At 31.3% G+C, this 72,089-nt stretch overlaps 5 protein-coding genes across 5 annotated transcripts; 1 reads left to right on the top strand and 4 right to left on the bottom strand.

Annotated features, from left to right (window-relative positions):
- Positions 1–2,208: 2,208 nt before the first annotated feature.
- On the bottom strand, positions 2,209–10,423 carry LOC124919918 (protein PHR1-LIKE 1-like). The gene is made up of 8 exons (XM_047460283.1): positions 10,274–10,423; positions 8,001–8,702; positions 7,696–7,918; positions 7,099–7,175; positions 6,978–7,017; positions 6,752–6,809; positions 3,460–3,529; positions 2,209–2,795 (listed from the first exon to the last, which is right to left on the bottom strand). Exons 2-8 carry the CDS (start codon positions 8,610–8,612, stop codon positions 2,505–2,507), a joined length of 1,371 nt encoding a protein of 456 aa, XP_047316239.1. The 5' UTR covers positions 8,613–8,702; positions 10,274–10,423; the 3' UTR covers positions 2,209–2,504.
- An 11,653-nt stretch (positions 10,424–22,076) lies between these two features.
- Positions 22,077–30,339, top strand: LOC124919917 (peroxisome biogenesis protein 12). The gene is made up of 10 exons (XM_047460282.1): positions 22,077–22,278; positions 22,415–22,520; positions 22,813–22,961; positions 23,917–24,163; positions 25,406–25,515; positions 26,638–26,712; positions 28,272–28,358; positions 28,831–28,917; positions 29,352–29,489; positions 29,958–30,339. Exons 1-10 carry the CDS (start codon positions 22,171–22,173, stop codon positions 30,027–30,029), a joined length of 1,179 nt encoding a protein of 392 aa, XP_047316238.1. The 5' UTR covers positions 22,077–22,170; the 3' UTR covers positions 30,030–30,339.
- Positions 30,340–31,401: 1,062 nt separating this feature from the next.
- Positions 31,402–34,905, bottom strand: LOC124919915. Its single transcript, XM_047460281.1, has 3 exons — positions 34,695–34,905; positions 32,918–34,513; positions 31,402–32,049 (listed from the first exon to the last, which is right to left on the bottom strand). Exons 2-3 carry the CDS (start codon positions 34,484–34,486, stop codon positions 31,561–31,563), a joined length of 2,058 nt encoding a protein of 685 aa, XP_047316237.1. The 5' UTR covers positions 34,487–34,513; positions 34,695–34,905; the 3' UTR covers positions 31,402–31,560.
- Positions 34,906–43,263: 8,358 nt separating this feature from the next.
- LOC124919914 (serine/threonine protein phosphatase 2A regulatory subunit B''beta-like) lies at positions 43,264–56,067 on the bottom strand. The gene is made up of 13 exons (XM_047460280.1): positions 55,530–56,067; positions 54,384–54,635; positions 54,166–54,271; positions 53,959–54,058; positions 52,120–52,225; positions 51,840–51,930; positions 50,293–50,434; positions 49,127–49,274; positions 48,885–48,994; positions 46,851–47,007; positions 46,003–46,128; positions 45,760–45,910; positions 43,264–43,741 (listed from the first exon to the last, which is right to left on the bottom strand). The coding sequence occupies exons 1-12, from the start codon at positions 55,677–55,679 to the stop codon at positions 45,770–45,772; spliced, it is 1,629 nt and encodes a 542-aa protein (XP_047316236.1). The 5' UTR covers positions 55,680–56,067; the 3' UTR covers positions 43,264–43,741; positions 45,760–45,769.
- A 3,718-nt stretch (positions 56,068–59,785) lies between these two features.
- LOC124919913 (sedoheptulose-1,7-bisphosphatase, chloroplastic) lies at positions 59,786–62,216 on the bottom strand. The gene is made up of 8 exons (XM_047460279.1): positions 62,118–62,216; positions 61,927–62,036; positions 61,733–61,855; positions 61,457–61,642; positions 61,293–61,374; positions 60,986–61,207; positions 60,678–60,778; positions 59,786–60,561 (listed from the first exon to the last, which is right to left on the bottom strand). Exons 2-8 carry the CDS (start codon positions 62,026–62,028, stop codon positions 60,478–60,480), a joined length of 900 nt encoding a protein of 299 aa, XP_047316235.1. The 5' UTR covers positions 62,029–62,036; positions 62,118–62,216; the 3' UTR covers positions 59,786–60,477.
- Positions 62,217–72,089: the final 9,873 nt, after the last annotated feature.

Below are 72,089 nucleotides of genomic sequence, written 5' to 3'. Positions count from 1 at the left end.
TCTTGCACTTTCTGTTTTCTTACATCATTCAAGCTCAATAGAGAAAGAATCAAAACACTGTCTAGCTGTGAGAATATTGTTAATAATATTGTAAGTTGAACAGAGGTTGTTCTGTTCAACAGAGTGTTAGTTAGTTCAGTAAACTGTATTTGATTCAAAGAATTTAGTGAAATCCTTCTGGCTGTGGAAGAAGGGGTGACGTAGGAGGGTTTGCTCCGAACATCCATAAACAACTCTTTGTGTTCTTTACTTCTGTCATTCATCTTTCATTTGTTCAAAGCTTCAAATCCGACGAATACTTCCGCACTTAAAATTGTTTCAAGAGTTCGAAGAATTTGTGAAGAATAGAAACATATTTTAACTTCTAACAGAGTTAAAATCGAATCGTTTGTCATAAGTTATATCAATAGCCAAACCCTAATCTCTATTGATTATACCGATTCTATCAATTGGTATTAGAGCCTCGTTTTCTATTCTCAAGCAACAAAAACATGAATCATGTTTGTCATCAACCAAATCGTCATCTTCATCAATAACAACAGGGGGGAAAATTTGGCGGAACATCATATATGACTTCAATCACTAAATCATATTTAGACTTTTGCACGTTAATCTTCTAATAGATGATATCAATTAATTCGGAAAATGTAGTATTTTGGGGTATATCCAAAGTTTTGCATGATTTTGCACAGAAACACCTAGCACCATCAGTTGCAATTTTCCACTCTCCATTATACACAACAAATACTTCAACAAATACTTCAGCTACAATTGAAAACAATAATACTATCAAGCACGAGACGCAACCGTACCATTGAAATGCAATTACTCATTATAAATGATCTGGTCGCGAGACGCAACCGCATTAATTCGCGAGATGCAACAACAATCGCGAGACTCAACCGCAATCCGCTGCAACGAAGACATTTATATCAGTATACCAATCAATCCCTAAACCCTAAACCTAATAATGCGTTCAAAGAAGAAATAAACAACAAGAAAAGGAAAATGAAGCATACCAGTACCAGACATCATGGTTGCCTGCCTTCGCTGGGATTCCGACGTCGGGGTTCCGTCTTCGGCCGTTTGTATTTTTAGAGAGGAGGAGAAGACCGTGAAGAGAGATCAGGGAAGAAATAAAAGAAAAGAAAATGGGAGAAAATGGAAAAGATTTTAAATAGCAATGGCATTGTGGACTTTTCACAATGCATCCGGTTGCGTCTCGCAACGGGGGCAATTTTGTCCAAAGAAATTAAAGTGGTCATCAGCGCATTGGTCACCAGGTTATTTAGCCCTATTATGGGGTCATTTTGTCCTTAAACTACCCCATTATTAATATTTTAAAATGGTCTAATCTTAATAAGAAAACAATAATTTCTTATAAAAATCTTAAGCCTTAATATCTTGATAATCTAAAATCTTTAAATATAAATAAATTTTATGTCTTTCTGATATTTCTAAGAGCATTAAATTTACAAACTATAAATATTTTATTTTTAAAGTGATATGGAACTAGTTTGATGGTTTGTTGTGTTATTTTAAAAAAATAATTATGATATTATCTAACATTTTAATAATCAAATCACTTAATTTATCAATTAAAATATCAAAATAACATACCCAATAAAAAATAATTAAAGTAAAAAATATTTGAAATCTTAAATTTGATTCACATTCAAACAAAAAATTAATTGATATTATGAATAATGAAATAGAGAAAAATGTATGTTTATTTCCTCCTAAAATATATTAGGATATAAAAGAAAGCCCTAATTTTTTTTTTCTTGGAAAATTATCTCAATACTTTGAGATGACATGGATCTCCTTATCCTCAAAAACATCTTATGTTAGGAATAAATGTTTTCATTGAAACAAGTATTCATATGGGTTTTATTTCAGACAATCATTCCATTAATTTGTTTCCAATTTGAAATGTTCATGATATACAACCTTATTAAAATTTCTAACCCCAAACACTCCTAAAATAAGTATAGAATCAAATCAAATCAAATTAAATCAAAGAAATAATTTGATATTTGAATAATTGTAATACCATAGATGGGGGTCATAAGCTCATTTAGACCCGCGTCATGGAATCATAACCATCAAAATCAACCCTAATGGAAATGCATACATTTGGAGCAATTGATATCCAACAATCAATAAGGAAAAATATTGAACATAACATTTGACAATCATAATAAGATTACATAAACATTTTTATTGAGGATGTTATTGAAATATACAATGCACTCAGAATGAGAATTGGAGATCTAGTTCTCTATCTAAACAACAAAGAATGAGGTTTTTTCTTGCACATAAATAAAAGACACTTTTTTCTTCTCCTCACATAGGAGTACAACTAGATAAATAATAGAATACTGAAAAATGGTTAATTTTCCAAGAAAATGCATCCTATATAAGCTACATCCCATTTATCTTTGGGGGGAATAATATCCTTAGTCTGAAATTCTAAAATAAATGCCACTTCTTTCGGATGTTAACTATTGGCCTTCTTCATCCTCTCCTCTTGGACGTTTGGCAGGTTTAGTGGGACCTGGCATGTCTGGATCAAAGCTCGGTTCGTTTCTTTCATCTATGGTGTCAATATTTACCTGCTCTATGGATTCCAGTTCCTTGATGGGAACTGTAGACTGCAATTTTTCAGGGGGGTTTGAGGATGATGATGATGTTCCTTTAGTAGACCTCTCATCATCCATCTTCTTCTGATTTTCAAACATCTTTTGCAGGTACCTTCCCTGTTCTTCAATTTGCAATTGCAGTTTTCGCTGGATCTGCAGCAAAATAAGGGGGAAAGGATGTATTTTCTTTTATTTCACAAACTTCTACACAAAAAGAAAGAAATGTTCATGTTTTCCACACAGTTTGGGCTGGGTTTTGTGAGGTTTGTCAAAATTCAGAATGATCCAGAAAATAATCTGGATCGTGGTACTAAATGAAGCAAACAAATGCAGTATAGTTTGAAACGTGATCCAGAAGAGAAATAAATCTCTAAAAGAAATGAAGCAAAAAAATCTGGATAATGGTCTACAAAAAATCTTATACAAACGAGAAAAAAAAAATCACTTTCAGTTTAGTTTGGAAATTTCCAATGGAATCGCGATTGTGACAAAAAAAACAAATTTTCAAATAATTTATATGATTTATTCATCTGATCATTTAGGAGTTCAGTAACTTATTTTCCCTTTCCTTTCTTTCGTTGTTTTTTCTGCCAGGAAATAAACATATCTAAATCAGAACTGAACTAATCTCATATGTTGTGAAAACTGTTCTCCATGATTTCAGAAGACTAATATTAATGGCAGGTGAAATCAATAATATTTTCAAATCAATTTTGTCCCGCAGAAAAAAAAAATCAAATCAACTAAGCAAATGGTGGTAACTACAATAGACACACAATCGAAAACCTTAAGTGAATCCAGAACAAAAAACGTGTACCTCCAGCTGTTCGTGAAGTCGTTTTTGAACTTCCATCTGCAGTTTGAGTGCTTCAGTAATTCCCATACTCCTGTTATCAGAAATGCTATTGATTAGTCACTAGAATCTAAAAACAAATGACAAACTCACAAAGTTAAAATGTCGTGAACTTGTTTAACAAGGCACTAAAAGTAAAAATGGATCCATCATTTAAAAATGATCAATCATGAAAACATAACCAGAATCAAATGATTATTGGGCATGGAAAAAAACATATTCAGGAACTTGCTGCACTTAGGAAGCTTCTCAAGTTAAATGAAGTTATATGACAATAAAACTCTTAATAGACTTGTAGTTGCTCCTCCCTGTTTTATGCTCTACGTTTTTGTACCTTTTATGTAACATTGACATCAATCTCGCCACATTTTAGATAACTTTTTCTGACATAAAATAAAAAACTTCTTCAATATATGAGCTCAATTGATGTTGGAATTTACTTTTCCAATAACAATGAAATTTTGGTCATATTATTTCACCATGAACAAAACCTATATATACTCAGCATAGTGGTATTGATTTCATCAATTTGTCAGAAAATTATTTACAGTACTAAATAAGAGATCTTCTGAATAGAACTATTCAAAAGGGGACATTAGTACAATAAAGAATATGACTTCCAGAAAAAAAATGTTTCAGCACGAAAAATCCCCCATGCATTAACTTTGTTTTTGCCAAATGATTAAACAGCTAGGACAAAAAGAGCTTGTAGTTTTAAGATTGGTTGTATTGGGAACACTTATGAGACATGTTGTTTGGTCATACAATCAATCTGATAATGCCATGAAGGCTCGGCTAATTGTGCAATGTACATACAAAGGCCTGTGAGTGAATGATATTGCGTTCATTTGGAAGCACAATTTATGTCAGATTTCCCATTAAATGTGGATCTAGATGGGATCACACTTGAAAACAGGTTGTTTTTGAACCCAGTGTGACACAAATTTAAAAAATAATATTATAAGTTTCTCTACCGGGTCCAAAAAACAAAGAGTTAGCACATAAATTTCTCTTTGTAACACAACACTTACAAATTGTTTTCCAAAACAGCTCCTTGTATCTTGAACTACCACACCAAAAACCCTATTATTTCTCTCAAACCACACTTCATAGACAATGACTATGAATGTACACTTAGTACACTAGAGAGCAGGCTATCTATCTCGTAACATCATTTATCTTGAGAAAACCCTAAAGGAGCGTCGAAATTCGTGGTCGGCACAACAACGTTCGGCACGACCAGCACGTTAGTCGTGCAAAATTCGGTCGGTTGATTTGGTAGCCGGTTACGGGAAACGTGGTCGGAGTCACGATCGTCAGCACGTCTGGCATATCGGGGAAATCGTTTAGGGTTATAAGTTGTGAAATCAATAAAAATCGACTGTGGTTTGAACATGGTCGGGAAAATGGTCGCAAAGTCTTTATTTGCGATCGATTGAGGTTGTTCCAGACTTCATTTACCTTTCAACTGGAATTGCTCCTGATAGTTTAGGTCTTTGATTTGGAGACTTCATCGACTCTCTCATTGTTTTCACTGACCAATTTACTATTTTCTATATTCTTCCTTCTTCAGTAGGTTCCAATCTTAAAGATAATGTATATTCAATTGGACGATTGTTTGCTGTATTTTCACCAATATTTTGAATAGCAACTGGTATCTACCTTTGTTGCATTCCTTTATTTTTTCATGTACAATTTTCTTTGACTATCCTGTTGATTTCATTTTCAGCAGCCTCCTTTATACCTTCAAGAACAAATTATTGTACTTCCTTAGCCTTATTGCTTTTCTTTCTTCCCATTATTGTAGAAGAACAAAATTATTCAGCAAACAGAGCATATACACAACAAAGTAATACAGAATACCTGAATACCCTATGCAACCGACCAGGAACCGAACCGCGACCAATCTCAATCGATCGCGGACAAAGACTTTGCGACCAGAATTCGTGATCGTTTTCTGACCTTGTTCAAACCCTAGCCGATATTTCTTGATTTCGCAACTTATAACCCTAGACGATTTTCCCCCAATGTGCCGAACGTGTTAGACGTGATAACGATCGTGACTCCAGCCATGTTTCCCGTAACCGACTACTAAATCAACCAACCGAATTTCGCGCGACTAACGTGTCGACCGTGTCGATCACGAATTTCGCCGCTCCTTTAGGGCTTTCTCAAGATAAATGATGTTACGAAATAGGTAGTCTAATCTCTAGTATACTTAAGTAAATATTATGTCCTCCTACAGCTACTAAGAATAGTGTGGTGCTCGAGTATCGACCCAGATTGGACGATCATCCCCTATATGTTGTGGAGGACACCTTAGAGGAAACACCACACTTTGTTCAATGGGAAACATTTGAAGTACGGAAGGATTGAGGGTTTATTTCTTCACTCTTTCGCTGCAACTAAAAAAGGAGGAACTTGTACAAAACGTGATTTCTTTGAGTTAATCGAGATTTAGTTTTTTTTTTTTGTCTTTCTTTTCTGAATTTCATGTACTTCCTTTCCATTTCCTTGATTTTGTTAACCAGGGTGTCTGGGCCATCTTGAGCGTATCTTGATCATGTGAGAGGCTAGCACAACAACCCACCTCCATAACCTCCCACTGTAATCAGGATTATTTTAATAAGAGTCAAACATGAAACCTCATGGTGTAAACCCCCCTTATCGTCCTTTTCATTTCTTGCTTGTAACGAACACATTTCGTGTCAATGACTTTTATGCTATAAATTTATGACCTTTTCTAGAAAAAAAAAGTAACTACTAAGAAACAAAGTTTATCTTCAATGAGCTTTATCTCCCCAAGTATATTAGGAATTGCCACTACATTTAAAAGCAAGCAATCAGTGTGCCTTTCCCTTCCTTTTCATTCTCTAAAGAGCTTCAACTAAATAGGCAGTTGCTCTCTAAAGCTAACTTGTCAAGAGATTCTTCATTCCAACAAGAAAACAAATATATATATATACAATGATATTCCATTAACCTTTTAATGATTTGCTTCTTAACCCATCTAGGTGGTGCCTATCCTACCTACCCATCTACCTCAGGTTGTTATAGTCCCAAAAGAATGTGTGTCAATGTGCTTTAGTATAAACACATTTTTAACTTCACATTCACCATTCAAGGAGTACATCAGGATCTTCATTAAAAAATATTCGATGTTTCTTATGATACAAGTAGAGAATCATATAGAAACTGCACAAAAATGTTAGACTAATAGGGATAGATAACAGAAAAATAGGTTCTGGAAACTTACGTTTTCAAATCCAGAGATGTGATGTCGTCGATAGGAGTCAAAATTTTCTCTGAAGTTCCTGAAGTAAGAGAATTTGTCCAATCATGTCACACCAAAATCAGTATACAACTATTTGTTGGCATTGTATAATGTTATGATTCATGATCAGCAAAAGGGACTGACACATGAGAAAGATAAGCAATCAAGAGGATGCTTGGTTTTCCTATTTAAGGTTTGCAAGACATACCTTCAGAAGAGTCTGGTTTGTACCTTGCTGTTCTATATTTCTGAAATTCAACAACAAAACAGCATATCATATGGGATTGCTGCACAAGATAAGAATAAAGCATACAACAGATTGTTCGTACCTGCAAGTGGCTTTTTACATGATAGATGGTAAGACCTTCCGCATTCATAAGCCTCAGAACACCCTTAGGTGTAGCTTCTACAAATAGTAAATCAAGTCAATATAACAAACCTCATAACCTCAAAATATTGACAACTTTTAAGGGAATTTCCCCCCATTTGGAAACACTTTTTTATTAGATATTTCAAATGGATATGGATACACATAGATCACATTTGAAAACAAAACTAAGTCAAACATATATTAAAAAATTTACAATGGTTTTTCATCTGGATCCAGATTCAGAGACAAAAACATAAAGTTTTTCCGAAATTTATTTTTACTTTTAGAATACATACTCTCACTTCCCCATCGATGAGATGATAGAAAGTCTTTTTCCCCATCAATGAAAATGTAAAGTTTGGTTATTTTTCGAAGGATGGGATTCCACTTATGTTGATTATGGGACAATGAATAATGTTGGGTGAAAAAAGCTATCTTTTTCTTCACATGTTTTCTGCAATTAGTACTTTTTCCTTCTTTTCCTGCCTGCCTAGTTCGTTTGGTATTATTATTAATGTAAGGGAGCTTTGCTTGAGTTAACAAAAACAAAACATACTCTCGCTTCCACCAAGCTGGTTAACAGCTTCCACAAAGGCTTCATGAAGTTCAGGGGTCCAGCGCATGCGTGCTTTTGTTGTTGGTGCAGAAACTGGACTGGCAATAGGACACTTCTCCCCAGTTGATACCGAAGAGATACAAATTTGCAGCAGATTAGCAGGTACATCAACAGGTACATCAACAGGTACATCAGCAGGTACATCAGCAGATGGATCTATCACCTGAGTAGAAAACTTCTTTCATTTTGCAAATAAAGCTTTAAAAGTCCTAAACAGGCTTCTAACCATATGCTAGCAAACAAACCTTTCCTTTAGAATTGGGCGGGTTGACATCAACAAAGATATCACTCCAATTTGAATTCAGAGCTTCATCAACATTGATTAAATCGTCTGCCCAATCCCGCCAATCAGTTCTTTTATCCTGTTCGTCGGAAGCTATAACATCAATGCTGCATCCCACCTGATCATTCTGAACAGGCACATTTTCAGAGTAGTTAAGAAATTCCTGCAATGTTTCAGCACTCCAAGACAAGTTGATATCATCTTTGTTATCCTTGGGATAAACAAACTCTGAAGATGGAATGCCTGAACCAGAAGACTCAAAGGTGGGAAAAGACACTCCGTTACTTGATTGAGAAATGAATGAAGAGCTTTGGCAACTCCTTGCCAAAGGTGAATAATGAACACTTGGGGGAAATCCAGAGGATGACGAATATATGTGGCCAACCATCGCACTGCTACAACCCAAGGAAGCTTGTCTAGGGAAAGCAGAATGAGGAATCAGTTCCTTTTCCGATGAAATCTGAAGGGAATCTGGATATTTAGGATATTTGTCTTCCACTGCACCAGAAACGCTTATACCACCATGTTGATTTTCCCCGGATCTCTGAGCAGACAAAGCAGGTCGCAAGTTCATCTTCGCCCAAAAAAATAGTGAACATGGAAGTGCTAGCTGTCCAGACAGCAGCTTACAGTATGGTCAGAGCACATTAAAGGGAAACAGGACCTGAGCATCAGTCAAAGAAACTATAGCAAATTAGCACACAACTAGATCCAGTTGCAATAATTCGGAGGCTGACTGTTACTAAAAAAACTAGTCTTTTATGTTATGATGCCTAATCCAATAAAAAAATATGCCTTAATATGAAAATAATAATTCGGATAACAATGTGTATTGAATCGCCAGATAAAGATATCACTTAGGCTATGTTTGGATGGGCATAATTAGAATTAGAATTGAAATTGGATTCTTATTTTTGGTGAAATCATGGAATTGTAAGTCTGAAGTAGGAAGGGTGGAATTGAAACTAAAAAATCATACACCTTTCAATTCCATGGGAATTATAATTCCAAATTTAAATCCTTATTTTAAGCCATGAAACAAAAAAAAAATTGATTTGGAATTGGATCCCTAAGTTCAATTCAATTCCACCATAACCAAACATAGCTTACAGATTTTGATGCTCAGTCAACTCAATGATAACGTGCACAATGCATAAGAAAATATTTCATACAATTACATAATAATCAAACCATCAAAATATGAAACTAGACCACCCAGTTTTACAAAAACAAGATGGAATGGGAAAAAAACTAAAGATGGACTAAAATAGAACATCCTCAACAGTGTAATATATGAATTGCACATATTATTACCACACCCAGTTCCTTTGTACAATTACAGAAAATTTTGAATTATTAAAAGGATTGGAAATCGAATGTGAACTTATGTGGTCATCTGTTGTAAGATAAAGAGTAAAGTTGGGGATAATTCACATACAAATTACAAGCAACTGGTTCAGACTATAGCTATCTTCTTGCTAGATTTCAGGCCAGACCTTTCTATGTTTCAGAGAAACATGAGAGTAACTTTGCTCACTTTCTGATTCTTTGTTTCTAGCCATTAGGTTGCTTCACTTTTGAAATTTTGACCAACTAAGTGTGCAAATGGGAAGCATTCTAGAACCACTTACAAGTTACTTTAAAACCCTTAGAACAATCATAAATTCAGTAAAAGAGATGTGAACCTGTCTAAAAGAAGTCAAAAAAGGTTCCAAATTACAACTAACAATGAACACAATCCATCCTACACAAACAATGTTCACAATCAGACTTCAGATAACAGTTACAGAGCAAGTATGACTAACATAAACAACTCTTTGACAGAATCAAACCTTAACATAATAATAGCAGGAGATAGGGCAGATTAGCAAAAAATAAATGCAACCCAGATGGAATTCAACCATAAGAAAAACAAACAAACAAAAAGAAAGATTATTTGAACTCATGTCTGAAACCAACATCTAAAACTCAAAGAACTCAAAAAAGGTTCACAATCATACACCTTGCTTACATCCAGCTTACAGTTACAGAGCAAATATTGACAGAATCAAACCTTAACATAATAATAGCAGGAGATAGGGCAGATTAGCAAAAAATAAATGCAACCCAGATGGAATTCAACCATAAAGAAAGATTATTCAAATTCATGATAGTATCTAAAGAAAAGAAATAGTGGGTTTGATTTTGGGGGAATGAATAGTCGGAAAATCGGGATGATAAGACAAGAAATTAAACCTTAAACAAGCTAGAATCAGATGCTGGCGGCTAGGAAATCGTACGCAAACGGGAGAAGGACGAAGAAAACATATATATATATTCTCGCAGTCTACGCTTCTTCTGATTACGCACGAGTGCCCCCTTCTCTCTCTTCTTTCTCTCTCATCAGTGATGAATGTGATTGATGATGATAGATGGGAGCCGTCTTAGCCTTGACATTCATTTACAGCCGTTGATTTACAAAATTGACTCTTCAGAATTTGACGGTCAGAAAATAGCCTATAACTTGACAATTTGTAAGTGCGGTAGCACAGTAGTATAAACTCTCCACTAGTTTCCATAAACAGATTAGCATGGCCCACACTTTTCTCACTTTATTGATTTGGAGTTATTTGAAAATTTAGGATATATAATTATTTGATTATACAAATGATTGTTATTTTAATAGACAATTTAAATTATTAGTGGAATAATTAATGGGGTTTGTTTTAAAAAAATATTTCTTTTATTATTTTAATATTACTGGTCTTTATTATTTTATTTTTGTTTAATATAAAATTTTACTTAATTGATTGATACAAGATTATTTGAAATAAAATGAAATTAAAAATAGATAGAAATAATAATAATAATAATAATAGTTTCATTAAATAAAAAAGAAAAATGATGTTAGTCACATAATTTTTTTTTATGATTTTATTTGCATTCATTATTTAAATAGTTGGTAATAATTTTGAAATAGGTATTTTTAATAAAAAAATATTTAAATAAGTATTAATATATAAGATAAATAAAATAATAATAATTTAAAATAAATAATGTTTTAATATTTTATTAATTAATTAGATTATGCGATGAGTTGATGAGTTATGTAATGAGATAATAATATGATATATTTTAATTCTAATAACTTCTTTGTGGGTGAAAAACTAATTTTAATGGTTATTCAAATAACCATTAAAACAAATTTATAACTAATTTAATTGACAAAAGTCAATTCTATTATTCATCTTATTTATGGTCTTTCATCGTGATATTAAACCTTAAGTCTACTTTTGAAGGGACGTTTTAAAAGTTTTGAGGTGCTTAGATAAAAATAAATTATTATTATTTTTTATTTAAAATATTATATTTTTAGTTATATTAAAAATATTTAATGATTTTTTATTATAGTTAACCAGAATTGATATACTAATTTATTATGTATACTGGTTTTCTTATATATTAATATAATATTTAACAAACTAGACAAATTATTTTTATTAATAATAATATTTATTCAAACTTAATAAAAAATATATTTAGTAAAATAAAAATATAATTTTTTTTTTACAAACATTTCAAAACGTCATAATTTTTGTATGTCATATCTTTCTATTAGAGATTACAATGGAATGGATCTGCGAATAAGTTTAGGGTTTACCTTTCCTTGTTTTACTACCATTTTCGTATAATTCGGTTTTTGGGAATCCCACAAAGAACAGTTATACCATATTATTTAACTTTAATATTACATATAGGGCAAATTATCTAGACAACCCACTAATTATTTCGATCACTCACTTTTAGCCCTTAAATTAATTTTTGAAATAAATCGTCCTTCAACTTTTAGAAAGGTCACCAATGGCTGTTCCGTCAATATTTTGTTTAAACATAACGGCTTAAGCTTAAAATATTTTTTTTATATATATTATCTTTAATCTTATTTTTTATATTGATATATATAATTATTAAATCGCATATATATAAAATTATATATATTATTTATTTATATATATATATATATAAAATAAAGTTTAAAATAATTTATATATAATATATATTTTAAAAAATAATTTAAGAGTTAAATGTAATTGGGTAATTGGAAGGTTATCATTACTTTTAACCTTTAAATTATTTTTTAAAATATATATTATATAAATTTATATATATATAATTAATGTTTAAAGATAATATATATAAATTATTTTTAAACTTTGTTTTATAGATATAAATATATATATATATAAATAAATAATATATATATAAGAGATTTAATAATTATATAAATATAAAAATTAATAATAAATGATATATATATATATAATATTATATATATATAAGCGCTTTAATAATTATATATATAAATATAAAAAATAATATTAAAGATAATATATATAAAAAAAAATTATTTTAAGCTTAATTCGTTATGTTTAACCAAAAAGTTGACGGAATGGTTATTAGTGACCTTTGTAAAAGTTGAAGTGGCGATTTGTTTCAAAAATTAATATAAAGGCTAAAAATGAGCGATTGGAGTAATTAGAGTGCCGCCCAAGTAATTTTCCCATATATATTATAAAATATTTAAAATTTATAATAGTATAAAAAATAAACTTAAACTCTTATAAAATAGGAAATAAATAAATATATTGGTGATGTTATATATTTAGTTTTGTTTCGGGGTAAGATTGGGCGGAGTGCGAAACGGGTACACATATAGGCAAAACTGAAAAAACAGGCATTAGCAAGACCATTCCATAGTTTTGAAACTCAGTTTGGTCTGTCAGTCGGACCGGACGATGATCTAGTTGTCTAACCGGGCTGGATTGATGAAAAAATCGTAAATACAATCAACCTAGTTAAACACAGTCAACCCGTCGATTGGACCAGAAATTTAGCAGCCCAAGTTAACCCAACAAGTTATATCATATTTTAAAAAAAAATCACTTCAACTTTTTCTCACTTATCACTCTCTCAGTTCCTCTCTCCCTGTTTTTTGGTTCCCATCGAGTTTACCTATTTCTAGTTCTATGTGATTAGATTACCAATTTCTAGCTTTAGACATTAAGAATGATCAACTCTTTCATTCACCTCAAACTCCACTTCCTACATGAACTAGCTGATTCCGCTTTTACCAAACTAAAAAACGATTTAAGATGACATTATAAGTCATAACTTAAACTTAATTTTTCTTTAGATAAAAACATAGTTATCCAAAAATCGGAATTGTAGTTTGATTTGAAGCTCTATCCCTCGCATAATCTAGTTAATCATAATTTTGCGAATAATTAGTATTTTATATTTATTTTAATTGTGTTAATCCATCACTTAAGAATTTGTGTTTATTTTAATTGTGTTGTCCATAATTGTAAAAATAATAATAATAACATAGTTAATTAGTTACTAACTAAAACTGTTAATTGGTTTAAATAGTTAGTTGGTTTTGTTAATTAGTTAGAAATAAAATTCTTATATATTATATAAGAGAAATGTAATTGTTAGAACAACACTTTCTTAATACAATTTCAGTTTACGCTTCTTCTTCAAAATTTTAACATGTTATCAGAGCTACAAGGTTAAGGATATTGGAGAGTTTTTGCTGCCTCTACTAGTGGTCGGAGCAACCACTAGTGGAGGGCTTTATTCTATATTTTATTATTCTAATAGAAGAAGATGTATAGAGAGATTGTTGGGGTTCTTTTGATTGTAGTGTTTGGATGGGCATATCAAATAACAAGCCCTCCTCCCAAAATCTATGACTCCAATGGAGGTCCAGAGATGGTAGACATCTTACTTATCACAGTAACCATACTCAAGCTCAGAGATGGTAGACATCTTTCTTATCAAGAACATGGCGTCCCCAAAATCAATGCCACCCATAACATCGTCTTTCTTCATCTCAGAAATAGCAGAGGAGCTAGGAGTGTTCTTGGTGAGTTTTGACAGACTTGGTTATGGTGAAAGTGATCCACATCCAAGAAGAACCATGAAGAGTTTGGCTCTTGATCTACAAGAATTGGCTGATCATTTGAAACTTTGACTTAAATTCTACCTTGTTGGGTTTTCTATGGGCGGTCAAGCCGCTTGGGGCTGTCTTAAGTACATTCCACATAGATTAGCATGAACAACTCTAATTGCTTCGGTTGTGAATTACTGGTGGCCTGGTTTCCCTAACCAGATAGCAAAAGAAGTACCCACAAGATCAATAGACATTAATGTTGCACAATACTCTCCTAATTGGTTTACTTATTGGTGGAACACTCAGAGATGGTTCCTTCCTCTAGTGTTGCATCAGGAAACGGGGAATTACACAACCCAAGACATTCAAATCATTTCCGGGATCATAGCTTTTACCTCCGGCCAACCTCGAGACTGTTGTTTTTGGCACAATTAGAATCCCACATCGGAAGATAATGGGAGTGAAAGAAGTTTCTTAGTATATAAAAGAAACTATATTCACAATTAGCATAAATCCCACGTCGGAAGATGATGGGAGTTGGGGAAGTTTCTTAGTGTATAAAAGAAACTCTCCCCTCTTTGGTTTATTGCACCCAAATTTGTATTTCTTCTTCCTTATTAATTGATAGTCTTAGTGCTCGGAGACGTATGCAACATTTTGGCCGAACTCCGTTATCAAATTTTGTTAGTGTTCTTTCAGTTTGTTTTTTCTTCTTTTGTGTTTCTGTCAGGGTTTTTCCCCAACAAGTGATATCAGAGCCGAAGGTTCGTCCTTGGCATGGTGGAGTCTTCAAAAGGGGCGTCAACTCCTTCGTCATCCTAGACGAGGACACCGATGTCGAATTTGAAGTTTGCGGTGGAGATCTTTGATGGAACTGGGCATTTCGGCGTGTGCCAATGTGAGGTTCTAGATTGTCTTTTTCAGTAGGGTCTAGATGTTGCTATTGAGGTCGGAAAACCAGATGGTATAGAAGAAAAAGAGTGGAGTATCATAAATCGGTTGGCGTGCGGAACAATTCGGTCGTGCCTGTCTAGAGAGCAAAAGTATGCTGTGAAGAATGAAACTTCTGCACAAAAACTGTGGCAAGCATTGGAAGATAAATTTCTGAAGAAGAGTGGTCAGAATAAGCTCTTTATGAAGAAGCGACTGTTCCGGTTTAATTACCAATCAGGTACTACTATGAATGAGTATATAACTAAGTTTAATGAATTGATAGTAGATCTGTTAAACCTTGACGTTAGGTTTGAAGATCAAGATCTTGCGTTGATGTTGCTATCGTCCCTTCCTGATGAATTTGAACACTTAGAAACAACGTTACTTCATGGGAAGGGAAATGTTTCTCTTGATGCTGTAAGTTCTGCTTTATATAGTCATGAATTGAGAAAGCAGGATAAAAGGAAAAACAAAGTAGGTACAGCAGATGAATCATTGATGGTCAGAGACCGTCAGCAGAGCAAATCAAAGGGGAAAGGAAGAAGATCTGAAAGTAGAGTTGACAAAGATGAATGTGTTTTTTGTCGTGAGAAAGGACATTGGAAGATTAACTGCCCAAAGTTGAAGAAGAAAGAGAAAGATTCTGAAGATGCGAATGTTGTAGAAAACAAAGGTGATGCTGATTCAGAATACTCTTTATCGATGTCACACACAACATCACATCCTGATGCATGGATATTGGACTCAGCTTGCACTTATCATATGACACCAGTTCGAAAGTGGTTCTTTGACTTTAAGGAGCTAGATGGTGGAATTGTTTACATGGGAGATGCTAATACATGTAAAATAAAGGGGATAGGTTCAATCAAGTTGAGGAATGATGATGGATCCACCAGAATTATTAGAGATATTCGGTACATACCGAATATGAAAAAGAATCTCATTTCATTGGGGGCCTTGGAGTCGAAAGGCCTACATGTGAAATTGGAAAATGGAGTTCTTAGGGTAATATCTGGAGCGCTAGTGATGTTGAAAGCTATCAGGAAGAGTAATAATTTGTATTACTATCAAGGTAGTACAGTTAATGGGACATCATGTGTATCAACTTTCAGAAGCAGTAAGGAGTTAGAGCCAACAAAGCTATGGCATATGCGATTGGGGCATGCTGGTGAGAAATCTATGCAAACTCTTGTCAAACAAGGATTGTTGAAAGGTACAAAAGTTTGTAAGTTAGATTTTTGTAAACATTGTATTCTGGGAAAATAAAGACGAGTAAAATTTGGCACCAAGGGTATTTTGGATTATGTGCACTCAGATGTCTGGGGACCTGCCAAGACTCCTTCTCTTGGAGGTAGACATTATTTTGTTATTTTTATTGATGATTTTTCCAGAAGAGTTTGGGTGTTTACTATGAAGAACAAAGATGAAGTGTTTGAGATTTTTCTTAAATGGAAAACTCAAGTTGAAGATGAGACAGGAAGAAAGATCAAAGTTCTCCGAACTGATAACGGTGGAGAATACAAGAATGATCCATTCCAGAAGTTATGTCAAGAGTGTGGCATAGTTCGACACTTCACAGTCAGAAAAACACCACAGCAGAATGGAGTATCGGAACGTATGAACTAGGGCTGAAAATGAGACGAGCTGCTCGTGAGCTGCTCGCGAGTAGCTCGGTCAAAGCTCGACTCGAGCTCGGTCAAACTCGAGCTTGAGCATGCTCGAGCTCGACTCGTTATATAATCGAGCCGAGTTCGAGTAGTTATATACTCGGCTCGAGTACTCGACGAGCTACTCGAATATATATAATTTATATTAATATATTTTATATTTAATTTATATTTTATATTTTATATTTAATTTATATTTTATATTTTATATATATTTTATAATTTATATTTTATATTTTATATTTTATATTTTATATTTTATATTTTATATTTTATATTTTATATTTTATATTTTATATTTTATATTTTATATTTTATATTTTATATTTTATATTTTATATTTTATATTTTATATTTTATATTTTATATTTTATATTTTATATTTTATATTTTATATTTTATATTTTATATTTTATATTTACTTTTTATAATATAAAAAATTGTAATACTTTAATTAAATATAAAATATGAGTATTAAAATATAAAATATAAATTTATACCCTAAATGGCTAAATCCCTAACGGGCACCCTCCCTCTTCATTCTTCTCCAGTTCTCCTCCAAAGTCCAAAATCCCTAACCCTAACTTTTCTCCTCCAAAATCCCTAACCTCTTATCCTCCATAGTTCATTCGGACAGCCGCCAACAAAGAACTAGGTTTTCATCAAACGAGAAAGCAAACGTCACCAAGGAGCTCAATGCAAAGCACCGAAAAGTTTTCATCGTTTTCCCCTTTTTTATTTTCATTTCAATTTCTTCTTTATTCTCTTTCGATCTTGCATAAATTCGATATGTTATACTTCCGATCTGTCAACAAAGAACTAGATTCTCTTCAATTTAATATCTGCATTTAGGAATCTTGCTAATATGAATACTGTAATACTGCATTTAAGTCTGTACTCTGTAATACCTAAATCCCTAAAGACCACTTCTGTAATACTGTAATACTGTCCCAAATCAAAGGTTGAACGAAATTGGTATGCGTTATCTTCAATTTAATGTCTGCATTTAGGAATCTTGCTAATATGAATACTGTAATACTGCATTTAAGTCTGTACTCTGTAATAGCTAAATCCTTAAAGACCACTTCTGTAATACTATAATACTGTCCCAAATAAAAGGTTGAACGAAATTGGTATGAGTTATCTTCAATTTAATGTCTGCATTTAGGAATCTTGCTAATATGAATATTGTAATACTATATTTAATACTACATTTAATGTCTGTAATATTGCATTTAAGTCTATAATACCTAAATCCCTAATGACCACTTCTATAATACTGTAACAGTAATACTGTCCCAAATCAAATGTTGAACGAAATTGGTATGAGTTATCTTCAATTTAATGTCTGCATTTAGGAATCTTGCTAATATGAATACTGTAATACTGCATTTAATACTTCAAAAATGGCCGCTGATATTTTAGCTATTCTAGTAAGTTCGGTAGCTTCCGAAGCAACATTTAGTGCTGGGACGAGGGTCATTGATTCTTATCGTTCATCACTTTCCCCAGAGACGGTGCAAGTTCTTCTATGTGGAGGAGATTGGCTTCGACATTTGCATGGAGTGAAAAAAAATACGAGGGTAAGTGAAATTTAATATTTTTTATTTTACGTTAACATATATTATTATTTGAACATTAATTTAACTATATATTATTTTTTTCAGAGAGATAAAACTTATCAAGAAATTTGTCTTCCGGAATCCAAATGAGGTGTTATTTTTTAGTTTGGACTTTGGAAGTTTTGAATGTTGGGAACTTTGGAGTTTTGATTAAGTAAGTTTGGTTGTTTTATGTTGGACTAATTTAATATATTGTATGTTTGGACTTTGGATTTTAGATATTTTTAGTTAGAATGGTTATGTTTTAAGTTGAATGTTTTAATGTGTAATGTTGTGTGTTCTATTTGATTTTGATGGAATGTTTATGTTTTAGGTGAAATGAATAATTCTATATGTTTATTCATTTTGTTGTGATCTTTTGATATATTGAAAGTGTGAAACTATTTAGTTGATATGTTTTAATTTTGTATGTTTCGAGTCGAGTTCGAGCTCGAGCTCGAGCTATAAATCGAACTAATCGAGTCGAGCTCGAGCCGAGCTCTTGAGCTCGGTAAAATTCAAGCTAATCGAGTCGAGTTCGAGTCGAGCTCGAGTACTTGTTTTGAGTTCGAGTTCGAGCTCGAGCTTTAATTTTGATACTCGATCGAGCTCGAGCTCGAGTTCGAGCCGTTGAAATTTTTTCGAGCTCGAGCTCGAGTATACCTCTACTCGAGCTCGACTCGACTCGTTTTCAGCCCTAGTATGAACAGGACATTGGTGGAGAAAGTTCGATGTATGTTGTCTAATGCTAGGTTAGACAGAAAATTTTGGGCAGAAGCTGTGTCATACGCTCAACATTTGGTAAATCGCCTACCATCATCTGCACTTGGTGGCAAGACTCCATTAGAGGTATGGTCTGGAAAACCTGCAACTGATTATGATTCTTTACATATTTTTGGTTCTACTGCATATTATCATGTAGTTGAATCAAAGTTGGATCCACGAGGAAAAAAGACTCTTTTTATGGGATTTACTACGGGAGTTAAAGAGTATCGCCTCTAGTGTTTGGATGCAAAGAAAACCATTATCAGTAGAGATGTTACTTTTGATGATTATTCAATGTTGAATAAGGTAACACCAGACAAAATTGATTGTACTCCACAAGAGGTGGAGTTTGAGCAGATAAAGATAAGCCCAACTGTAACTGACTCTCCGACGACAGACGAAGAGTCAAATGAGGAAGAGGTTCCGACCCATGAACCTTCACAACAACGTGAATCAATTGCTGTGAACAGACCAAGACGGGTTACTCAAAAACCATCTCGGTTTGTTGACATGGCGGCCTATGCACTTCTAGTCGTAGATGATGTTCCATCCACTTTTTCAGATGTCAGTCGAAGTACTGAAAATAGAAAAAGGAGAGATGTTATGGAAGATTAGATGCAATCTATTCAGAAGAATGAGACATGCAAGTTGAAGCATCTACGAAAAGAGAAGAAGGCTATTGGTTGTAAATGGATCTTTGCTAAGAAAGAAGGATTTCCTGAAAAATTTGATGTTCGCTACAAGAAAAAATTGGTAGTTAAAGACTACGCTCAGAAGGAAGGAGGTGATTATAATGAGGTACTTTCTCCTATTGTTAAACACTCTTCCATTTGAAGTTTGTTGGCCTTGGTAGCGCAGATTAATTTGGAGCTAGCTCAACCAGATGTGAAGACCGCAGACATACACGGTCATTTGAATGAGGAAATCTACATTTATCAACCAGATGGATTAAATGTTGCTGATAAAGAAAATTGGGTTTGTAAGTTGAACAGATCATTGTACAGGTTGAAGCAATCGTCGAGACAATGGTACAAACGACTTGACAAGTTTATGATGGAGCATAGGTACACAAGAAGCAGATTCAGTTCATGTGTGTATTTGCGCAAGTTACAAGATGAGTCTTACATCTATCTACTCTTGTACGTTGATGATATGTTGATAGCATCAAAGAGCCAATATGAAGTTGACAAATTGAAGGCTCAATTGGGTAAAGAGTTCGAGATGAAAGACATGGGTAAAACCAAATCTAATTGTTTAGATTTGGTAAACAACTTCCGCGTTTGAGTCGGCGCTGAAGAGCGTCAATTGGAAGCACTGAAGGATTATTTTTTAATATTGAAGATTAGTATTTGGATATTGTGCCAAGATGGAGATTTGTTGTTTTTGGCATAATTAGAATCCCACATCGGAAGATAATGGGAGTGAAAGAAGTTTCTTAGTATATAAAAGAAACTATATTCACAATTAGCATAAATTCCACATCGGAAGATGATGGGAGTTGGGGAAGTTTCTTAGTGTATAAAAGAAACTCTCCCCTCTTTGGTTTATTGCACCCAAATTTGTATCTCTTCTTCCTTATTAATTGATAGTCTTAGTGCTCGGAGACGTAGGCAACATTTTGGCCGAACTCCGTTATCAAATTCTGTTAGTGTTCTTTCAGTTTGTTTTTTCTTCTTTTGTGTTTGTCAGGGTTTTTCCCCAACAGAGACATGGTAACCCAACTCAACGAGGAGGCAAGAATTCGTCGTCAATATCAACAGAGGAGGATGACAATTCTTTTGTTTAGTGGATTCAAGTGAACACGGGCAACAAGGATGAGAATGAGGCATCTTGGAGATGAAGACGATGATGATGCGGTGCAAAATAAAATTAAAGAGATGAATACAATGGACCTAAAGCGATGTTGACACCATATCTGCCTATGAAGATGGAGAAAAAAGGGGTTTCAATTCTCTTTTCTAAGTGCAAAGGAAATGATCAAAATAAGGTGATTCAATGACGTGTTCTAGTTGTCAAGGGGCTGGTATAAAAGTCTCTATTAGACACCTGGGCCTATCCATGATCTTAGTAGATGCAACATCCCTACAATGACTACAATGAATGCAAAGGTTTTGGAAGTTCAATATATAGACTGAATACGATGGAAATCAAGTTGAAACTATTGAGGATGATTCTCTTATAATCGCCGAAATAAAGGAGATTTGTCGATACGATTCGTCAATACCAAAATGAATGCTAAATTGGCTTTCTTTGAAAAAAACAAAAGCTGCAAAGGTTGAAAGCTAGTGGTTAATGACGAAAAAACAATTCATGATGATTGTTATGGATTGGACTAACGAAGATTGGGCTATCTATATCGGGTAGTTCGAAAAAAATGGAGCTTGCTGAATTGGGCTTGCTCGACTGTCAATGTTGGGTAACTGAAAAAATGGAGTTTGCTGAATTGAGTTTGCTCGACTGTCTAAATTGGATAGTTAAAAAAATGAAATTTACTGAATTGGCTTGCTGAAGACGGTGGCTGTATAATTGTAGTTTAATGTTTCATCGACTTATTTTGTCAAGGTGAAACTTTGTTTCTATTACGTTTCTCCTTGAGGGGAGAATATAAAAATAATAATAATAACATAGTTAATTAGTTATTAACTAAAACTGTTAATTTAAATAGTTAGTTGATTTTGTTAATTAATTAGAAATAAAATTCCTATATATTATAAAGGAGATATGTAATTGTTAGAACAACACTTTCTTAAAGTTTACACTTCTCCTTCAAGATTTTAATAATAACAGAGACAATTAATATATTGTAATTGGAACAATATTTTAAATTTTGATATTTACTTGACTATTATTATAAACAATTTGATAAATTTTTACTATTTTATATTATTTTATTATAATATGAAAACTCACTAATTAAACCACTTGACATACCAAAACTTGACCTACCGGTTGAACCAATAACGCAGTGACTTAATTCATTTGTTGGGTTAATGATTAGATCGAATTTCAAAACTATGGACATTGAACCGGGCTTATCTTGTGCCCATGAAGAACACAGTCCGGTTAATTTATAAAAGTAAACCCGGTTCCGTCATCTTCTTTTCAAAGTCCAATCCATGTTCCCTTGCTAAAGAAAACCTCGTCTGGTAGGACAGTAGACACCACAGATCTGTTGATCAATTTTGTGCTCGTGAAAGAGATAGAGAATAGGAGACACAGAATAAACGAGCGATGTTGTTTCAGGTCGGTGGACAAGGGACTCGTCCCACCTTCTTCGAGATGGCGGCTGCTCAGCAGCTTCCTTCCAGTCTCAGAGCTGCTCTAACGTACTCAATCGGTGTAAGCATTTCCCAACTTTTCTTACCCCTTTTTTTACTTTCGAAGAGCTTATTGGCACTTAAAGATTGCGAATTTAGCTTCAGTTTGGTTTGTAAATTTATAAGTTTAGTTGAAAATTCATTTTTGCTGAATGCAGGTGTTCGCTTTAAGAAGACCCTTCTTTCACAAGGTTCTAGATTATGAAGATGAGTTATTTTCATTGCTTATGCTGGTTCTTGAGACTCACAGCTTACGTACCACAGGTTTCATACTACACTGTTGTATAGAATCGAGTCATTTCGTTGATTATTTAGACTCTTTTGGTCAATCTAGTTATCTTTACTGGGATAAAGATCAAAAGAAAAAGCATGTATGGTCTTGAGGATGTTCCATCTTTGTATAATCTTTATATTTACTAAATGGCTTTATTGCCAAGACAATTTATGGAGGACCCATAATCATTTAGTCCTATTTAGAAACACTTTTCTCCCATCGCTTGATTTACAACGAAGATTCATATTTTGATATAGTGTTCTTTTTCTTGATTTCTCGTAGATGCTTCATTTTCTGAATCTCTATATGGATTGCGAAGAAGAGCAGCTAAAATACAATTGGCAAAGGAAACTACTCGGTCAGAAACCATTGATAGAACTCACAACTCGGGATTACATAAGCATCAAAAAGTTCTCTCAGTTGTATTTCAGGTATTTATCCTGTTTCTTGTAGTTTTTTCTTTGGATCTTTGTATATTAAGGATTTCAATTGTCTTTATAAAAATAGATGTTACCTTGTTTCCACCTTTTTAATGTTCTTGTAGTTGAAAATGATCCAATCCTATCTTTGGTTCATGAGCCTATTCTGGACGGCCAACCATAAGATGAATTGATGTCTTAGAATGTTGTCAGAATTCCAAACAACCTTCCACCATGTAACTTCATTTGTCCTTTTCCTAATACCTCCCAAACCATTTTGTGAGGAACTTCATGTTATTAACTTATTCACAGTCCAACATCATAAACAGTATTTTGTTCTGGGTGAGGTTGTGCACATTTTGAATCAACTCTCTCCCCTCCCTACTCCCATCAATTTTTTTCCCTTTTCCATTCCTAAATCTGAATAATTATGTTCTTGTTTGAATAAGTTTATTTTCTAAAATCAGTTAATTATTGAGATTCAACTCAAATTAAACTAAAACATCAGGCTTAATTCAGTAAGCTATGAACTACTTAATAATATAGTAAGATATCACAAAAGACAACTGAAACCCTGGAAAATTAATCAAATTACAACATTGTAAGGATAAAATAATCTGTCACTACTTCCCTGACATTAGTTCCAGATTTTATCAAACCAACTTACATATCAAGTACTTAAAATTCAGACATTTTCATTCGATTTATTCAACATTTTTGATTTTAGACACTTCATTAATTCGGCACTTAAAATTTAGTATTCAACACTCCACCCTTAATTTTTAGTTTCATCAAACACACCGTTAATCTCTTCCTCTTCCCATCCCTCAACCAAAATGATTATGCATATTCTTGGAGAGGGTGTACTGTGTAGACAGTAAAATATCCTTGATTTTAATATTGATTTTTTTGTCATGGAAGTCTTGGTTATGTTATGCTGCTGAATCAAATTTGGATACATTTGTAGGTTGTGTTGCCCTATTTTAAATCTAAATTACACTCCCTCTACAATAAAGAACGAGAAGCTGCTCTGCGAGCTAGTTTATGGGGATCTGAAGATGATAGATTTGGAGGTGATGATTTTATTGACAACAGTAATTCCCTTGCCTCTACAAGTGCTTCAGATGCAGAAGCATCTTCTGCTACAATTTTGAAGAAGAGGCTTAGAAAGATCATTGGTGTATGCTACCCATGGCTGCATGCAGGGAACGAAGGCAAGTAACATAGATTGTTCACTGTTATTTTTCCTCTAATGCACTTAAAATCCGATTTATACACATTTTATGGGTGATATGTGACAACTTGTCATTAGCAAGTTTGCCACCCTATATATATATATAATTCCTCATGTTTGTTACCATGCTATGTATTTTGAGCTTTATAATAGTGGTTTTTATAAGAAGGCACTGATCGCCTATTTAGGGACCTAACATGTGTGTTATACTTCTGTTAATTATTCATTTAGGGTAGCTCAAGTAGTAATTGTCTTGAAGTCAAGTGGTGAGGTTTTAAGTTCGATTCCCACTTAAAACACATTGATTGAAGTGAGATGTCATAGCCGGATGAGCTAATTGTTGAACAATAAATGTTGACTAAATCAAATAAAATATATGAATTTTAAGTACTTGATATATAAGTTGATTTGATAAATATAGAACTAATACGGAGATCTACTTAAAGCCTAGTTTACCCTTGTAACGTAATTTGATTAATTTAGAAGGTTAAAGTTGTCTCTTATACTCTCTTACTATATTATCGAGTTAAGTCATTCATATTACCAAATTAATCTAAATTTTCTATCTTTTTTTTTAGCTTAATTTGAGTTGAATCTAAATTATTAAGTAATTTTTAGGTAATAATTATTCAATGAACTTAATTCAAATAAGCACTTAATTATTATTATTTAATTCTTTTTGAGAAAATACTTAATTATTTAAATTAAATGATACTATTTTATCAAACAATACCTTAGGCTTGAATCAACAATAATTTTGTGGATATATAGTTTTATTGTTGAACATAGTACCTTTTTTTTCCATGTGTCTAGTCAATATAATCTTCACCAACATATGGTGGTCCATTGATGTGCATATCACATGGAAAGATACTACATTATAGAGAAAAGGTTGATGAAAGTGAGCATGTCAAACATCAGATATGAAATGATGTGCTTACTAATTCCATTTTTTTCCACATTCTCCTGCTTCGGAGTTTGGACATGCATATTTGGGGATGGTACTTGCTTTCTTTATCCCAGGGTGCTGCTCTCCTAGACCAATGACTTTTCATTAATCTGAAAATTTTACCTTAATTTTAATGCTAGTTTGAGTATTCCATTTTTGTAGCATCCCCAGCTATTCATTGCCTGAACCTTTTCTCTCTGTTGTCATCTGTGAATGCATGTTCCATATTTTCTATGAACTCTTGATTAATATAGACAATTCTTGTCTGTGCAGGATTATCATTTGCTTATCAGTTGCTGTATCTATTAGATGCTACCGGTTTCTATTCTTTGGGACTGCATATGCTTGGCATCCATGTTTGTCGTGCAACTGGGCAAGAGCTGGTATGGATTTATGAAGAAGTTTGTTAGAACCACATATTTGGCCTGTCACTTTTCTTTAGGTTTGTCATGTATGGGCCTAGACAAACCTAGGGTTTGTGAATTTGGCCAAACTAATTTATTATCTTATTAAGACAACAAAATAATTCTCCAAACATAGTATTGCACATCTTTAAAATATTCTTCTTCTTTAGATTTCAGGTCTTATATAGATAATATCATAATGCTACACTTTGGTCTACAACCTCAAATTATTGTTCTGGCCATAATCTAGAAAAAAAAGATCTTGGGCTATTGTTGTAGTTTTTCTTTCCTTCTAGTCACAGATTGACCTCCATTACTCTCTCTTCCCCCATCTGACCGCTATTGGATTATTACTCATCACTTCTTTGAGTAGGTCTTGAGTCAGTTAGAAGTCCTTTTCCTTATTGCAATTTAAGATCAGGGGAGCCTCAAATAGATATTCTCAATAGTTCCAAAAATTCCTTTAAGACTTCCCAAAGTTCCTTGACATTTCGTTTCTCTTTGGGAAAGGGAACTCATTAGTAACCAGAGTTTATTCTCTGGAAGTACGACCCCTAGAGTCATTGCCCCCACTTCAACTTAGGGCGTTCTTAGTGGGAATCGAACCTGAGACCTTTGGTATCTTTGGAAAGTCTCTTTGCACTTGAGCTACCCTAGTGGGTTGCAAAGGGAACTCATTAGTAACTTTTCATATGCTATTTAACAACAAAGACATCAAAATGTAATGATTCTTTTGTTATAGTTGATATGAATCATGGACAGTGTCGGTTATTTAGGTAGTTATCTCCTGTACACTATAAACACCCAAATATATTGAAAGCACACATGATAGCTTTAGCAATTTAATTGAGAACATGATGCAATTAGAGAAGGAGACTTCAGATATTCACTAGAAGACGTTATAAAGCACAAATAAACTGATCATAGAGCAACAGAAACTGCAACTACCAAAATATCGCAATATAGCTGCAAGAAGCCATAACTTTTATTAAATTGCATATCATTCTGGCTGCAAGAAGATTATTTTTTTTACCATGTACTACAAGGTTTTAGATATACTTATTGGCTTGAATGAACTTCTTCATTTTTGGTTCAAGGTAGATGGATACATCTTCCAGAATTTCCAAGGTAAGAAGCCGAGAACGCGAGAGGCTTCGGGGTCCTCCTTGGTTGAAGGTATGTTCTTCACCAAATTGATTTGATGAAATTAATGATGCAGATTATAATCTGGAGAAAATAATTCGGATCATCATCCAAAATATAATGCGTATGCCAAATGAAACCAAAAATCTCACTATAGTATGGATCATCAGCAAGAAAATAACATGTATATCAAATGAAGAAAAAAATCACACTATATTATGAATCTCGATCCAACAAAACAATCTTTATACCAAATGAAAAACAAAATTACTTTCAATTTTAACTTTGACAGTTTTTCGATGAGATTGTGAATTTGTGATAAAGATTGTGACAAAATACCAGTTTCTAATATGCTCCATAAATGTTATCTCATGTAAATCTCTGGTCTCTGATCTTGTCCATTTGTAGAGGCTTACATTGCTTCCTGGTTCTCTTATCTTGTATATGGAAACATAGAATTGTTTTTGTATTGTCTACGTAAGAACTCTTTGTTTTTGAGAGAAAGTCAGATTTTTATTAGAGTAAATGAAAATAAAGTCTGCCTTAAGAACTCTGTTTCATAGATTCACATATTTTTAGTTTGAACAAGGAGTATTCTGTAGAGGCTTATGGTCTTGCTCTTCTATCCTCCCATCTCTCATATCAATCTTAATTCCCTCTGTCAAACAGATATGAGGTGGAAAATTGGAGAACTATTGAAACAAATTAATATATAATGCATTTGTATAATTATATCTCAAAACCAGAATCTGAAATATGTAAGAAAATCTGGGATGTTCTAGTGAAAAGACACTATAACAGATACATTTGGAAACACTTATGTTTTTGTATCTTAATGTGGATGAGAAACAATCGATAAATTTTATGAATGTGTGTTACATTAAGTCCAGTTCCTAATGTGATCTTGGTACAATTAAAAAAACCACTGGATAGTCAAGTGATATGCCCTAGAATCCGACAGTCAAGAACGAAAAAGATGGATGATACAAATGAGCCTTCTAGAAGACGATTAATTGTCAGGAATTTTTATTAAATAAGTTCTTGTACTTTTGTTTTTAGTATCAAAGGAGTCTGGAAGTGATGTCAGCTCATCTAATGTTTGTTAGTTCATTGGTTAGTTTCATTAGTTGGTTACATAAGTTTTTTTTTTTGGGAAAACGGCTTAATGCCATTTCATTATGGTTACATAAGTTCGTTATAATAAGCCGTGGCCTATCTTCTATAGATAGTGTCATGAGTAGAAGAATGAATATCCAGACTATTGTTTTGAGTGAAATCTTCTTGTTCTCATTTTTTTCTTCAAGTTGTCGATCTCTCTCGTCCAATCCTAATTCTACCCCCAAGAACTGTACCAGATCTCCGTAGTGGAATTCTCTGAGAAAAGTGTTTGCAAATGAAGCATTGAGATGCCACAAGAAACCATCTGCAATCTATTTTTTAATTTATTAGTTTATGAAATATTTTCTTGAATCCATTTGCTTTTGAAACTTCTTACTAAACAGACAAGTCTTCGACTTTACTTCCTTGCGATGGTTTTCTTTTAAATTGGTATGCCAAGAATTTGGTGCAACCATAATGAAATCATATTGCAGGCCATACAGGGTGGACTGCTCACATGTACATACACAGTTCTTGATTATGCACAAACAGGTTTGATTGCCGCGGTGTTCTTCTTTAAGGTAAATGTTATTTACTGCTTTAAGGCTTGATTACGAAATGGATAAGTTTGATATTTTAGTGGATTTTTGTTTGGTATTTCTGTTTGTGATACTAATGGCAAAAACATTGTCGTGATTTTCTCTTAACCAGTTCTTTTCTCATAGAAGACGAGACTTTCGCGATGACTGGTGCATAATGAAACTTTTGTTTACACTAAAGGAAAAGACTTTTACAAATTTTTGGTCTTTGTACTATGGAAATTAGCTTTACCGATCATTGATTCTGCGGCCTATTGGCTAAAGAAAGCATCTCAAACCATTAGAAGTTGTGTGAATGAATTAAATTCCATTGCAAAGTTCTTCTAGAAATATATCTTATCCAGCTCTTGAAATGTTGGTATTAAACCCCAACTGGGCTTTAGATCTTTTACATTTTGCAGTATTGATTTTTGAACATTTTTACACATTATTTTCGTGCAATATATTTACGCAGATGATGGAGTGGTGGTACCAATCTGCCGAAGAGAGAATGTCAGCTCCAACGGTTTATCCTCCCCCGCCACCTCCACCACCACCCAAGGTGATTCTATACTGATGTTACTTGTGCATTCATTCCTTTCTCACATGAACAAATATTCTTATCATTCGATTTATATGTATAGCCTTTTGAAATATTGGTCTGTCCCTAAAATCGCAATGAAAATGGATGCTCTTTGTGTACTAACCATTAGAAATGATGTCAAAATGGAAAATTGATTTTTTTGTTTGTTTGAAATGTTCAAGTTTGTATTAACAGATTTGTCACAAGACATCATCTAATAATACAATATGTATACCAATCCTTGAACACGTGACCTGAACAATATCCCATTAAACAACCCATCCATGAGACAACACATTGAATTGGTATCAAAATTTGAATTTCTATCCTGGGATGGAATGAAACTTCTTCTTCAATTGAGTCCTTTAAGTGTGATTTTAACCAAAGATTTTTTTTGTTTAACAAACAAACAGGTTGCTAAAGAGGGGATTCCCCTACCAAGGGATAGAACAATCTGCGCTTTATGCTCACAGAAACGGGCAAATCCATCTGTCCTAGCTGCTTCTGGCTTTGTCTTCTGCTATGCTTGCATATTCAAATATGTCTCTCAGGTAAGAAAGAGCATTCATTGCACCCACCACCCTTGTAAGAGCTTATTTGATGTAGGGGTATTTGAAGGTTATGAAATTGTGGGTATTTTTAGATTAAATTATTCTTCTGTATTAAAATTTTGTAAAAAGTAACGAAATGCCATTTTGATATTTTGGTTGATAAATGAATTGATTTGATGGGTTGAAATGATAAGTTTTCAGATAATTTTTCTTTAAAAAAAACCTCCCAAATAATCCACACGGTCTTTTATGAAGAAAATATCTTAGCGATTGTTGTTATAAGATGTCTAGGTGAGGAATTTAACATATCATTCTCAAAAAATCTGAAAATGTTAGGCATTTATAGTTTTATTTGTGATTAAGATGTCTAGGTGAGGAATTTAACATATCATTCTCAAAAAAACCGAAATGTTAGCAGGCATATATAGTTTTATTTGTGATTATTTCGTTTGGTTGAATGTCTTGCAGTATAAACGATGCCCAGTTACGTTAATGGCTGCAAACGTGGACGAGGTTAGAAGATTATTTCATGATATTTAGAGAAAATACGATCACAGATCACAGCGAACGGGAGAGAACACATTTCCCGGCCTTCGAACAAGAGCTTTGTTGTTGTTTGCTGCTTGTTTGAGTTTTAGCCATTTGCATGATTGATTTGTCTTACAGTTAGGTAATCAAAAGTGTTCATTCATCTCCCTAGTTGATTGGCATGGGAATTAATTAGTTTTTTTTTCTTCTTTCAATATATTATGATTTAATAATGACTTCTATAAACTCTGATAGCCAGGAGTTCCGCCTTTCATTCAATTAAATAAATCAGTTATAAATATAGAAAGCTTTGTACTGATCAGTCAAATTTATATCCTTCATAAACTTGATCATTTAAATAAAATAATAATATATATTACTATATCTAGAGGACATTTAAATCAATATAACAAACCTACATTATATTTTCTAATACAAAGATTCTAAAATTACTCTTTTTTTTTATATTTTTTGTTTGGCCTAATGGTTATTTTAGGCTCGAACTTGTGTGATTTTCATTTAGGTAGTTACTTTAAATTGTAGTTGAGTTTAAAATATCAAAATTTAGCAAAGTTTAGCAATTTGAGGCTAATCAAATGGACAAAATGTCTGCATCTTATTTTGGCGTTATTTTTGTTTTGGCGTTATTTTTGTTTTTCTAATTAGTTTGTTACGTTTTTAAATGAAATGATATTTATAGACTTTTTAGACGTGTTTTTTTAAAATTGAGTATTGTTTTCAAGATTTACGCATTTTAATTTGTAGCAGTTTACTTTTAGCAACTAAAAATTTGTGTAATTTGAATAGATAACTTTAAAAAAAAAATTATAACGACGTTAATTTATGTATAATTTACAACACTATTTGTATTTGAAATTTAGTATTATTTTTTAGATATATATGTTTAAAACTGTCAAATAACGATTTTCAATGTCCTACAAATATGTGAAAATAATTGGAAAAATTGAAGAATGAGATAATTACTAAACAAATGTAGTAAATTAATTAAGGAAATATGTTAAAATAAGAAGATAGGTATTCATTTGTTTGTAAAAGTCTTAAATGACTAAAACTGTGATATTGAAGCCTTATATTACATAATTCATTGTGATAGTTGAAGTCTTGAATAACACAATTTAAAATTCGAGTCTCATAATTAAACTTATTTGAATTAGAACTTTTGTTTTTATACCAATTCTGGTCACTAACCTTGAATGATTTGGAAAGTGTGATGGTTAGAATTCATCTTCAACTTTTAATGTTAATTTCTTTCACTTTTTTTCTTTCTTTCTATAAATTGATTTTGTCGAGATATATCAAGATTATTCCTAATGCAAATAATTGAATTAAATGCAAATATATACTTAAACCTGAAACAGAAATCTCAATGGCAACCCTAAAAATGAAACACATTCACCTTCTGCTATTGCAACTATTGAAAATGAAAATATTCAAAGGAACAAGATTCGCCTTCCTAATAATATTTCCACACCTTAAATAATAACATTTTTTAAATTTACTATTCACGCGGTGGTCATAAACCTTAAACACGATGTTGGTGTTGGTGATGGTGTTCTTCCGAATCTTCTTCCCCTCCTTTATGACGAACTTCTTCCGCTGCATTGTTGTTGTTTTTGGATGTTTGATGTTGTTGTTTCCTATTTTGTTGTTGTCTTCTGTTCTTGGCTCTCTTTGCTTTCAATCTTCTTTTCTTTTCATTAGCATCAATCCAAACATAGTCTGATGGTATGTTGAAAGGATCATCATCAACAACAAAAACATCTTCTTTGAAACTTCCACCATCTTCGCCACCGCCACCGCCTTTGTTGTTGTTGTTTCCTCTCACCCATGACATCCACGAGGTTGAAGTTGAAGAACCCTCAACCGGTTCTTGTTTGGTCTTGGCATCTTCGTATTGAATTGGACTTGTTGGTGGCGTTGCAAACTCTTCTACTTGTTGAACAACTTCCTGTTCTTCAAACTTTGTGAAGGTCACAAGAACTCTAATGGTTGGGACAACTGGAATAGCAACCTGTTGTGTGTCATTCATTTCACATTTTATTATCAAATCATTTCCTCTCTTTTTTATACCTTTAATGTCTTTTTACTAAAATAACCCTAAATAACCTTGTTCGATTGTGGGTTATTGAAAAGCTGCTTATTTTAGTAAAAGACTAATATTAGGGTATAAGAGTAATGATAGAGAACGAGAATTTGATGTCATGAATGGTGTAGGGAATGATGTAACAACACATGATTGGACTTAAATCTAATAGGAGAGAAAAAATTCATTTTTTAAGTCCAATAACGTGTTTCCACATCATTCCCGATATCATTCATAACACCAAAATTACCGCTCTCTATCATTACTTTATGGTATAAACATACAATGAAAACAACTTTTTTTAAAGAGAAATAAATGGTACTTGTTATTTTAGATGATGATTTGAATAAGGGAATGTATAATTGCAAAGTGGGTTATTTGAGATTACTAGGCCTTGTTTGAAGTAGGCTATAAGGGGTTAATTGAAAGTAAAGTAAAACCACTATCAAATCAATAATCTACTCATAAATCATCTACCAAAACATTTATATCTCTAACTTCACTTTACCCAAATAACCTAATTTTCCATAACCTACACATCAAACAAGATTACTCAAATAACACAATGTCAAACAATGCCAATTCAAATAACCCCAGATCAAACAAAGTCTAAGATGTCAAAAGTTGTCATAAAAGGGCAATCCAAATTTGGATGACCTTTTTATCTACAATTTTGCTATAAATTGTTGGGTTGTATTGCACTTTCTTTTTTGTTCAAGAGCTCATTGATCTTTTTTCAAAAAAGTATAGATGATGACCCAAAAGGCCAAAACAATGCATTTAAATTGTAGATTACCTTGACTGGAAAAGTTCCTTGAGGTAGTTTGGTGGTAAGAAGCTCCCTTAATCTCCTAATTGCTTTAACTTTGTTGGCTAAAATGTCAAGCAAGGGCAACAACTCCTCTATTTTAAGAGGAAAATCTGGTGTCAACCATAGTACAGGTCTTAACCCCTTTTTGTATTCACTCTCAGTTTTAATCTCACTTCCACCTGCACCTGTTGTATTAGTAGTAGTAGTAGTTCCTGCTGCTGCTTTCTTCATTTTCTTCTTCCCATTTTTCTCCTTTCCCCTTTTAACATCCACAGATTCCTCCCCCCTGGAGGAAACTTCAGACGATATTCTCCGATAATCACTAGAGGACTTCTCTCTGCCCATTTTCGACGATTTCTTCACGCTCTTACCAAACCAACCCTTCTTCTCTTTCGGAACAACACCATCATGTGCATCCTGAAAATGTTCATCATCCTCTGATATAGATACACCTGTATCATTATTGTTGTTGTTACTCATTTTAATGGCAGAATCAAGCTGTTTTCTTTCTTCATCCGTCAATAGATCACCATATTCACCACCAACTCCATCTCCATTTACTATCTTTTCCTTCCCATTTGCTGCGGAAAATAACTCTTCATCAGTAATGGCACCAGGAACTCGCCTCGATTTCACACTCACCATCACATTCAACATATCATACACTTTGGCTTTCCAATTCCCAACTGTCTCAGTTCTATCCTGTCGCCTCCAGTTTAAATGAGGCACTAGTTCAGCCTGAGTTACATCAATCCCGGGCCTGTACATATTCGTATGCGACATTAAAGCCACTTCATGAATGACTTCAGATTCCGTAGGTTGATTACCAGCTCCCTCTAAAGCATTTGTGACCTCTTTCTCCTTATGGGCTAACACAAGCAAAGCACCAGGTGGTAAAGTTACTTTTCCATCAGCAGAGGAAAAACCACCTCCTAGAAAAAGGAAAGTTTGATCAGATCGCTGTATACGAAAACCATCAAATCCAGCTAGAGTCATATCAGCACGAAGATTCGATCCACGTTTCCAAATTCTATAAGTATCAGATGGCGCAATTCGACTAATAAAGGGAATTACAGAACTCTCAAAATGAAAAGTTATCTCCATATAGAAATCACGTATTCGAGAAGCAGTAGCCACAATTCTAGGAAGACGACGACACCATTTAGCCCACGCTAAAGGTTGATAGTGGCGAGCAATAATCTTAGCAATATTCTCTTCTCGTGTACAAACAGCTTCCTGTAACGCACTCCAACCGTTTTCATTTTGAAGACTCCAATCAGCACCTGCTGACATTAAAATCTCAGTTGAAACTGGATCACGCAAACGAACTGCAAGATGTAGAGGCGTTTCACGGCCTGGAACATCTCGTCGATCAATAACTGAACATACTTCATCAGCTTTGATCTCAGCAGCAAGTGATTCTTCCTCTGTTTTTACCTCACCAGCCTTTGCAAGATGAGGAAGGTTTAAGATGATTTTTCTTAAAGCATCATGATCACGGTTTAACACAGCTAGATGAGCCGAACTGTGAGTGTACACAGAAGAATCTTCCATTTGTTTTTTTCTAATCAATTCAAATGCTTATATACGCAGCCTGAGATCAAATATGAATAATGAGAAAAGAAATCTAGCTCTATGAACATTGAAATATCTGTAAATGTACATGACTACGTAATATCCACAGATTTTCCGAATTTCATAACGCTAACCTAACTTCCTATGTTAAAATGATCAAAATACGGAGTAGTAAAGAGAGAGATACCTTAAAAGAGAATCGGATCGAGCTCAGATTCTTGAGAATGACATGAAATATGAGAATTTCTTTCCTCTTCTGTACTGTCTTTGGATTCGAATGTACTACTATTTCATCAAACCGCACAGTGATCAGATCTCTCAATCTCTCTCTCTCTGATCTCTCTTTCTCTCTCTCTGATCTCTCTCAATCTCTATCAATCTCTCTATGATCTCTTTCTTATGTAATCATGTACGGAAAAGGTTGCATTTTTCTAACTTTTTCTTTTCTCACTGCTTTTTCTGCATCTAATAAATCTAATAAGGGAGAACGTTACTAATTTACTATTACCCTTTGATTTTAAGTAATTTACAGATATACCCCTGTAAAGTCATGTCAATTTGAGATTGAACAGCTTGGAAGAGGGTAAATTAGGTATTTATATTTGGAATGTGTCACTCTAATAACTTGGGAAATTGGATGGAATTGACTCTAATAATACACTTTTTTTAAAATGACAAAAACTAGTAAACATTGTAAAAATAACCGCTTCACTTGTGTAATGACGAAAATACTCCTTCGTGTCAGATGACACTACAAAATAATAATTATTTATTGTAAATTCTCATATTTTTTTTTATTTCATTCTTTGTCGCCCTCTTTTCTCACTCTTATCCGCCTCCTCTATAAACCCTAAGCGGCGACTAACCCTCGCGAACGACAAATGAAATAAATACTAGCATTCTCTAATATATTTTGTTGTTATATAAAATACCTATTAGTTATAAATCGAAGTTGATTTTGATTTTATTTTTCCAAACAGACTTCAACAATTTAGTCGCAACCGAAATATTACGAGATTATTATTATTATTAAAAAAATGGAGAGAAAGAGCTTGAAATAATCCTTAATAGTTGTGACACTCTAAATATACAATTAAGTGACCAATTTACACACAAACAACATTCACAAGTCTTTTATAATAATAATTAAAGACAACAGATAAAACAAGCACAATTTAAAGAGAAAATAACTTATGAATAAACTAAAGTAGAACCAAATTAAGGACTTGAAAGGAAGTTCAAATAAAAATTAACTTAAAATGCTTCAAATAAATCATTTAACCATATCTGATTTGTCTCCCCGATCAAACACTTACATGATCATACCCAACAAAGGCAATCCTATGGACGAGTGTGCCGTCTCTTCGCCTTTCACGTTTTGTGTGTTGTGACTGTGCTTTCGCCTCTTCGCCTCTTCGCCTTCCACGTTTCGTGTGTCGTGACCGTGCTACGACCGTGTTGTCGCCTCTTCGCCTTCCACGCTTTGCGATATCATGTTGAAGCTCACCGGATTTGAGAAATTTGTTTTTGCGTACCAAGTCTTTTGTGTGTCGTTTTGTTCGTCGTCGTGTTCGACGTTGTGTTGTGTTCGCCGTTCGCTCGCCACTTAAAGTTTAGAGAGAATGGGAGAATACTGATAAAAGAGAGAAGAGGAAGAATTTTTTTTAAAAAAAATGACAAAAAAAATGTATATTAATTAAGGCCATCGCCTAAGAATATTTTGGTACGAATTATCATTTTTGCAATGTTAACGAGGCGTTAGTCATTTCTCCAAAAGAGTGCATTATTATGATCATATCTCAAATTTCTCAATAACTTTATCAAATTCATTCAAATTTTAAAATTTAACTTTATTATAAATCTAATGAGACTTTTTCTTATTAGAATTTTAATTATAACATAAAGGGGATATAAAATATAATAGTTTAAAATATAAAGTATTTTATATTTTGTTTAATAATTAAGTTATATGATTACTAGGAGGTGTGTGAAATAATATTCGCAATTGAATAAGTCTTTAGTTTGGGTTGTTTATTTTACTTTATAATATTATATATTTTTTAATTATTAAATAATTTAATTTATTAATAAAATATTAAATTATGTTTATTTCATTTTTATAATATTTAAATTATAAATATAAAAATATTATAATAATTTAGTCTATTAAAAAATCAAATAATATTTTTTTTTGTATGAAACAAAATCTTAAAAAAAAACTCAAATATCATCTAATCACAAGTCTCATACTTTTTTGTTAGTTCTATATAGATTTATTTCATATTTATTATTTAGTATGATTATTTATTTAATAGATTAATTTTACTTATAATTTGAAATACTTTATTATTTATTATTTAATGTGGTTGTTTATTTAATTGGAATTGGAATTAACATTGATATTCTAATTTTATTTCAATTTCTATGTTTTGAAAAACTATAAAATTCTAATTCAATTCCAATTTTTATATTAGTAAAAAACAATATAATAAAAATAATTTTAATATATATTATCTATTTTTATTAAAATATTAGCTTGACACAACTAATTAAGATATATATCTCAAGGAATAAGAAATTTTGTAAGTTTTAATTTTCATTAAACAAATATAGATTCAACATGGTTAACTTCATATATTAAAAAAAAATTGTTCTAACATTTTAACTTTTTAAATTCAAGAACAAAATATGGATTCAACATTTTAACATTTTTTATATATATATATTACTTCAATATGTTAACTTACTACATTAAAAAAAAAATACATTCGTTTTATATTTTAACATCCTAAATTCTAAAAATGAATTAGGTAAATGAAAACTCTAAAAGTATATTAGATCCAATTTCATTGGAATTCTAATTTTAATTCTAATACTTAATATTAAAGGGTCTATCACTTTTCACTTACAATATTAATTATAGAGTTACCAAACACACCCTTAATTTTATTTATTTATTTCTTTAAATTGAGTTATTTGAAAAATAGAAAAACCTTAGAATTATATAAAATTATCCGGTTTGTTATTGGGAAAGCACATATTTACCAAGTTGAAACACATGTGAGTCTTAGATCAGAGAAATATTTTCTAAATATTTTCTAAATATATTTTTAGTTAGAATTCGTATAAAGAAGTGTAGCTTAAAATTAATTTTTAATTTATAAATTTTGTTTTTATTTTATAAGATTGGTTGATATATATTAATTTTATATTTATTATATTTATATCAATATAATAATTTTTTAATTAAATATATTAAATTTTATTTAACTAAGAAAAAGGTCAAATCAGTTAATAAATAAACAAAATATAAAAATTGATGAGCATTTTATAAATAATCCAGATGAAAAAAATTTAATTGTCATTCTTAATAAATAGTGTATTGAGTGGGTAGTTGATTTTTTTATACGAAACTAAATAAGTTTTTATATAATTTTGTTTAACAAAATTATTATTAAAATTCAATTATTTATATTTATATTTTATTTTAGATAAAATAAGGTCTTTATATACTAAATAAATATTTAATAAAAAAGAGTTAATAACAATAATAATTTACTATAAATTAAATTTTAAGGATAATTTTTAACCACATATAAATTTATGATTTATGTTTTATTATTAAGATATAATCTACAAAAACAAATATTTATGTCTCTAAAAAAATATTATGATTTAAAAAATAATAAAAATGGTGATTTTGTTATTGAATTGAAAATGAAAATAATATTATAATACTTATTTATGACTAAAAAATATTCTTACATTAAAAAATTATTATTTTAATAATTAAATCTTACTTAAATAAAAACAAACATAAAAATAAACTCAGAATCAAACAAACTAAAACTAATCAAAGAAAACTCTAAAGGTTAAAACTAATCAAATTTACATTTGTTTGTTTTTTTAGAGAAAGAATGAAGTTAATGCTTGAAAAAATGCAATTATTTTTTTTAGTGATAATTATTTAAAATAATTAATATATATTTATTTTATTTAATTAATTTTTTCACTACAAAAAACTTTGTCTCCCACTTATTTAATGCTATAAGTTTTATGTTATTTAAAAAAAAATATTTATTGAATATTTAATATTTTAAAATTATTAATATTAAATATATTTTTTATTTGGTATTTAATATGTATTGAAAAAAAAAATTAATCACTACTAAGGCATGTATAATTTATATTTAAAATTTTCCTTAGAGATCAGGACAATCCGTTTTCCCTCCAAAATAAGTGATACATAGTTGGATCATGGATGGGCAACTAGTTGAGTCCTTTCCTTATCTACTAATGTATTATATGTTTTTTCTCATACTCATTCAATTTTATTTCTCAAATATTTATTTTTATCCCAAAACTCATTAACTAATTCATTAATTATATTCATCTTTTTAAATTAATTAATTAATTTTATAAATATAAAATATATATAATTAAAATTGATAATACTTAATTAAACAATTAAAATATAATTATTAAAATAAAATACATTATATAAATATTAAAATAAAATATAATACATAAATATTAACATATTTTATCTTTATTTAATTTTATAAATATAATATATATAATTAAAATTAAACATACTAAATTAAATAATTTAAATAAATATTATAAAGTAAAAAAAAATACATTACATAAAAATTAAAATAAAATAAAATATATTAAGACAAAAATTATATAAATAAAATACATTAATGACTTAAATATTTAAAGATAAATAATTAAATTAACAAACAAAAATATTTAAATACATTACATAATATCTAAAATTAATATTTAAAATAAATATATTATAATTATTATACCTTTATATATTAATATATTAGTTAATAAATTCAATTTATTAAAATATATAATTTAATATATTAAATAAAAATTAATTAAAATAAATACTAAATATTTTTAAAATTTGTATATTAAATTATAATTTCATACCGTAATTTATATAAAAGAAAGTTAATTAAGAATAAGGAAGTTATCCAATTTTCAAACAAAATTAATATATTTTAAATGTCTACTTTACCCTTTTCTTTTCTTTTCTTTTTTCTTTATTTTAGTAAAATTTTAACTTTCTCTTTCTCTTTTTCTTTAATATTAAAATTGTTTTTGAAAATAATATATTAATATTTACTATTTTAATAAGATAATATTTTATTATAATAAACTAGGAACATCCATCGTGATAAAAATATATTTTTACAACGCGTGATATTGAATTTAAAATATAAAATGTTATTAGCCTAATTAATTAAAAAATTTTAGTTGTTTTTGTTAAATTGTGAGTTCGAAAATACCTATAGTATTTTTAATTTTATTTTTTGCCGTTTTAAATTTATGGGCGAGTCAACCAAAAATCCGGTCAAAATATCAATATACTCTCACATATATATTCAAATTAACCACATCTCTCGACCCGTCATTCCGGCACTTTCAAAATTAAGCATCATTATATATATATATATTAGTTAGTTAAAAATGTCTCGCGTTCATCAAATTTGGTGTTGAATTTTAAATATAATGTGTTATTAACCTAGTTGGTTAATTAAGAGTTGTATTTGTTTTTGTTAGGTTGCGAGTTTAAAACATATCTATAGCATTTTTAATTTTATTTTTAACCGTTTTAAGTTTATTGGCAGCTCAACCCAGAATCCGACCCAAATATCCATTTACTCTCACATATATATCCAAATTAACCACAGCTCTCAACCCGGCAATCCGAACACTTTCAAAATTAAGCATCATTATATATAGGCCCTTAAATATATATAGATTAGTTAGTTAAAAATATCACGCGTTCATCAAATTTGTTGTTGAATTTAAAATATAAAGTGTTATTAGCCTAGTTGATTAAAGAGTTGTCCTTGTTTTATTAGGTTACGAGTTTGAAACATACCTATAATATTTTTTTATTTTATTTTTAACCGTTTTAAGTTTATGGGCGAGTTAACCTAGAATCCGACCCAAATATTCATTTACTCTCACATATATATTCGATTTAACCACAACTCTCGACCCGGCAATCCGGACACTTTCAAAATTAAGCATCATTATATATAGAGAGATTAGTTAGATAAAAATGTCTCGCGTTCATCAAATTTGGTGTTGAATTTAAAATATAATGTGTTATTAGCCTAGTTGGTTAAAGAGTTGTATTTCATTTGTTAGGTTGCGAGTTCAAAACATATCTATAGCATTTTTAGTTTTATTTTTAACCGTTTTAAGTTTATGGGCGGGTCAACCCAAAATCCAACCCAAATATCCATTTACTCTCACATATAAATCCAAATTAACCACAACTCTCGACCCAGCAATCCGGGCACTTTCAAAATTAAGCATCATTATATATATATATAGATTAGTTAGTTAAAAATTGTCACGCGTTCATCAAATTTGATATTGAATTTAAAATATAAAGTGTTATTAGCCTAGTTGGTTAAAAAGTTATATTTGTTTTATTAGGTTGCGAGTTCAAAACATACCTATAGCATTTTTTATTTTATTTTTAACCGTTTTAAATTTATGTGTGGGTCAAACCAGAATCCGACCCAAGTATCCATTTACTCTCAAAATTAATCACAACTCTCGACCCGGCAATCCAGACAGTTTCAAAATTAAGCATCATTATATATATATAGATTACTTTTACAAAAATATTAAATTAAAAATAATTTTATTTGTATTGAAGTATAATTTAATTAGATGAATAATTTATATAAAAAATATGAATTTTTGATAAGCTTTTAACTAATATTTTAAAATTTTGATGAACTTTTTTATTAAATAATTTTTTTATTTTTAGTAAATTAAAATCTTTTGAGTTACCCAAAAAATTTGAAGTAAAAAATATATGGATATCTAGAATAATTTAACTAAGAGTTGAAAGATAAATGTACTATCAATGACACCAATTACTTAAAGATTCTGATGATTTAAATTGATTATATATTTTCAAAAAAGTAAATTTATATTTTATAGTATAGAACTATAGATCTCAAATTAACCTTCTTTTCTAAATGACTAGGATAAAACTTAATCGACATAAAAATTATGACGATCTAAATTTATTATAATTTTTCAAAAAAGTAAGTTTATATTTTTTAGTATAGATCTCAAATTAACATTCTTTTCTAAAATGGATTCATAAGTAATAATGAAAATAAATTTGTCCTTTTGAGTTAATTAATTGTGTTTATAATTTTTAATTTTACTTCATTTTTTTGAACTTCCTTTCTAATGTAATTATTTGTATTTAAACGAGTTTTATATTATTAAAATAATTACTTTAAAAATAATTATATATATATATATATATATATATATATATATATACTTATCACAAAAAGAGATTAATCTGTGTATTTCTACTCAAATTTAATTTAATTAAAACAATAAGATAGAACCAACCAATATTAAAAGTTATGAAATAATTAAACAATAAATGGTTAAAAAAATATTTATTATTTAAATTCAAAATCATCTTTAATTTTTGTGTATTAATTTCATTTAAAATTTTTTCGATCAAATATGTGTTTGTATTTGGTTATCGTCTGCTTTCTTTACAAAATTATACGAGTTTTCTGCGGGTTTTTTACTGCTTTTGAATGTCGAGAGAAAGCAAGATCTATTATTATTTTGGAATTCAAACTATACATCTCCTTTTACTTTAGAAACATGAAATAACGTAATAAACTAGCACATGTGATAGTTTTAAGAGGAACCTCATTTTTAAGGCACACACCAACACACATGAGAAAATTTAAGAAAATTGAAGGCTTGTTTGGTTTAAGATCAAATAGTTTCAAGAATACAAGTTGGCATATAATCATCATTACTTCTTAATTTAACTTATGATTTTAATAAAAATCGAATCCAATAATCTTTAATTTTTTAAAACAATTCTTATAATTTGAGTTACCTAATAGTTTAAAATATATAAGTCAAATCAAATGTTTATAAATAATTAAAATTTAATTGTTAAACATATTTGAGTTAAAATGTTAAAAACAATTTGATTGTTCAACATATATATATATAGAGAGTTAAAATTAGGTTTTCTTTTCTCTAAAAATAAATTTAGATTAAAACATATTTGAGTTAAAAAGCTAAGACATGAAAAATTTGATTATTCAACATACAGTTAAAATTAAGGTTTTTTCTAACTAAAAATATATTTGGCTTAAACATATTTGAGTTAAAAAGCTAAAACATATGCATTAGAATCAATAAAGGAGAAATTTGACGAGATGACCTCAATCTACAAATTGGAAAAAGAAATTAGGCCGAAAAAAGGTTGCAAAAATAATTTTTTTGGACGGAAATACCCCTTCGCGTTACGAAGTCCTCTCGCGTTACGCAACAGCCCCCTTCGCATTGCGTTACGCAACAACACCTCGAGATCATTTTTACAAACATTATCGGGCCAACTCTTCGCGTGTGCGTTGCTTCGCATGACGCAAAAAGATATTTTAGAATTTGTTCATGCCAAAAAGGTCACTGTCATCTCTTAAAATGCAGTCATTTAGTTAAATTTTCCTATGAAAGACAATTATTAAGAAAGCTACAGAAATGGTAATTTAGATGAAAAAAAAATACTTTTAACACAAATAGTTAGTTTTATCTAATAAACCAAAATTTTACAATAAAAATCAAATTATTGTTTTTATAAAAATTACAGATCCTGTAGTAGAGAATAAAATCATTAAAATGACTATGAAAGCTTCTAAAGGTAAAATGAGGAATCTATATACAACAGATGAATCCATTCCCAAAATATAAAGTAAATGTAAATACATTAACACTTCAAATACAAGTCAATAAATAATATTTGCATAACAAGAAACAAGGACAGTACAAAACCAAAACAGAATTGAATAAATATATATTTATAATCCTATGGGCATTATTCAAGAGCCTGTCAGGAATTTTGAATCAAAGCCAAAATACAAAAGTTTGACAGAAGTCTAATAGTCTCACTATTAACTTACTAAAATCAACACAACTGCACTAACATTTGTCGAGAGCGCACTTACTGATATTTTTCCTATTTTCCCAACCACTTGGCATCAAAGATATTCTCACTACACCACCAAGTATTAAAATACAACAATCAACCCTCCTCCCCTTTCGATTTCCTTCAATAACAGTCCAGCGAAAAAATGTTTTTTTTGTCAGTTGGGTAGCAGCTTAACAACAGTCTGAAGCTAAGAGCTGCTTCCTGAATTCCTGAGTAGTTGAAAGACAAATTACAATTAACCAATGCATATGATACCCTACAAGAGAGTAGAGAAAGTCAAAAGAATAGAATCTTGATCATAATTATTAGTCTACATACTAGTAGTTTGTAGAATAAAAGTTCAATCGAGAGGTGACATCTATTTCCTTAGTTATTTAGTAATAAAAGCCAAGTTTTCTTTCTTTTATTGTGATGTATGTCAATATCAATCAGCCACCCATTTTCTTTGAAAGCAATTTTGTACGAAGCACCAATCGCAAAACTAGATACAGTTCTGTTATTATTGTCTATTGTTGTTAACTTGGATTAGCCTTTGAACCAGTCAAGAAAGTCAATATAATTCGGGTTTTTCTATTGTTGTTAAGTTGGATTGACCCTTATTTGAGCTAGATGTGAAAAAAAGAATTCCTGAATTTGTTGGACCTATGGAAAAGATATATACATGAAGTTCCATCGATGTTTAGGATGAAAGACACGAGGAAAGTTCAGCAAAATGAGAAAGTTCCATATCGGGTATGCTTTGACAAATTCAAAGGGAGTCCTTATAATTATGGTGTTACAAGGGAATAAGTAGGGATTAGTGTTAACTGCTCTAGCATAAGCTGATGTGACAATATTCATTCAGTTAGAAGTTAGTGGCTTATCAATAAAGTGATTGGAGGACATATAAAAGGTCGACAAAGGCGGGAAAAGGAGGTTATGCCATACGATCTAACTCTATCCTCTCCCAATTCTCTCTATATCCTATCCCTTACTTATTCAATCTTTTATCTCATCTATACGGATCAAACTCTATTCTCATCTCCGTTGTAGGTTATCACTATAGTTAATGATTCTTCTCTTCCTAATCTTAGATTATATTATTCTTTTATACAATTCAGGTAATATTCTGTAATTCGAGGCAAGATTTAGCTTTTGTTCTAGTTTCTATCATAACAAATGGATACACTCAAGCACAAGCATACACCCAAGAGGAAGAATACTCTCCATTGAAAAAACTGTCGTTCATACTATATTATGTTCTTTATATTGTATATATAAGGCACTATGAGGAAGAAATCAAAAGACTCAAGTTGCTCCTACCTTAAGGAAATTGAAATCAAAGAGTATTAGATATTTTGAGGACACGTAGATAGGTAGAAGCCTCAAAGAGATTTCAGTAATCCAACAAATGTATTGAAGGAGCTCAAGATAGAACCATGGTTACTATTAAAATTCTATCCAACAATCTGTTTGTGATTGCAGTTGCCAAGAATCTCGTTCATCACGATAAAACCAAATATGACCAACACTTCATCAACCAGAAAATTGAAAATAAATTATCGTTATTGGATATTTAATTGGAGAGAAAGATAGATCTTTTATAATATTATTCTCATCATAGGTTATACCTATTTATACAGATTTAGAGCTGATTTTCTTCCATTAAGATAAATCAGAATCCCAAAAATATCTGAACTATCTTATTTTAATATATGTAGAAACAAATATAAGCCTAGTTTGACTATTTCTACAGTTGTCAGCCATGTTCCTTCTTTACTTCAAGCAAGTAACATTAGGATAAATCAGAATACCTAAATATTTAAACTGATTTCTTCTAATTATTGTAGAAATACATTTGAGAATAAAATAATAAAAAATATAAGCTTAGTTTGACTATTTTGCAGTTGTCAACCACGTTCGTTCTCGACTGCAAGCAAGTAACAGCCATTCACTCAAGTTATTTTTTTATTCTTTCCCCCTCTTTCCCATTGTTTTCAGTATTTTTCCAATTATTCTGCTGCTGGATTTGAATCAGACAACTATTCAGTAAGTTGTCTCTACTTTCTATGTCAGGCGTTTAAAAAAAACCACTAATTTCTTCAAGAATCAAGCTCAAAATTATCTGTGTGACATGAGTTACCCCTCTAAAACATGATCTTCAAAAAAAATAACTATAAAGTATAATAGTGCTCAAAACATAGCCAACAGAAGAAGATACATACTAAACATAAGCAGCAGCGCTTACCATCTGGAACTCAAAATGGGGACTCAAGTGATTCATCCCAAACATCACCACTTCCATTAGATGCATCCTCAGCATCTTCTTCCATAGAAAGCCTAATATACTCCCTGTGAGCAAAACGATCCCACTCCGTCAAGTGTGGATTCTCTCGCTCCTGATCACATTACAAATACAACATCACTGATATGAAAAACTGAAGTTTGGCTATGAAAAAAACAGCTCTTGCTAATATCCCTATTTACATACCTGGCGAATAAGAAATGGGTCGCGAGTTTCGAAAGCCAAGAACTTATTAAGATTGAAAAGGATATTGAAAAAACTTCCTGAGAGCTTACAGCCCTTCAAGTCACGTAATGTAAAGTAGCTCTCATTCTGCAAACAATACAAAAGGATTTTCAGAATCATCCATAACATGCTTACTAGAAACACCTAGACAAAGAAAAGTGATAAGCATGCATCACTAAAACAATATTATAGTCACATAATGACTTCTAATAGATATTAAAAGCAGTAGAGTTTGATAAATAATAATCAATGTCTTGAGTTTAGGCTTGATTTTGGTGTTCCTTCACTTGTAGATACCAAAAATATTGTCGTTTCTTCATTTTGGCTTTCATAGTTATATACATATTATAATTGTACCTTTCCCAAAAAAACAATGGGTAACTAAATTGATCATATTCTATGTGAGAATGAGAAACTATGAAGGGATGGTAAATACAATATTTGTACAGTTTTAAGGGAAAAGAAAACCAAGTAAGAGGAATAGTCACGACAATGAGTGGACAAACAATCCTAAACTGTAGATTGTTTTAAGCTGAAAAAAAACCAAAATGTCCAGTACTCACCATATTAACGAGGATAAATAGTAAAAGAATCAGATGATGGCCATATCTTGGAACACTTAACCTCAAAATTGGGAACTCGGAAACTACTTATCACATTTTTCACAAAAATGACTAGTAAATACGTATAATAAATTATTGTAGGATGTTATGCATAATGTATTGTGAATGCAACACAACATGTGTAGATGTTTGTGGCAGATATGATCAAGATCTAAAAGAAATTTCAAAATGTTCAAATTGGATAACCTCTGGTCCAATCATATCAACAATCTGACACAAAATATCCTCAAAGAGAACAGGCTCCTGAGCCATGCATTCCATACGATGCAACTGCTCCTCGTAAAAGAATAGCATTTCATTCCGAGATATTATCCCATTCCCATCCAAATCTATGCATTTGAACCTGAATGAAATAAGAACCAAAAGAAGTTAGTAATCTCTTAGACTTTAATACTATTGACCCTTATAATCTCTCCTTTGTATTTAAGCAATTACAGCCAACATACACAGGCACAGATCAGAAAGAGAATTGGACAGGGAACACTAAATCTATTCCAATGCAGTCGTCATAATTTTATACAGCACTTTGCAATAGTAAATGCCTCTTAATTATCTTCTATTGTGCTAACTGTGGAATCATAGACAAGGTATCTTTCAAGACATAAGTTAGAGTGCACAACATAGCACAAACTACTAGTCAACAATCCCATCATAACAGCATGGTTGCCGTCTGCCATGTTAACACTTATAAGAACCTAAAAAGTATGGAGATTCATTCATGCATGAATAATTAGTTACAAGCACATAACCTTTTTTCAGAATGAGATAGGATTTGGCTCCAATACAATGCATTAGGTATTGTCTATTTAATGTAACAAAAGATAGACTGAACATTCAAGAGATCATCAATATCCTTCCTTGGATTAGTAAGAATGCAACCCAGTACAAAGGGAACTTGGTAAGCAGTAACAAAACGAACAATACCAAGGTTTGCATTCTTTCATTATTTTCACTAGTTCATTTGGGAAGATGAGGAATGCCACATAAAAATAAATTGGTGTTCATCATCAGCAAGTTTAGTAGGAAAAAGGATCTAAAGTGTTATTTATTATTCTTTTTTAATCTTTTCACATTTTCCAAATAAATGAGGGAGAGGGGGGAATCATTTTTAACCCAGTATGTTCAGTTTCACACTACCAAAGATAAGTGAAGACCATGATCAACGATCTCAAAAAGATTGTTACCTCGGATCACTCATTGCTAATAGAAGTAATGAGCAGTAATCCCAAAAGGTAACGCATTATGCAAATGTCAAGATACCAATATGGTGCAGACTCACTTGCATATCCTCACTTTGAATAGTCAATACTAGCTCCTGTGTGAACACTCCCAACAAAAATAGGGTAGGGTAGCTGAACATAAAAATCAACACCTTATTGAAGTTGTAAGGATCTTTTTGATCACTATGCACATGACTAAACAATTCTAGGGGATGTAGTCCTAACTGTAGCTTATCTAATCAGTCGACTACCTTTGAGAATCTTGACATTCAAAACCCCCTTTGATACATTGTTTCAAACCTTTCCTCACTTCGATTTTTTGTCCTCAAACATCTTTTCAATGGTGTTCAACTGGTTTATTTTGGAGAAGATCAAAAGCAGAAAGATCTCAATCTCGTACATACCCACTGCGGGAGTGAATGCACACATCCTAAGCAAAACACTCTCTAGAGCAAGGTTCGAAGAACTGAGTTGCAAGTTGAGCATGCATGAATATTCAGATTAGTTAGAATATTCGGATTAGTAGATAATTCAAGTACTATTTGAGTAGACAAGTGTGAACTTTGAAGATAATTATCTACTTCATAGTTATCGATAAGTGGTTTAAAGAAAATTATCCTAAAAAGGTTTATCCCATATGTTACTGTCTAGAATAAATATTACACAACTTTTTTCTCTCTTACTTTTTGCATTATGTTTGCTTTTTTTTTCCTTTCAAAGAGGTCAACCTTTTCCTTAGAATAAAAGGAAACATAAGAAGCGTTCAAAGCATTACAAAGTCAAGGGCAAAGAGAAACAAAAACAAGAACAAGGGAAGAAATAAGGCACGAAGAAAGGCTAATTGCTATAAGCATTATATTTGCTTATAATTTAACATAACCTATCTAAAGTAATGATGAACCATTTTTTTCAAATAATGCAGTTTTTATCTAGAAGACTGGAACACATTGATTTATTGGAAAGAATTAACAGCATTATAGCATTATGGGTAAATAAATACCAGAATTCGAGGCTAGGATCAGAAGTTTTATCCTCCTCAGACAGTATGAAGTAAACAAAATCCTCATATCCCATTTTTCCCTCTACTTTGCTAGTAAACCTCCTAGAGCTCTGCAGCATATCAGAATCACACAAGGAAAAAGAACAGTAAAGAAGAATAAGTCAATAAAACCTTACTCATGATATTATAAGGACTAAAAGTCATACATTTTTTAACTTAATTGGACTGCATATTAAACAAACCTGAGAAAATATTCTCTCCACAATCCTGTAGGTAAGTGCGTGGTTCCCATATTTAATAAGGTTCTCTTTATCTATTAAGAAATCGTGGTCGCTGTCAAGCTCCCAGAATTTGCAGTAGATTACATAGAAATGTTCGTACGAGAAGTACCTATTAAAATAGGAAAAGTTAAACCAGCAAGAAACAAAAATTATCACAAAATATATAACTAAATTGAACATGAGCTTATGAAATGTATGATATTTTTTTTTATAAAAAAGGTCTAACTTTTTATTGAAATCGAGAGTGGAACGCAAGAAACGTTCCTACAGTTTGCGGAAAAAAAATGGTGAAGAAAGAGAAAAACTAAAAATACAATAAAGTTAGCTTATAAATGTATGATGATGCTTCTTAGATGGCCTAGAGTGTCAAGCAGAGTGAAAAAATAGACCACGGTGGAAGCCAAAGGTAAGAGCTTATACACAAGCATCCGAAAATGCTCTTTTGCCGCAATTGTCTAATAATAGATCTAGAGCAAAAGAAATGCAGGAGTGTTCGGACAGGCAATGAAAATAGATTGTAACATGATGCGATATACATAGTACAATCTGGAGAAAATACAAGGATAATCATACTAACTGGCTTTTGTGCAAAGAATGGGGTAGGGATACTGACTCAATACTCATCGTTGCTACATAATCCCAATTCTCAGTGCTATTTGGGAAATAGTCAATGAATGACTTGTTGGCTTTCTTGTAATTTTACTTCTTTGGCTTTAAAAAAAGTATGACAAAATTTCAACTTTCAAACACATTATCCAACATTTATTTTATAAATGGTCCAGGTGTGAAGACTCAAATGCATGACCTTGTGACATGAGTTTTTATGTTTAACCACAAAGTTATGAGTCTCCACCCTTATCTAACATACTTTGTATAACATCAAATTCATTTCCTTAATATGGGTTTAGGGTAAGTAGGAACATGAAAGTTAATGAGAACATCCTCGCAGCCAAAGTCCAAGGTAATCAAAACTAATAAATTAAATACACTACTTTTATCCCCATTTATGTAGTAGACATCATACATAGAAGTATATCAGCTCCAGAATCAAAGCAAAAAGAAAAGGATAAATAAAGAAAAATAAACCAATTGATACACCAACAGCAACCATTCTAGTCATCACACACCTTAGAACCTTGTTAATGTCCTCCTCTTCATCTGCATTTTGCATGGCAGCAATCAAGTTGCTACGTTTCAGCTCCTTGAGTGTAAGGCGGCCATTACCTGATCTATTAACGTAGAAAAATATTCTGTGTATAACAGTTTCAGCTGGAAAGTTGACATAAAAAAATAGTTCATTATCACACACATGGATATAATAGTATAGGTATCTGAATGAGGAAAACAAATTTACAATGTAATTGATCAAATATTTTATAGGGTAAGAATTGGATCTAGAGCTGCAAGCCGAGCGACTCGATTAAGTATTTTTTAGCTCGACTCGAACTCGAGCTCAAACGAGTTTATAAGCTCGAGCTCGACTATTTACCTACAAGCTCCGCTCGACTTGAAAAACTTTAACTAAAATTAATTTTTCAAATATTTGTGGAAAAAATAATATTTATTATAAATTTTAGGTTTTAATATTAAAATAAATAAATAAATATATTATTTATTATCAGGCTTGAAAAAACTCAACAAGCCATCGAGCAAGTATTATAAGAGCTCGAGTTCGACTCGAATATTAAACGAGTCGGCTCGAGCACGACTCGAACTTGATCAAAGTCAAATTCAAGTCGAGTTTTGACCGAGCGGCTCAAGAGCAGCTTGACTCATTTGCAGCCCTAGATGATACATAGATAGAAATTGAGAAAAGAATAGTATGAAATAGATATGAGAAGCACAAAGAATTGGAAGTGAAAATGGAAATTTTTCCTTCAATAAACTGATGTTCTGCTATTGTCGCCTAAAGACAATCTATTAGTAATCTATAGTATAATTTCTAACTTTTTTTTAAAAGGATAAGCTTGTGTTGAGAATCACAAATATTGTGATTTCAAATTTTCTTGATATTAAGCATTTCAATACGATGGTTCAATGCAGCTGCTGCTTTTATTTCCATTTCCTTTTCTATTTGTAACTAAGATAAACCATGGTTGTTCAGAAACCAAGATTCTGGCTAAGCAGTCCATTTTTTTTACCTTGCCATTTTAGCTGTTGCATGAAAAACTTAATGTTGGAGCTATTGAGAAAAGAAGAGAGTGATTTTATTATAGGATAAAGTCCCATATATAGAGAGAAAAAATAGAGATCCCTTATTAAGGGATAGGAAAAATCTCAAACATTCTAATGATAATCACATGTAAATTGACCTTAACTAACTCCTAAAGTTTAGGGATTATCTCTAAGGTGGTCTAGTTTGAATATTTCCACACTTAAGAACATAAATGTTCCAGTTTTACTTTAACAATGGATTACCTTTTAACTTTCAGTATTATCATTTGATGGACCCCAATTTTAGCACCAGAATAATATTAAGATAAGAAATAACTAGACTTCAGACAGGCATGATCCTCCAGAGGAGACCATCTTGAAAGTCCAACTGATTTGGAAATCGGAACATAAGAACTAAAAATAGATAGTGTCACTTATAATCATTATGCCACGTGAAGGTGGAAAATATTGAACCAATTTGAAGGTAAAATTAGAAGACTTGAGATGGTTGTAGACGAACCATATCTTTCTTGAAATTCAGGTGTGCTTTGCAAGAACTCCAACCCTGGATGAGTAGCCAAAAGTTCTTGAAGCACGGATTTAAAGTCATCCTACAGTCAAATTAGTAAATTTTCAAGAAAAGAAGAGTAAAATAGTATAGTTGCACAAATCATAGCATATGAAATTAATTTGACCAACATGCAACTTTTGGAAAATGGAAAGATAATTTGCACATACAACATACAGATAGAGCTCTAATACAAAAATTAATTCTCCATGAAGAAGAAGTCAAACAAAACCTGAATGAGATATTTATGATCTGACTGCTTTAGTATTATGAAAATCTGGGTTGCTGTGTCCTTCATCAACATGCCACCAATGACCCAATAATTAACAAAAGCATCCCTACACGCAATTGACAATTAAGAAACATATAAATATGTATGCCAAACATCAACAACCAAAATAAAGTTGAAGAACATGTAGCCTCTTTGAAAGTTTTCTCATGTAGGATCATAAAATCTCTCCAAAAAAACACTGCCACCAAAGGAGGAAAAACTAAGACCTAGGTTAAATTTGCAAAAAACAATAACCCAGATTTATCAAAATAACCATGTTTGATGCTATAACCCAAATATTCGGTTTATTTGGGTTCAATTACTCAAATGCCCTTAAGAAGAAACATCTAAACATATGTTTTGGTACAAATCAGAAGCATCCAAAAAAACCAAAATCTATAACTGCTTAGCAGTGTGGCGGCATGGGCAATCATTAAGATTCTGTTTTTTTATCTGTGATGAGTAATTAATTTGGATGTCAGACGGAAAAGAAAATATAAGCAGCACAAATCCAGTTTCAATCTAATAAAGTGGAAGCCAAGAAGTCCAAAGAGAAAGAACACCATTGGCTCAACATTATAAAGGGAGAACACCATGGGCAACCATTCTCCCATGCAAGTCACCATAGTGAAGCAACCAGACACATTCCTAAAATTTTGGAATGTTAATCTCTCTAAGCTCCTTGAAATAAAAGAGAGATAATGGAAAAACCGTAAAATGTGTCCCTACTTTTTTCTCTGAAGTGTGATTTATAACCTGATACACGATGAATGAAAGTGTCTTTGTTCCTATTTGGGACAACAGCTTTTGATTTACCTACTTCAAACTAAACAAATTACCTGATTTAATAGTGAAAATAAAACAAAAATGTGTCATCATGTGCCCCTACCATTAAAAGTGTGAACAACTAAGCTTGCCTTTTAGCTCATTGTTAATGTGGACGTTTGATAAACCAAAAATATGCCTAATATGATCTCAATTTCTGATTGTTTATATATTTGTCTTCTTCAATTTTTAGTGAAATTTGAATTTATGACCCCTTCCATTTTAAGAATTATTTATCTGTGCTTCAGCTTTTGGCTGGCATTGCAGCCATGACCCATGCATATAAGTGTTAACAGAAAAGTCCATATGTTGCTATCATTAAATATGGGGTAGTTTTCTTTAATTTTACAAATTGTAGGTGATAAATCAAGATGATTAGACAATAAAGGCAAAATCAAAATTGAGAAAAGTTTAGGTATATTTATGGATTTTATCAAAACGTAAAGGTAAGTGACAGATCTATATGTCCGTTGTTAATTCACCCATCTTTTCTTAACAAACTAGTTTCTTTGAATAACATTGAGTTTATAAGCTTAATCAAGTCTCTAAGACTTATATTCTTAAAGCATACTCTTTTTGACTTAGTTGAAACCAAATACGATCTTGACTGCACCCACATGCTCTTAGATATGTTAATAAATAACTTTAATCAAACAACCATGGAGAAATCAAGGAAGAGAAGAGATTCTAGTCCGCAAACTTGACCAGAAGAATGGAATAAATAGTCATCACACTAGCTATGAACTGTCCTGAAAATTGGTATGTTAGACATCGCTCAGCTTAAGTCATATGTTATATCACACCTCAAAGAAGCATGACACTCACATCCAACGGTAGCAAATAACAATTCAGACCATGAAAAGGAGCCCTAACTAAAAATTGTCAAAGAATGCAACAAACACAGTACCTTAAGAAAACAATAAAAATATTTCAATCAAATCAAACAAGTTACTCAATAAAAGAAAAGACGATCACCTCGTTACATAACCAGAGCAGTTGACATCTATATGTCTAAATAATGCTGATGAGAGGAAAGACGGGAGCTTGCAAATTTCCCTTGTCAATGGCTTAAATTCTGAAAATAACCCGAAGGCAGAAAAACTGATAAATGTCATTCACAAAAAAATCATAATAAAAAAGTATTGAAGCACATATATAGACAAGCTTCAGAATATTTCTCACCGTTAATCTGTAGTCCATCAACATGGCCATAGAAAAACTGATTTATTCTAAACAAGCATCTTTCCTTGATTTCATTAGGAGGAGGGCATCCATTTTTGAAGTAAAACTGCAAATATTGCAAGTACTCAACTAAAAAGAAGGAAAAGAAGCAATAAACTAGACTAGATACTGGAATTGGTTTAGCACAAGTGAACAAAAACAGTCACAGAATAAGTAACCTGAGGAATAAGTTCCTTATGGGGCTCAGGAACCGATTTTAGAGGAGACCCTAAAATAGAGGGGCCCAATCTCTGTTTTACGGTGCGAGGAGAGCCAGATGAACCAGATGAACTTCTTGGTGATAGTGGTGGTGCACTGCCAGCAGGAAACATGGAAGGCAGTGAATTACTTGAAGAAGCTTTCGGACTAGAAGATGTTCCAGGAACGTTCAAGGGAACACCAGCCTTTGCATTTGTAAGTAATGATTTCACCTGAAATCACAGAAAATACATTTTATATATACTAAATCTTCTCAAGTATTACTAAATATAGCCAACAGAACTAAACACAGTAAAAATAAATTAAATGTATAAATGATCACTCTATATACAAACTAATAGCAATTGTATAAAGGAGAAGCATCTTTTTTACCTATAGAAGGCTCCATAACTCTACCAAGTTTCAAAAGTAGACAAGGAAATAGAGTAGTTTAAACATTGAAGAGAAGTTCACACTGGTAGAACAAAAATTTAGAGGAAATGGTTCATTTTCCCTGTGTGTTGCAGTTACTTGGTTAAAGCAAAACAAAATATTTAGGCCATTCGGTCATTGTCACTTGTCTTGAAGAACAATCAGCAATTTTGGGTGCTTATTGCAATATGTCAAATTCTTGTCTGCCAACATTCCTTCAAGAGAATTTGGATGATTTGTGTCTGTCCATAACTATTCTCCCTCATGTTTAAATTAGGTCCTAAATCTATCAAGTGTGTCTTCTTTCTTGGGAACTCGCCTGACAAATGGGTATAAATGTTATTCTCCTATCCTCATTTAAGGTATTGGATTCCACCTAAATATATATAAAAAAAACTTATATAAGTTAACAAAGTGGGCTCATGGAGTGTGATTATGTCCCCTAATCGTTGTATAATACACTAATAGGCTTTCTTTTTTAAAGGGTTGTTTTAGAAAGGATAAACTGTTGGAATCCATTCATCAAGCTTTGAATTTTCTTGTTGTATTGATTGATATACATAGATTAAAGTGTATTACGGGTCAAACTTAAAACATGAAAATAAGATTTATAAGCCAGAATCACAACAATACAATTATAGATGTAAGGCAATAATAATGAAAAATAAGAAGTATAAACCACAAAGACACGATACCAGTAGAGAAGTGTCAGGTTGTGAAAGCCACTGGTCAAAAAGCTTTTCAGCAAAGTAAGGATTCGACTTAAGAGCCAAAGGTGAGACTTCTGTAAGCAGCAATAATTCAGCATCAAAAGAACCCAAATCACCGTTAAAATCCACATCCATCTCAGAATCAAGAAATTCAATTTATCATCCGTATACTAGTTGTGATCTCGAGATCCAAAAAAAGCAGCAAAAAAATCCCAAACAAGCAGCCACCACCAACAAACAGCTCAAACAAACAAATCCCCGAGTGACCCTCTCTCTCTCTCTCTCAACGGATCTCCGAAGGAAGAGAGGAATAAAATGAAGGTCGATCGAAGCGGGGTGAAGTTGAGATTTGGAGATCTGAAAGGGAGCGTATCTACAGACAGAGAATATGCAGAGAAATGTAAGGATTCAAGACGGCGAAACCCTTGGGGGGCGAGAGATTTCGTCGTTGCGTATAAAAACTGACTCTTTTTAACTCATTGAACCAAGGAAAGGAAGAAGAAGATGGGCTGACTAACCTCAAGCGTTGTGTTGTGGCGACTCTCTCTCTCTCTCTTTGATCTTTGTCACGTGATAGAAAGGAGGTGAGACACTCTTTAGGTCTTGTTTGTTTTAAAGTCTCTTATCATCATCATAATTACTTTTATCAAATAATATTAATCTCAATAACTATTTTTATTATGAGAAGTGACATCACTTTTTGGAAAAATGATAAAAGGTGAGGAGAGAGACGAGAGAGAAATTTTTTATTTTTTATTTTTTTGCTAAATTGTGCAACATCATTCTCTCCCTCAAATTCCCTCTCTCAATTATTTCTCTTTTATTATTTATTAAAATAATTTATAATTTATGTGTTACTTATTTTAAAAAATAAATCTTTATTAAACACCATATAAAGAAAATTTTCATGAAATTATAATTATTTATACAAATAAAAACTTTATTTGTAATGACTTTTATAAATAAGTGATTGAATAATGGTCAAACTTTACAATAATGTCATTATAAGTTAGGTATATATATATTTATAATTTAAGTCTTTTTGACTTGAGCAAGAATTGAATTGATAATTTTTTTAGGTCATTTCTTATCATTCTAGTTATTTTAGTGAGTTATATTTCTTTATATTACTAAAAACATGATAATTCTTTGAAGTAAAATAGTTTATCAAAAGATTTTAAGAAAAATTGTGAAACTAAGAAATGAGTCACCTCGAAATACAATTAACTTTGCACAAAAGACCAACACTTTTAGAGTTTCCTTAATGATGATAACATCGACGGAAAATGATCCCTTATCTAATGACACGCGAAAAGTTGAAGAAGCCTTTGAAGCCACAGTTCTCAATCATTAAAAACTTGGCCTTGAAAACGCGAAATCTGATCTACCCAATTCATTCGCTACTCATCCCATTATGATTATAATGCCAAACATAAACTCGTGCAACATAATTCTAAGAATTTTCAATCTCCAAAAGGGTGAGATCTAATATTCTTTAATAAATGTCAATTGATTCCCGAAAATGGTTGAATCCAAGACAATCTTCAATGTGTTTGCTAGACCCTTAGAAATAATCTTGTGAGAAGAGGAGACCACAGTGACTTGAAATTCTTTATGTCTATAATCCGGTTTATGTAGCTTGTTATTTTTGTATTATTATTATTATTATTATTATTATTTTCTGTCCGAACTTTATCTTTTAGGTTTGTTACATACATGTCTTTATTTTGGATTGCATTGTATTTAAAGTGTTATAAAAATGACATTTTTCAAACTATAAAAAAAAAATCAATCAAATTGAAGGCATTGCTATAAATTGTCTTACTTTAATCTATTAAAAATTAATGAATGTCTTAGAACCTTTTGTTTGATACTTTAAATCCAACATTTGTATCATCTTTCCCTTAAAACCCCGAGACCTTTTGCTACTTCCTTTTTTCACTTTGTAAAAAGAAAAAAAAAATATAATAGTTTGACCTAAAATAATTGTTTTGTTGATTTTTTTTTTAAAATGTATAATAAAAAATCATTTTTAATCTATTTTCAATTAAACACAATTAATTTGTTTAATCATATTTTTCATATTCAAAATAGTCTTGATATTGATAATATTTAAATTATGCTAGTTATTTTTACATGTACAAGTCCATATTTAAAATGAAAAATTAAGTGTTTAGTTAGTAAAATGACAAAAATGTTAAAATGAGAAATTCAATTTGAGATCAAAACATATGGATAGTGAATAAATATAGGATGATCATGTACATACATATATGTGAGCCAATGTCTTAATATTCTAAATTACCAAACTTGACAAAATGTTAGCTTGAAACTTGGTGGTTTGATTGATGCCTTAACAAATTTTTCTATGTTAAAAGCAATTGTCATATCGACATGTGTTCTGATCATCGAGACCTTAACCCATCCTATTGACAATAACAAATATTGGCAAGACAGCAGCACGTTAATAGTGACATTGACTATTGATAGTTATGATACATTATTTTGTACAAATTGTAAATTTATAAAAAAAAAAAAGTTGTTCATTTGTTTCAATTTCTTTTGTTATTATTAAATCGTTTTCAGAAAGAGTTTAAGAATAAAGTAAATAGAGACGAAAAGAATAAGGCAAATATGTTGAAGCTTTCCATAATATTGAATTGAAAAGTTAGTGGGAGCGATGATAATCATTTAAAATTTAAAGGGTAACTTATTAGAATAATAGTGATAATATTGGCTAATTGTGTAACACATAATGCAACATGTTCTTGAAATGTTACTATTATAACCAATGCTAAAGTATACAACACTTTTAAGCCACAATTTTATATGGTTGGATGAGTAGTTATGGGAATTAATGAGAGTATAAATTTGTTGTAAATTGTCATGATGCACTATAATAATTAATGGGTCAATAGTTTAAACATTTTAAGCCATAATTTCATTATAACTTAGTCAACTTTATTACTTTTTTTTTTTACATTCGCAATATATGGTAGGGTGCTTGTTTCTTCTAAACATATTGTACTATTTTACATTTATTTTATTTGTTATTATTTTAATTTTTTAATTTATTTTCAGAATGCCCTAGCATGAATATAAAATTATGATATCCTTTAAATTTATTTGAGAGTCAAATTTGAGACTTTTGTTATTTTAGATAATATTTGTGTCACTTCAATTAGTGTGTTGAGTTTTTAAACCTAATGTATATAATATCTCATCTGAATTAATGTATCATTAAAGAAGTAAACTATATAGTTTCAATGTCACAAAAATCGTTTCAATCGAATAAACTTTTAGCATTTATTTTTTCATTGGAATAGTTTTCTTACAAATATGCTCAATTTTATTGATTATTTTTGTTTGGTATTGCTCATGTCCTTAAGCGATCTCATTTGTTTCTTTACTGCACACGAATTTTGAAACTTGTGATGTTGTAACTTTAAAATTTGCTCTAACGTGTAGTTTTTTCTGTTGAAGTATTTTAGCTTTTGAAATATACTCAAGAATATAAATTATTGAATATTTTCACTTGATATTGTGTATGCTCATTCTCTTGCAAAAGGAAGAGTCTATCATTCATATTATCATTTCTTTGATTTTCTTGAACAAAGTGAGTTACAAAAATAATTGTCATAATTGAAAATCAATTTTTTGTTAGTTTCCACATTAATAAAGATGGGTGACAATGAAATATATATAATTAAAGATAATTTTGAGAAATTAATATTTATGATTATTTTATACGAATAATTCTAAAAAAGAAAAACTTTCAAAATAAAAATAAAAAGAAGTCAAAGATTAACAAGATCATTGAATACCCTTTTGTGACATCAAGTAGGGCGAAAACCATTCTAAATCCCACCAAAATCGTGGACGTCATTCACAATGCAATCGACCCGATCATCTATTTCCCGCTACAAATCTCTATGTCAAGAGAATAATCAGACGAATCCTTATTATCAAGAGATATTTATGGGTGGAATATTAACTTTTTTTTTTAATAAATGAGAACTAGCATGACACCCACAACCATAACTCCTACTTAAGACTCTTACCACTAGACTACTTTATGAGATTTTATGAGATTATATGAACTTAACAATATTAATAAGTTGTGACGAAGATGAACTAAAGTAAAATGGATAGTGCCTACTTAAACAACAATTTATGGAAAACAATGCATGAGATGAAATTAAGGTTTTTCCATAATTCCATGCATGCACATAAATCAAATGATCAATTAATGTGTTGCATTCTATTCATTTTGGCATATGAGATTCAAATATTTTTTTAATTAATTGGTTCTTACAAGAAAAACAATGCATGAGATGAAATTAAGGGTTTTCCATAATTCCATGCATGCACATAAATCAAATGATCAATTAATGTGTTGCATTCTATTCATTTTGGCATATGAGATTCAAATATTTTTGTAATTAATTGGTCCTTACAAGAAAAAGAAAAAGGTTTTACAAACTTCTCAAAAACATAGCGATTTTCTTTATCATTATTGAATTTATCGAGAAATAATAAAAGATAGGGGTCGGGATTGGATTCATCAGACAACAGCTCCTACTGGGACGCCTTTTTTGAGCCTGGAGGACCCGTATAGGGTTTCTTCAAAACGAATGATCTCATTCTTTGATCCGTAAGCCACTTGTGTCCTCTCATCAAGAGAGGTGATCACCTTGTCTAAAATCGATTGCTTGCCTTCACTACTATATCCTCCGGCTTTCTCTATTAGAAATCCTAGTGGCGCACACTCGAACAACAACCTTAGCTTCGCTTTCGCTGATGGGGATATCACATTTGTAAATATCCCTTTCTCCTTCACAATTATCTAGTACCAACAAATTATTTTCATTTAAAAATGGTCATGAAGTGTCTATCCAAAAAAAAAAAATGTATCGCTTCAAATCAATTAATGTCATTTAATTACCTGATTAACGTCGGGCACCATTCCTCCTGTGTACCTTAGCGTGTATTTTTCTTTAATGTAGTAATCGATCAACTGCGTGCCATTTTAATAAATTTGAGACCCGATAAATTAATGAAAATTCAAAATATTGTTCGTCGTCGCAATGGAAAACATGTAAATAATGAGATGTCTAGGGGCAATGAGATAACCTTGCTATACTCAGGATGATCAGTTGTGGCTCTTAGATTCCCTGGTGAAAACATCTTCCCCTCACCAATTTCTGTTGTGTCCTTCACATGTGTCCATTTCCCTACAAAAATAAAACAATTTCAAACCTATCAAAAATAAATAAAAATTTGCAAACAAAGTTTGTTTCCTATTCCACCGAAATAACCCAACTTAAATTAATGCGTTCTTAGTAGAATTAATCGAAATTGAGGCCTCAACATTTTATGTCAGCACTTTTTTCACTTGAACTGCCTTGTCTGATATATGATGTTTCTTAAACTATAAATACCTTCGTCAAGGAGGAGGAATTCATGGGTGCCCGGGATATCCTTAACCGCGATAACATATGTGGTTCGAGGTCCATAAATTCCCATGGCAGCAGCCACTTGATCCCTGCCAGTTACACCGGTCAGCTTGTCTCCAGGCCATACACCAAAAATGGTGCCCACAGTGAAGTTAGTATCAACTATACTCGATCCATCTAGAGGATCAAATGCAACACTAAATCCACCTGTTATTGTAATTCAAGAATCAAATCAAATCAATTAATAATATTAATAATAATAATCATATCTTCAAAATTCATTGAAATGTACCTTCAACTGGACCTCCCATGTCTTGAAGCTCAGGAACTTCCTCAGAGCAAGCATATTTGCAGAAATGAGAATATGTCAATGCCTGATTTACAATGAACAAACATCAAATTAACTTAGAAAAAAACAAAAACAAACGGTTATACAATGTAAGGCAGTTTTGTAACCTCGAACAATAGCTTGTTGGCGAGCATATCAACCGCGAGTTGTTCATCACCGAAAGAGTTAACACATGCGGTTGCACTACAAGAAGCTGTCCTGACCTTAAAAGCAATGGTTCTAATGGCTTCTCCCATACAAGTCAATAGCCTGATCAAACCCTTATCTGGGGTAGCCTTTGACAAGAATTCTTCCTACATAATTTGAAAAATCTATCTATAACCTATATGTCTTATTTGAAAATGAGTATATTTGTTTTTATCATAATAATAATAATAACATACCAAACTGTCTCCAATTTCACATTTGGTGACAAGGGTTTCAGAGTTCTTTGCCTTAAGAATCTTTAAAGATGATCTAGGGGCAATCCTGAGAGACTCTCCAAACAAGGCACTTGATTTCAAACCCTGCATCATTAAGTTCTTTTCAGTGATTCAGTCACATTCAAATTTGAACATCAAGTTCTCAAATCATATACCTTGGAGCTGAATGAAGGGGATAGAAGAGCAGATGAAGAATGCTGAGATGAAACACTTGGTAGGAGAACTCCACGTGCACAGCAAGCAATTCCAGTTTCCATGGCTGCTGCTGCTGCTTCTGCTTAAGTTATTGTTAGGTCAAATGCAGGGAAGAAGATGAAGTGAAACAGAGAAGAGAATGAGAGAGTACCAGTTAGAGTTCTTCTTCTTCTTTTGGTTGAGAAGAGAAGGAGTGGCAATGGCAGTGACAATTAGCAGATAAGTGGGATAATGGGTTTTGGACACGTGGCATGCAATGAGTAATGGATTAGATTGATGAAAGGTGAAGATGAAAAGGGACTTAACTACCATCTCTCATATGTATGTGGCTCTAGCTCATGCTTAAAATTATAATTGAGATATGGTAATGGGTCCCATTTTTAAACATATCATTGAAATTTGTGCCACTATTTTTACAAATTTGATTTGATTACTAATGACATTAATTAGCTTTGTATTATTTTCTAAAACATAAAATTTTCAAATTGAATAACTTAATTGGTTAAATAACTCGGTAGTTTAACTACTTGTTCTTTAATAAAAAAAAATTGTTTTGTTAAGATGCTTGGGATTTTGTTAAAAAAAATTATTTTTGGATGAAAAAGTATGTTATTTGAATTTTTAAGTTAAATTAGTATAATTTTTTTATATTTAAAGTTTATTTTTTTAAAAATAAAATAAATATATTTTCATATTTTATTTAATAAAATTAGTAATTTATGGTTATAATTAATAGTGTTGTGATAGAAAAAAATTATAAAAAAATAAGTAAATCATAAAAAAATTACATCAAATAAATTTTATGGAGTAAGGGTGATATATAAGAGATCAAATATAATGTAACATTTAAAAACTAAATTAAATAAAAAAATTAATATATTAGAAAAAAAAAAGTAAAAAAATTATTCATGAAATAAAATTTTCTATATAGATAAGTTTTATTTACTAAGAGTCTATGATAATACTTGATTCTCTCAATTCTAGTATTGCTATTTAATATATAAAATATCTAATATTAAGATATTTAATTAACTAACTATAAATCCTACAATTAAATATTGGATAGTGACTGTGGGAGCCACCCTCTAATCCCGATGATCTTTTTTTTTTAAAATATTAAGTTCGTCTTCTTAATATAAATAAGAGATTGAGGAGAATAATTGAAATAATCACTTACAATTTTAATTAGGTTATGTTTTGATAAATAATTTTCAATTAAGTTATGTTTTGATGATTGATATTAGAATTCTAATTTAAATTTCATGAGAATGACATTTAATTATAATTCAAAATATTATGGTTGAGAAAACTATAAAATTATAATTTAATATTAATTTCTATGTTTTAAAAAAAAAATATAATAAAATTAATGTTAATATATACTATATATTTTTATTAAAATATTGATTTGTCACAATCAATAAAACAGTTAAAGTGTGAAGATTTTTTTTTAGTTTCGATTTTTATTAAAAAAATATTTGTTCAACGTGTAAATTTCATAGTTTAAAAAAAAAATCGATTCGACATTTTAGTTTCGTAAATTTAAAAACAAAATATCGGTTTAACATGTTAACTTTTTAAATAAAAATTTGTATATTAATTCAAAAGGTTAGCTTACTAAATTAAAAAGGGAAAAATATTTCGATTTGATATTTTAACAGCTTAAATTCAGAAAACATTATCAATTAAAAATTTAATCGTGTTTTAATTGAGTTTGGAATTTATTTTTAAATTCTAACACTTTTCTCATATTTTTAAAAGTTTTTTACTCAATTTTATATCAACGCAATTGTATGCACGCTTTTTAAAATAATTTTGTACAATTACTTCGTAAATCTAAACATATTATTGTTTAGGACCACTGGACTACTAATTAAGGAAAATAAATATTATAAATAAATTTTGTAATAGCTAGACTTTTACTTAGAAAATAAAACTGTCATTTGACGGGCGCGAAAGACATAGCGCGAAAGCCATTTTCCGAGCGTAACAAAAAAACGAATCCCTTATAGAACTCTAGTATAAAGTACATGTATACACATACATTTTACTAATTTTTTCTAAAATTATTTGACGACTCTATTTTCAAATAAATAATCTTTTAAATAATTATGTTTGAATAATTTAAACCGAATTTTAATTAAGTTATTACTTGTCCCACGTTATGAAAATTTGAATAAAATTAATTATTTTTATATAATTAATTTTAAAGTTTCTAGATATTTTTTAAAATCTTTTCAAATAATGTTTTAAAAAAAAAATATACATTTGTCGCACAAATCAAGATTAAAACATATCTAACTTCAAGTCAGTTCAAATCTCCCGTGCCTTCCATTCCACGTGTCAGCTAAGCTATGAGGGGAGTTACAAATTTATATTTAATTATTATGTTTTCTTTCAAAATAGTGCTTAAATATTTTTCATATACCTGTTTAATTATTTTAAGAAACACCTTAATATAAATAAATGTTATGTATACAATTAAAAATTATGTATTTATTAGTTAAGTCAATTCTTTATATTTAGTCATGTAAAATAAAAAATATATATAATTGAATTGCTTAACTTCAATTTATAAGATCATAATTTTCTTTTTAAATATTTTTAATTATTCATTAGATTCTTTTGTAATATATGGCTGATTTTTTTTTTTTTTTTTTATCGTTTATGACGAATAATATTAATGTTTAGTTATATTTTTAATTTGATTTAAAATATTAAATTTTTATAATTAAATTAATATTAAATTTATTTAGAGAATAAAATAAATCTATCTTAAAAAAATAATATATATATTTAGAATAAATATGTTAAGAAAAAAAAAATTAGTTTATTTAAATTTGTTAATAACGGTTTAATTTTGTTGAAAATTTCATAATAACAGTTTAAATCTATTTTTGAAATACAAATTAAATCTTAATTATTTATAAGTATTTATATATATATTTTTAATTTATAAATATTATTTTCATATATATCTAATTTTAAAATCATATAATTTTAATGTACCCATAATTTTAATATCCATATACTACTTGTACTAATGGTCTAAAGTCATTGATTTGTTCATACTTTATAACTCTCGGACTTTTAAAGGGTCTCTCTATCAAACCCTAATCTGTCTGGTTCTTCTAATATTCTTCTTTAATTGATTCATTGCTGCTAAACTAAATAGCTTGGTTTAGTCACATTTTCATTTAAAGAAAAACATATGATTTGGTTTGCTGTTAGCAAAGATTCAAGATCCTTGAAGATTATGAGCTATAATGTCTGGTTTCAACAAGGCTTGGAACTTGAAAGTAGGATGAGAGCCCTTGGAAGCCTCATTCATTCGTTATCATTCTCCAGATGTCATATATATGTTTCCAGGTCTTCTTCTAGTTTTTTTCTATCATTTGTTAAGTTATATCTACTCTTACCACTAGTGGTGCTTGTAAAATGCAGGAGGTTACCCCCAATATATATGAGATTTTTCAAAAGTTCAGCTGGTGGAAAGCTTATATATAGCTGTTCTGTTTCACTTGACATGGTAATAGAAAAAGTCTTATTTCTGTATGCAGGGTTCCAGAAGTGGAGCAAATTCAAATTTTGTGCCATAAAATTAAAATAAATTTAATAATTATACATTTTATATAAAAAAATATTAAAAATACAAATTAAATATATAACAATATTAACTAGTGTTAAAAAATATTTCAATATATATATAAAAAATATTAATATAATAAATTTTAACAAAAAATATACCATAATAATTTATCAATTAATTAGTATTGGATTCAACAAAAATAATCATCCTTACATTTTTGAGGCAAAATTTTCAATTAAATCATTATACTATAATTGTGTAAACACTCTTTTTTAGTTAATATCATAACTAATTCATTTGTGATATATTGTGTATGATGTCTTTATAATATAAAAAAATTATGATAAATATTTTTAAATGAAAAAAGATTATAAAGATAAATATAAAAATAAGAACAAATAAAAAAATTACTTTAAAAGCATTAAAATGTAACATTTCAAAGATGATTTTGACAGTTGAATTTATGATAAAAAATAAATAAATTATTAAGGATGGAAAACTGCTAAAATATAAAAATATAATTAAGGTTAGTGATATAAAAAAGCTACAATAAGAATAAATAAAAAATAGCCTAATATTAAAGATAAAAAATAATAAAATTAGAGAAAAAAAATTATTATATTATTATATTATATATAATAAAGAGAAATAAATAATATATATTATTACATAATATAGAGAAATAGAAAAATATATTATTATATATAATATAGAGAAAAAATTAACTTATTATAAAAAAATAAATATAAAAGTAATAAATAAATATAAAAAATATGATATTATACGATAAAATAAATATTTTATAATATATAATTAATAATAGAGATAATAATATTATATACTCTAAATTTGAAAATTTGGTTGATACAAAAAAAAGTGGGAGTATGCAAGTGATTCAAAACAAAAATGCTAAATATAATAAAATATCATTCGAGGTCGAGGAAATCATGGAGATGGATAAAAAAGCAACTCAGATCTTCTGCTACCGATTGCCGTGTTCCCCTGTGGCGGACCAATCAGATTGCAGCATTATTATTTTAATAATAAATCAATCTGGGTAGGAGACGGAGGGAGGGAGAATCCGGAATCCGGGTTTCTGCCCGGGTTCACACCAGACGCCGTTAACGGCAGCGCCTGTTAACGCCAGGAAATTATATAATATTCATATGATACCCAAATAAGATATCTTCGCTTAGGGCACCGTGTCAGAGGGAAGGGTGAAATGCGATGGAGCGAAGATCTACACGCCCGTTTCCCTGACCCTCATGTAAACCCCCCATACCCACCCATGAGAAGACCGTCTGCCGTTCATGAAAATACACTTACACGTCTATGTAAAGACCAAATTGACAGGGATTTTATATTTACGTTTATTTAATATTAATTTAATTTATTGCAAATCACATGCAGCGATATAATATTCGCTTCAATTAATTCATATTTTTTTTATTAATTTTATTTAATTTTGTTATTTAATTTTTTTGGCCTAGAGACCCTCAGGAGCGAAGATATATTTGCTTCAATTAATTTTAATAAAAACATCATGTAAACCCCCCAACCCACCAATGAGAAGACCGCCTGCCTGCCATGGAAAGACACTTACCCGTGCATGTAAAGACCAAAATGACATGGATTTTATATTTCCGTTTATTAAATATTAATTTAATTTATTAAAAATCACATGCAGCAACCGAACAAATCTTCGCCTCAATTACTTGGCTATTTTTTTTGTTTTTTTTTATTTCATTTTTTTTGGCTGGAGACCCTCATGAGCGAAGATATATTTGCTTAAATTAATTTTAATAAAAACCTCATGTAAAACCCCCATACCCACCCATGAGAAGACCGCTTGCCTACCATGTAAAGACACTTACCCGTCTATGTAAAGACCAAAATGACATGGATTTTATATTTCCTTTTATTAAATATTAATTCAATTAATTGAAGATGACATGCAGCAACCGAACAAATCTTCGCCCCACTTACTGGCTAGTTTTTTTCTTGTTTTTTTTATTTCCGTTTATTAATAAATGTTAATTCAATTAATTTAAAATGACATGCAGCGATATAATATTCGCTTCAATTAATTCATTAAAAATATTTTTTTTATTTAAATTTTTTTGCTGGAAGAGAATATTTGTTCGCCTAGACCATGTTCCATGTGAAATGGATTGAATAGTCGCTTCTCGAGAGAACACTTATTCGCCCCCGGTCCCTGTGTCATGTGACATGGAATGAATAGTCGCTTTTCGAAAGAAGACATGTTCGTCCCGGTTACATGAATATATATACCCCCTAATATGATTATTTTATAATCATTTCCGCCCGATTCATCTCTCTCTCTCTTCCTGCCTGCTTTCACGGCGATTCGCAACCGGCTACCCGTCGACCAAACCAGAATCAACATCTTCACGACTACACAATGGTACGTATTCCTGAATAGTAACTTTTCATATTTAGAATTATGGGACTACTAAACTAGATTCTGTTATGTGATGTTGTTGTCTCGTTAATCTTTAGGAAACCCTACTCTCCAAATGTCACCTTCAATGTAAATCCATCGGATTTAGGAAAACTTACCTAGTGTTAGGTTTTGGGATATTATTTCCATGAAACCCTAGTACATACTAACAAAAACTGTTTTTTTTCATGCACGTGCAGGCAACCGCCACAGCATCCGTCCAAAACTTTGGCAAAGACTGGATTTTATACCCAAATCAATTAACAAGTGAAGAGATAGTACTATTCTTGACATATCTCCCTTTTTTTCCATATTGTTTAAGTTTTCATCCTGTTTATCTGAAATATTTATGATTGTTCTTAAACAGCACTTGATGCAACAATATGCTAACACATGTGGTGCCACGGTGACACTGAGGTGGCGAGACGATGTGACCCACGTCATAGCATCCACCGATTCTAATGGTGGATGCGGTCGCACTATCAAAGTATTGAAGGCAATATTGAACGGGAGTTGGGTCATTACCATTGATTGTGAGACTCTGTTATTCTTAACCCTTTACTCTTTATTGAATATTCATTTTCACATATATGAAACTAAAAACACCTATTGCTTTTGTACAGGGATAAAATCATCAATCAGATTGAACTGTTACGTGGACGAGGAACCATACGATGTGCAGCGAGATAATCATGGGACTGTGGGCGGTCCAAGAGCTGGCAGAATGCGTTATTTGAACAATGTAAGTTTTGTCTTATTCCTACTACTCCTCCATATGATATTCAATTCTCCATGATTACTAAAAATGTTTTGTATTTTCTTTCAGCTGCCGAAACTGTTCGATAGTTACACCTTCATATTTGCAGGGGAATTCATCCCGGCTTATAAACTGGATCTTATGGGGTTTGTAATTGCTGGAGGAGGTACAACTAAAGAAATGGAGAATCCGTTTGTCGAGTCCGAGGACGACAAAACTATAGTTGTATTCGACAAGTCTCGGCACGATGTTAATGAACTTGTTTGGGTATTTGAGGCAGAGAATCCTTTGAAGACATATTTGGATGTGTTTGGTGTTCCTCACACAAGCTTGCTAGAATCCATTGCTGCTTGTGATTTGCAGCCTTTGTTGTTGTAATAGACATGTGTTGGTTGAATTTGTTATCGAATATTTGAATATTTTGCATTCTTCAATTTGTTAATGTCATATTTGATTTCAGATTTCTCTTTTTGGTTCTTCGAATTGTTTTTTTTAAAACACCGGCCTTATATTAAACTAAATCTTGAAACATGAAGAAATAATGTATAACTTGAAGTATAAATTTAAATTCATTTATTAATACATAGCCATCTATGTAAGTTAATCGCCCCTAATGTGATAAATAATTAATATGTTTTAAAACAACTGTCAAAATAATCTTTCTAAAACAATTGTCAAAATAATAATGTGAAGAAATCTTCGCTTACTGATTGATTGATTGATTTATTAATATTAATTCATAATAATTTTATTCATTTAATTATTAAAATGAAATAATTTTTTTAACAAGTCACCTCACCGCCACCTAACACCTGCCACCTTTTCATTAAATGCGGCATGCAGCAAGCCATGCTGCTAAGCTAGACAAAGTTTGTACTGTTCTCTCTCTCACCTGTACGACCATTTCTTCGCTGGAGTGATACTCCATTGTCTACCATCGACCTCTCCTTCGCCGGAGACTGCATTATAATATCAATCCATCTTCCTAAATTAGAAAATGGTATGTTTTTGAATGTCATCTATACCTTCTTTACTTTTCATCCCCAAGGTTTATGTTTTTCGAATACTCGACATGAAATGTTCTGTTCTAGTTGATTATCAGGAAGGAACATATATGAGCGAGAATGATATGAACGAGAATGATATTATTGATTTAAGGTAACATGGTTTAACTTCTCTAATTTTATTCGTTCATATGTAAGCGAAGATCTCTTCACTAATAGATTTTTTGATAATAAGTTTTAAAGCGAAACTATATTCGCCTAATATTACAATGTTATTAATGTTGAAGTGAAGCTCTATTCGCTTATATTGTTTTCATTTTACAATAATCTACAAGTTCTGGTTAGTTGAACCTTTATTTTCCACGTGTTCAAATTGAACAGCGAATCTGCTACTTATCGTCGTCAATTGAATTTCAATGGAAACGGCCAACCTTTGGAGGACATCGAAGCCAACTTAATTCCACTTTTAGGTAGGGAATTTGAGAGTGAAGAAGAAGGTTACGTATTCTACTTAGCATACGCTAAACTAATAGGATTTGGTATAAGGTGCAGTTCAAAAAATGTAGACAACGAGGGTAAAATACTGGATAGAGTTTTTGTTGTAGTGCACAGGGTGAACGGGGAAAGGACAAACGTGATGTCTATGTGAAACGTAGACGTTCTGTGACTAGGTTCTGTTGTGAAGCGAAATTGAGGATAAAGAGGGCAGACAATGGAAAGTTCCAAGTGGTAAATTTTATTAGTGATCATAGTCATCCTCTTGCAAGTCCAAAGAAAACTCACATGTATAGATGCCATAGGAATATTTCTGCAGTTGCAGGCTTACATATCGAGATGGCCACTAACGTGGGAATTCCTCCTAAGTCATCACATGCTCTAATGTCTAAACAAATCGGTGGAAGGGAGAATCTAGGTTTTCTTCCTGAGGATTACAAAAATTACCTGCGCACGAAAAGAACCAGAGAGTGTAATTTTGGGGAAACAGGGGGTGTATTAGAGTATTTGCAGAAAAAACAATCCAATGATCCTGGTTTTTATAATGCTTTTCAACTTGATGCGGATGATTTGATAACGAATATTTTTTGGTGTGATTCCAACATGCGGTCCGATTATTCATACTTCGGAGACGTTGTCAGTTTTGACACCACATACAAGAAGAATAATGAAGGTCGTCCAGTTGCGCTTTTTGTAGGTGTCAATCATCACAAACAATCAATTATTTTTGGAGCAGCTCTATTATACGATGAAACTGCGATGACTTTTGATTGGTTGTTTGAGACTTTCACCAAAGCTATGCGTGGGAAAAAACCAAAAACCATTCTTACAGATCAAGACGCGGCCATGGCTAAGGCCTTGGCATCTACATGGCCTGAAACAAATCATCGTCTCTGTATTTGGCACATATTTCAAAATGCAACCATACATCTTAGCTCGGTGTTCCATAATTTTAGAGATTTTTCTAAGGATTTTTCTTCGTGTATATATGATTTTGAAGAAGAGATAGAGTTTGTTGAAGCTTGGAATCAAATGTTGACAAACTACAGGCTTGAAAACAACGACTGGTTGAAACGCATGTTTAACATCAGGCGAAAGTGGGCATTAGTCTATGGACGACAAATGTTTTGTGCTGATATGACGACACCACAGAGAAGTGAGAGTATGAACAGTTTGTTGAAAAGGTACTGCTCCTACAAACACAAGTTTTTAGAATTTTTCAAACACTTTGAAAGACTAATCGATGAAAGAAGATATGATGTGTTGAAGGCTGATTTCAAATCAATTACCAGCCAACCAAGTCTTAACTATCCAGTTTTGATCTTAAAGGATGCCTGCAAAGTTTACACCCTAGAGGTCTTTAAGTGCTTTGAACAACAATGGTTTATGTCGCATGATTGTGGTGTAGAAATGTTAGAGGATGTCGACACACACAGAAAATACAAGGTAACACCCCACACTAGGAGATGCTCTCATACAGTTATAGTTCATAAGAATGACGATAAGAATATCGAGTGTAGCTGCTGTAAATTTGAATTTGGAGGGATTTTGTGTGCTCACATCCTAAAGATTTTCACAACGATTGACGTGTTGAAGATTCCTCCGGCGTTGATATTGAAGAGGTGGACAAGAACAGCCAAAGATGGAATATTTGGAACTGATCCAATCGTGGACAGTACTAATGTTGATCCGAGTGAGCTTCATAACATAAGATACAGAGATTTGTGTGGGTTGTCCATGCATTTATTTACCAAGGCAGCCGAAAGAGATGACACTTACAAGCATGTCAAAGAAATCATGCTGAGCCAGTGCACGTT

Source organism: Impatiens glandulifera, chromosome 1 (genome assembly GCF_907164915.1).
Source record: "Impatiens glandulifera chromosome 1, dImpGla2.1, whole genome shotgun sequence".
NCBI classification, from domain to species: Eukaryota; Viridiplantae; Streptophyta; class Magnoliopsida; order Ericales; family Balsaminaceae; genus Impatiens; species Impatiens glandulifera.
This window is presented reverse-complemented; position numbering and strand designations above follow the sequence as displayed.

Coding starts and splice junctions, on each gene's coding strand:
- LOC124919918 (XM_047460283.1), bottom strand. CDS start 8,612: ATGAACTTGCGACCTGCTTTGTCTGCTCAGAGATCCGGGGAAAATCAA. Junction 7,919..8,000: donor CGCCCAATTCTAAAGGAAAG/GTTTGTTTGCTA, acceptor TTTTCTACTCAG/GTGATAGATCCATCTGCTGA. Junction 7,018..7,098: donor ATGTAAAAAGCCACTTGCAG/GTACGAACAATC, acceptor GTTGAATTTCAG/AAATATAGAACAGCAAGGTA.
- LOC124919917 (XM_047460282.1), top strand. CDS start 22,171: ATGTTGTTTCAGGTCGGTGGACAAGGGACTCGTCCCACCTTCTTCGAG. Junction 22,962..23,916: donor TTCTCTCAGTTGTATTTCAG/GTATTTATCCTG, acceptor ATACATTTGTAG/GTTGTGTTGCCCTATTTTAA. Junction 28,918..29,351: donor CACCTCCACCACCACCCAAG/GTGATTCTATAC, acceptor ACAAACAAACAG/GTTGCTAAAGAGGGGATTCC.
- LOC124919915 (XM_047460281.1), bottom strand. CDS start 34,486: ATGGAAGATTCTTCTGTGTACACTCACAGTTCGGCTCATCTAGCTGTG. Junction 32,050..32,917: donor AAGGAACTTTTCCAGTCAAG/GTAATCTACAAT, acceptor GACACACAACAG/GTTGCTATTCCAGTTGTCCC.
- LOC124919914 (XM_047460280.1), bottom strand. CDS start 55,679: ATGGATGTGGATTTTAACGGTGATTTGGGTTCTTTTGATGCTGAATTA. Junction 52,226..53,958: donor TGCTCTGGTTATGTAACGAG/GTGATCGTCTTT, acceptor AATTGCGTGTAG/GGATGCTTTTGTTAATTATT. Junction 50,435..51,839: donor TGAATTTCAAGAAAGATATG/GTTCGTCTACAA, acceptor TCAACTTTCCAG/CTGAAACTGTTATACACAGA.
- LOC124919913 (XM_047460279.1), bottom strand. CDS start 62,028: ATGGAAACTGGAATTGCTTGCTGTGCACGTGGAGTTCTCCTACCAAGT. Junction 61,856..61,926: donor CCCCTTCATTCAGCTCCAAG/GTATATGATTTG, acceptor TTAATGATGCAG/GGTTTGAAATCAAGTGCCTT. Junction 61,375..61,456: donor CCAACAAGCTATTGTTCGAG/GTTACAAAACTG, acceptor ATTGTAAATCAG/GCATTGACATATTCTCATTT.